Here is a 60948-nt window from a genome sequence, read left to right as displayed (position 1 = left end):
TGACCCATTCAAATCTAACTAGGGTTCAGATTAAATTTAACCTCTTGAATTTTGCTTGAATTTAACTTGATTTAAATCCTACATTTAGCTTTCACTTTTCATTTGACTTAGGCACTAATTTGACATCAACTTGCACCTTAAATTAACAAAAATCGCTGAATTAAATTCTGGATTAAATCAATAACCTATTTCAAGTCATAATTGCACAAAAAAATATTTTTAATTTATTTATAAATTATCAAAAAAATTGAGGGTATTACATCTTTCTCCCTTAAAGAAATTTCATTGGCAAAATTCATTATAATTTCTACTTAAACAAGAAGAGGTACTTTTCTCTAATGACTGCTTCAGGTTCCCATGTATATTCTCCTATCCGATGATGTTGCCACTGAACTTTGAAAAGAGTAACTATCTTGGATCTCAATGCTTGCTCTAGTCAATCCAAAATCTCTACTGGTCTTTCTTTCATGATCAAGTCTTTTTTTACCTCAACATCCTCGTACTGGATTACGTGAGATGGGTCAGGTACATACTTTCTCAGCATAGATATGTGAAACACATTATGAATCTGTGCATACTGAGGTGGCAATACAACTCGATAAGTTGTTATACTTATCCTCTCTAGAACCTTGAATAGTCTAACCTATCTGGGACTGAGTTTTCCTTTATTACCAAATCTGAATTCACTCTTGGTATGAGAAACCCAAACAAAGACAAAATCTCCTACTTCGAATGTAAGCGCTCGACGTTGTTGGTCTGCATAACCCTTCTGCCTACTCTGAGTTGTTAGTAGTCTGTCTTGAATCTTTCACACCTGCTCAGTGTAGTGCCCAATAACCATTATCGCATCAATTGTCCAAACCTCATCGTAGTAGACTGGTGATATGCATGATCGCATGTACAGTGGCTCGTACTGGCGTGGTAATTATTTTTATAGGTAAACTCTACCAAAACATGTATGTCCCCACTTGTCTCTCCAATACAGAACACATGATTTCATCATGTCTGGATCATCTGCTTAGATTGTCCATCTATCTGAGGGTGAAAAGTCATGTTGAACTTTAATTGCATACCCAAGGCCTTTTGTAACTGCCTCCAGAACTTGGATGTGAACCTCAGATCCCTGTCTGAGATGATTGATAGTGGCATACCATGTAACCACATTCTCTTTCACATATAAATCTGCTAGGTTTTTTAGGAACTAATTGAATCTGATAGGGAGAGAATAGGTTGACTTAGTGAGTCAATTCACTATCACCCAAATAGCATCCTTATCCCTATGGGTCTTGGGTAAGCCCACCACAAAGTTTATCATAATTTCTTTCCACTTTCACTGAGGGATCTCAATATGCTGCATCAACCCACTAGGTCTCTAGTGTTGTATCATGATCTGTTGGTAGGTCAAGCATCTAGATACGTACTCAGCCACTTACCTCTTCATACTCGTTGACCAGTAACTGAAAGTTAAATAGGTATAGATAAAGACTCAGCTTTCATAACAGAGGTATACATTTAATTAAAGTTGTCTAAATTATTTACCTCCTTTGCAGATCCTTATACATCTTGGTACTACTAGGGTGGATGGTGTACATGCTTCTGTGGGCCTCATTCAGAAACTCATCACGAATCTATGGGTCACTAAACACCCATAATCAGTGCCCAAACCATATGTTTCCATCTTCTTCCAGATGCAGGGTTGACCCGTCCAACTTACATGCATCCGACATCTATGTAAATTATGAATTCTCTTTTTGTTTCTTGATAATTTGATCCATCAGCTCTATCCTCACTATCATATTGGATATGCTAATCCTTCCCTAATCTGATCTAAAAGGACTGCACTCAATAAGATCCTTAGTTAGGCTTCACAAACTAGCCAAAACACTACTCGCTTTATGGCTAAGGGCATCTACCACCCCATTTACCTTTCATAGGTGGTAGGTAATCATAAATTCATATTTTTTTATGAATTCAAGCTATCTATGCTGCCTCATATTGAGCTCCTTCTACATAAAAAGGTACTTGAGGCTCTTGTGATCAGTGAATATCTCAAACTTCTCACCGTACAAATAATACCTCCAAATCTTTAAGGCAAAAACTACCACTGCCAATTCTAGGTCATGAGTAGGGTAATTCCTCTCATGAACCTTCAACTGTCAGGAAGCGTATGTGATTACCTTTCTGTGTTGTATAAGGTCTCCTCCTAGTCATATGCCTAAGGCATCTGTGTACACTACAAAACCTCCTTGCTTAGATGGCAAGGTTAAAACTAAAGTTGTAGTGAGTGTCTCCTTTAGAGTCCTGAAGCTCTCCTCACACTTCGCGTTCCATACAAACTTGGTTCCTTTGAGTAACAACTTGGTCATGGGTAGGATAATTCATGAAAAATCTTGAATAAAATGCCTGCAGTACCCTGCTAAAGCCAGAAAACTACAAGTCTCACTGATATTCTTAGGTGGTGCCCAATCCAAAACTATCGCCACCTTTAAAAGATTAAAAATCAATTTTTAAAAATTCATTATAATCATTAAAATTTAAATAAATACACAAATTTAATTAAAATTATATCACTTACCATCGAAGGATCCATGAATACTCTATTCTTCGAGATCACATGGCCCAAGAATATAACCTCCTTAATCCAAAACTCACACTTAGAGAACTTAGCGTACAACTGATGTTCTTTAAGGGTCTGCAACACTATCCTTAGGTGATCTTTATGCTGCTCTAAATCCTTAGAATACACAAACATATCATCTATAATGATGATTATGAAAGAATCCATATAAGGTCTGAATACCCCATTCATGAGATCCATGAAATTTGTTGGGGCATTCATGAGTCCAAATGGCATGACCACAAACTTGTAGTGCTCGTAATGTGTCCTGAATGTCATCTTAGAGATATCCTCATCCCTTATCCTTAACTGATGATATCTAGATTGCAAGTCGATCTGAGAAAATACCTTCAAAATGCCATTAACTTAATTAAAAATCAAAATTTGCATATTCTTAATTAAAGTATTACATCAAAAAATTCATAATTTCATATTTACCTTAGCTCTCTGAAGTTAATTGAACAAGTCTTCAATCCTCGACAATGGGAACTTATTCTTTATGGTCGCTTGGTTAAGTATCCTATAGTCGATGCATAACCTCATTGTCCAGTCCTTCTTTGTTCGGAAGATAACTGATGCTCCCAATGGTGAAACACTAGAACAAATAAATCCTTTGTCAAGCAGTTTCTGCAACTGCTTCTTCAGCTCCTCTAACTCGGTTGATGTCATTCGATAAGAAGCTTTAGATACTGAGTTGTCTCAAACACCAACTTTGTAGCAAAGTCAACTTCCCAAGTAGGAGGTAACCCAGGTAGCTCTTCGAAAAACATGTCCTCAAACTTCTTCACCATGTCTAGATCTATCAAGCTGGTCGGTCTAGGCTCTAACAGTGTAACACTAGTGAAGAAGGCTTCACTCATTCTCGATCCATTTCTGAGCTTTCAGGGTTGAGATCAACTTGACCTTCTCTATAGACTTCCCTATCCAATACTCTAGGATAGGCTGATCTGGCCGGGCAAACCTAATTTATCTATCGTGGCAATTCATACAAGCATAATGCCCATATAGCTAGTCCATTTTTAGGATGACGTTATATCCAATTATATCCAAAATGATTAGGTTGGTAGACAGGTTATGCCCTACTATCGTGACCTCTACAACAGGTAAAAACTTACGAGTGATGGTTCTATCACTCGAGGGTGTTACAATTTCAAGAACATAATTTAAGTTTATAGGATCTACATTCAACATACGTGAAAATTTTATAGACACAAAAAAATGAGCCACTCCTTAATCAAAGAGGACCTAGCATCAAAACCTATGATAGAGAGGGTACCTTCGATAATGTCGATGTTCTACTCTAGCTCAGAAGCTATAGTAGCGTAGATGCAACCATTGGTCTTCTTCTGACCCTGTTGCTAGCGTGATTGTTGTTTCTACCAAGGTTGTTGAGGCTGACCCTCAACTAGCTGATTCCCTCTATTCATCTTCATCTATGAGCACTCCTTGATGAAGTGTCTCATTTATCCGTAATTCATGCATTTGTCTCTGTCGGCCACTGCTTTCTCTAATGATACATATGGCACCATAAACATGATGCCCCCCGGTTCTACCATTGTAGCTTAGCTCCCTTCTTGGTGGTTGGTGCATATTGCTGCCAGCCAAACTTCCTCTTTTGGTCACTAAATTGCTGTTGTGGATTCTTCTCATGGGACTTTTGGGTCTCGACCCAATCATCGTTGAGCATGGTGACCACCTCAATCGCCTTGCTCAACGTCTCGAGCCTACTCGTGTATACCTTGGTCCTCATGGCCGTCTACAAACCCCAGACAAACTTCATAGCTCGATTGGCCTCTTTCATGTAGAGGTTGGGGCAGTAGCACTCCAACTCGTGATATTTGGAGATATAATCTTCCAAACTCCTAGTCTACTACAGGTCCAAAAACTCCGGCATCTTCTTATCCCAGGCATGCTTCGGAATGTAGGTCTCGCAAAATACTTGGAGGAATTGCTCCCAGGTCATTGGTCCGCTATAGAAACAGACTGCATGGGTGGTCCCCCACCACTTCTCCACCCGCTCCTTTAGGCAATACATCCTGAATGTGACCTGCATGTCCATCGGGACCTCTAGAATATGAAAGATCCTCTCAATCTTTTTGATCCATTTTTCTGTGGCCTCTGAGTCAACTTTTCTTTTAAAGGCAAGTAGGTCCAGATCCATAAACTTCTTGAACGTCATGCCACCTGCCCCAACAGCCTGATGATTTTGAGCCACATGTTGAGGGTTACCTCCCATGGTCTGCATCGTTGCGGCCTATTGTTCAACGACCCCTACGAGGTTGTTAAGCATACCCATAATATCATTACAGTTCCCTTGCCAAGCCATCTATTTGCAAAATAGAAAATAAAAAAAAATGAGTTCCTAATTACACTTATATATTGGTCCTTAGCATGGTTTTAGGTACTTTCATAAAGCTACAGTTTTCAAGTAACGACATGCTCATAGTAAACAAGGTAAAAAATGAAAAATACTTATAGTGCTGTCGGAGTGCTCAAAGTACCAAAAGACAACTTCTTTTCCTTGTTTCCAATACCAAGTCTATAATGTCCCATTTTTTAAATTGAAAATTTAGGGATTTTTTTTAACCCCTTAACATGATTTTCAAAGATGCAACGAAAGATTCTTTTGAATGCGGTTCAATCCTTGGGCAGGTTACAGTTTTCAACTAACATGTGTAAAACTAGAATTAACTAAATTAATCTATATGATTTAACTGAAGTAAACATAAACCACTAGTCTTTCTCAATCAAAGTTTATAAAACAATAACATTGTTTCATATCATAAATGCTAAAATAACTCAAGTCCTCTCAAAATAGCCTAAAAATAAGGTGACTCTTCTGGCAATACCCCGAGCCTCCCATCATCACTAGCCAACTTACTCGCTACTTGAAAATGTTAAAAGTAGGGGTATTAACAACGACCCTAGTAGAATGCACCTTACAACATAAACATGCAAAGAATTAATATAAACTCACAAAGCATGCATCTTTTCAAGGCCAGTTATTTCTTAGCATGGTATTAACACAACAATCAAAATATCATAAGGTTCATAATTACCACAATATTAATGATAAGCACCTTCAATGATGTTGACATTCTGCTCCAGTTTAGAAGTCGTGGTAGTGTAAATGCAGTTGGTGGTCTTCTTCTATCCATGTTGCTGCTGTTGGGGCTACTCTCAGTTGCATGCCTCTCATCGTCTACCTTCTTGCGGTAGACATGGATATAGTGCTCCATCTTCCCAGAGTAAGCACAAGTATATGTCTCGTGCGGGCATGACTGTTCATAGTGGAATCACTGGCATCTCTTGCAGCGCTCGTTCTGATATTGTTGTGACTTCTTCTCGTCATTATGCTTATGCCTCCTAGTTGGTTGTGTGAACTTTTTTCTGCTAAACTTCTTTTGAGAGTTGCTAATGCAGTTTTGACCCGACTTCTGCCATTGTGACTTTAGCCCACTGTTCCAGTTATCCTCAAGGAGTGTCACTTTCTTTATAGCCTCGTCTTGGGACTTCGGCCCTCGTGTGTATAATTGAACTCTCAACGCTTGCTTCAGGCTCCTGGCGAACTTCATAGCCTCCTCCTCCCCGGTCACATAGACATTGGAACAATAACGTTTCAATGCCCAAAACCTTGTCACATACTCTAAAAATGTCTTCATCCCCTGTTGCAGGTCCAAGAACTCCTGCATCTTCTTAGTCTGCTCGTGCTTAAGGAAATAAGCATCATTGAAGAGCTCAAGAAATTGGACTCATGCCACAAGTCTGTTATAGAATCAGACCTCATAGATGGTCTATCATTATTTTTCAGCATGTTCTTTAAGTCTGTACATCTCAAAATTGACCTTGCAGTCCTCGAAAATCTCCAACACACGAAAGATCTTTTCAATCTCTCCTACCCAGTTTTTTGTTGTTTCTGAATCCATCTTCCTGGTGAACGTGAGTGGATCCATATCTATAAATTTCTTGTAGATGATACCACCACCTATAGCTTGTCGGTCCTGAGCAACCTGTTGTAGGTTGTCCCCCATGGTTTGCATTGCAACAGTCTGCTGAACTACGACCCCAACCAGATTGTTCAGTGTGTCCATCACATCACTACAACTAATTTGCCACACCATCTATACGAACAAAATAACTAACAAAAGTTGACTAAGAGAACTCATAGTGCCCTGTGCGAAATTGATTTCTACTCTTTAGAGACTCTAGACTTGCCTACTTAGGCCTCTTTGGCAGTTCAAGCCACCTACGATCAACAACTAGAGATCAAAGAGACACCTTTGCCCTCAAAAAAGAATATAATGGTGAGTTGGTCGTGTGTAACTCCTACCCTTTCCAAGGTAGATGTGGGTTCAAATGGGCTCCTAGGTGTTATGACATTGGCTCACTACAAAATTGGGTGAACTTGGCATTGGGCTCCTTAGGCCAAAGCTCCACTTTGGGTAGCTTAACACCTTGCCTCACAAGGTATAAACCTCATATCCTTAAACTTCCCTGAGGTGCAACTAGATATAGCTCAGTCAAACAGCTCAGGGTACGTACTCCCCCTTAGGGATCACCTAAGAGCAATGTCTCTTTTAAGTAAAAGAGCATGTTTGAGTATGTTTAATATTATTCATAACCAATGTTGTACCTGCACCCAAATGTTCTCACCAAACTTAGGCTCGCTTGTGAGCCAGTTGTCCTAATCAAGGATTGTACACAACAAAAAATTATCTATTGATCATGACTCTATAGGTTTGTACACAGAATAGAGACCCACAAAAATTCATGATCACGCACTCATGTGTTAGCTTTTAAGTTCATGCAACAGACCATTAAAAACTATTTTTATTTGATGGCAATAAACTACGGATAGAAACTTATTTTTCTACTTTGACAGAATAGGGTAGAAATCAATTCTTCAAAGAAACTGTCATAACCTAAATTCAAGAGAAGTTTCAGCCTTGAGTGATAGCTATATGTGTTAGATTTTAAAAAAAAATATTTTTATTGAAAAATGCATCACCATGAATTTTCTAAATATTCTAGATCGGACCTTGTCTGAGATAGTTCAGATCCAAATTTTCTGCAAAACCTAGAAAGTCACCCATCTCGAGTGAACTTTTGATATTTAAATCTATTTTTTAGATTATTTTTCATATATCCATCACAACATATCCAAAAATCAGTCAGATACACTAAATCCATGATTTATTGGATTTTTTGTACTGTAGGCTACCAGAAACAGCTCTGCATTTGTGATAGAACTTTTGTCTAGAGTTACAACAGCCAAAGCTCTCAATATGTGTCCTTTTTGACCCATCCGTAATTACTAGGATACCCTGTACATATCTACAAGGTCCTAGTACAAGGGTTCTGTTAGAAGCAAGCCCATTTGGGCGGTATAATATTTCTACCAAAATCATGCACTTAAGAAGAACCCAAAAAACAACCATATTTAATTACTAATTACATATATATGACATGGCTCACATTAAAACACATGCAATAACATATTCATACAAATTTTCGTCATGCAAGAACATTAAAAACATTCTTAACTCAACAATGAATCATACAAACATGCCCTTTTAATGAAAATCTAGCATTAAATGCAAATGCGACACTTGATCCAAGCATGTTTTTTTTTCTAAAACTATATTTAAACCAAATATTTATTGTGAAACACCATTAAAACATATTTCATTTTGGCTATGTATCTGATTACCTAAAATAAGGCACTTGGGCATAGTTTTGCCAAAAATAGATTTTTTTAAAACCTTTAAAAACATAATCAGAGTTTAAAACATTTATTAAAACTCCTTTCCTAAGGTTCATGGTTTGATCCACCCATGGATCATGCTGAAGAACTCACAAGGCACACCCATTGTGAATCCTACCTTTCTCATTTTTTGATCGGGTTGAGGCCTTCAACTCCCATTGTGACACCTCAGTGCAACTTCAATGACCATTGAAACACTTACCTACGTGTGAGAAAGGCTGGAGAAGAGAGTGAATTTGAAAATGAGGGATATATATATATATATATATATATATATATATATATATATATATATATATATATATATGTGGGTGGGCATTGGAATAAGAGAGAGAAGAGAGATTAGAGGGGGATTCCTCTTAACAAAGAGAGGTGGTTCTTCGGGCCCCACTAAAGATTGATCCCCTATTTTCTATCTTCTTTATTTTCTAACCCCCACTAACCTAATTAACTAGGTAACTAACCTAGTTATCATGTGGGGTCCACTAGGAGGGCATCTCACCCTCTTTCAGAATCCTCTATTAAAATTAATTGATTAATTAATTTGTATTTCATTTACCTACTCAGAAAAAGAGAGAGTTAACTTCTCTATTTTATTAAATCTTCTAATTCTCTTTATTTAGATAATTATTCTAAATTTAAATGTTACGGGACCCACTTGAAAGATCTTTATGCATTATAGACTCGCCACTTGATGTAGAGAGGGTGTAAAAGTTCACTATGTCCCTGGTCACCTTCACACACCCTATGGGGCCCCACATTGACACGTAGCACCCCACTAGGCCCCATATGCTACATTTGGCATCCTACAAGGACTCTGGGTTGTGTCAAAAACACGGTCTAGTCATTTTTTCCAAATCCGTTTATGAATCCAATTCAAGTTAAAAAGAGCCAAAATGGATGTTCGTCCATTTTGAAAAATGCATTTTATAATCTAACCCAAATCCAAAATTGCTAATTTGGATCTCCTACCAGATTCACGACCCATTTCAAATCTAACTAGAGTCCAGATTAAATTTAACCTCTTGAATCTCGCTTGGATTTAACTTGATTTAAATCCTAAATTTTGCTTTCACTTTTCATTTGACTTATGCACTAATTTGACTTCAATTTGCACCTTAAATTAACCAAAATTGTTGAATTAAATCCCACATTAAATCAAGTTAAATCAAGAATTCATTTCAAGTCATAATTACACAAAAATTTATTTTTAATTCATTTATAAATCATCAAGAAATTGTGGGTATTACATTTTTTCTCCCTAAAATCAATATTGGAAATGTCATTTCTAATGGCATATGAAAGGGACCCTCAATTTTGTGATGCTTTAAAGTTGAAAATTGAAGGACTCTTGATGTTGTGTTTTTTGTACAAGTCATTGCATAGCAAAGGGTTCCATCGATTCATCCAGTGAATTGTGGCTTTTGTTTTTGCAGGTGAGATTTTTACACCTCATCAGTTCTTTATATTAGTTATACTTTTAGAAAATTGTTTTGAGTTGTGTACCCTATATATGTCCCAATACTTTCCTAAGAAACATGTTATCCCATGTTTGAAGTCCATAAGAGAATAATTCCTTTGATAAAATGAATCAACCCAAGTTACTCTAATCATCTTCTAACCTAATTTCTTTTTACAAGAATTAGGCTAGTAGATTTAAATGCTTATAATGCATCAAGTAAACCAAACTCAGCCCCAGGAAGAATGAATAAATAGGCTAAACTCAAATCAGGGACAAAACAGAGGAACATATCAACTTCTGTGATACTTAGGCCAAATGCAAATCCAGACTGCTAGGAAAGTATTGCCAGACTACAGTGCAGCATAATAAAAATTAAAAAGGAACTACTACTGAAAAAAAAAACCACTTTCAGGTAAGCAACAGAGATGGTGAGTGGAAACTAAGCACATCTAATTAACTACAAATAAGTTTTTCAATCCTCATTTGACATCATGCAGCAGAGTTTTGCATTTGAATGAAAACAGTTATTAAAGAAATTCGATAAGCGATTCGCGGAGACTTGGGAAAAAGAAGAGAAATTTACTACAACATTCTGTTACTGTTGGGCACCCAAAATGTGAAACTTTCCTGTCAAAAACCACCAGCAAAGTGCCTAAATATATTACACCAAATTTTAAAAAGTTTTAATAAATTATATTGAAATGTGTGATATTAGATCTAGCTCTTTTATTGTTAAAATGTGAATAACAATTTTTGTGCCCAATAATCACAAATTTTGTCATCTGCCGAGGAGTATGAATGCCTCACGATTTGCCGATGAGGATACTTCCCTAGAAATTGCCCAAGAAGGAAGAGTTTGGCTACTTCGTCACCAACCGTACATTGGCTGGCCTCCGGTTGATAAAACCCTTTTCAGCAGCTTGCTTTTTTTTCATGAACATCAGACAAACGTTTTTTTCAGCAAAATCTTGGCAATAAAAATAATAATTAAAAAATATAAAAAAATTATAAGAAAATATTAATAAAATTTATTTAAAAATAAAAATATACTATTTTTCACGATAAATAGCCGTTTAAAACATAAATATTGAGTTTAAATCGTGGTATTTATGTTTTTTTCATAAATCTCATGATATTTTAAAAATCTCGCAAGAAATTGGTGTTTTAAACTTTCAGGCAATTTCTCGTGATATTACCGCCAGATTTTCATAATTCTCACGATATTTGTCACTATGACAGGGATCCCGATCATACATTCAATCCTAACCATCCAATAAATGGTCTGCTGGATGGCTAGGATTGAATGTATGATCATATTTCGATTGATGGGATCCGTGTACGCATCAAAGCAATGCGTTCAATATTCAAAGTTTCCGAAGCAAACAAATCCACTATCATCGTCATTATCATATGCATTATTCATAATCACTGTCATCTTATCCTTTACTGCCATCACCATTATGCTATCATTGTCAATATCATGCACGCCATTAAACAAGATGATCATGATCATCAATCATCAATGAACGATTCCATATAGTGCCACGTAGCTACCCCAAAGAGGAGCCACATGGTTCACGTGCTTCAGGTGTACAAATTCAACTTATCCACTAGAAACGTAGACAGGCCGGAAATGGGCCTGGTCCGGCTTGACCCGAATATTGAATCTGACTTTTGAACGATAGGTCAAGTTTCAAATCCGTAAGGGACTCAAATATCAAAGTGGGTTATTGGATCTGGTTCTAATATGGGTTTCGGTAATACCGAATTTGCTGAAAATGAGTAAAATATATTGAGTTTTATGTGAAAAAGGTAAAATGGGCCTGTTAGACCCGATCCAAGCCAATATTCAACCATATTTGTGTGCTAGGTTCCAACCTAGCTCTGATTAAACCTGACCATGTTTGTTCATTATCCAACCTGGATTCTGATATATGCAGATTTGACAAGGCATGTTCCCGCGATCGGGTAAGGTACTCGAGTCCATAGTGACAAACTTTTTTATCGGCAAAAACTCGTTTTTCAAAAATGTGAGAAATTGAATTTTTTTCACAAATCTTGCATTTTTGGCAAAATCTCGGCAATAAAAAAAATTTAAAAGATAAAACATAATTATAAAAAATATTTAAAAATAAAAATACACGGTTTTTTCACGATAAATAGCCGTTTAAAACTTAAATATCACGATTAAATCACGGTATTTATGTTTCTTCTTAAATCTCATGATATTTTAAAAATCTCGCGAGAAATTGCCATTTTAAACTTTCAGGCAATTTCTCATGATATTATCGCAAGATTTTTCATAAATCTCACGATATTTGTCACTATGCTCGAGTCACACAAAACACAGAAAATCGCTTCGCATGCAGCGATTTTTTGCGCCACAATTTTCTGTATTTTTGGTTCAATATTATGTTTGGGTCGCCAAGAAATTGATCAGTGTTTTCTGTTCTGCACAACTTGGCTCGGTCAAAATGGACTCATTGGTCCAGTCCTGGTGCCTTGGTGGACCACTATACTTTCCAATTTTCCATTCAAAGATATACCCAAACGGGGTTACACACGTTTGGTCCCATTACCTGGAAATGGGAAGGGGTTGGTGACTAATTCACTCACTTCATAAAATAGTAGGCTGCAAATGGACCAGATATATGGTTGTATATCCGATCCGAGTCCAGTATTGTATTTCCAGATATGGATCCTTTAAGTAGAAATCTGAATGTGCACTTGGATCGGATTCGAATCTGCTCATCCGGATGAGTTTTGGATATGATCAGCATTTTAAGTCTAATCTGGAGTTGGTCCGAATTAAATCTTGCAGGATTTGCATTTTTTACATGTAAATAACTTGTTTTTGTTCTATTTTTTCCGGGATCCAGTATTACCACAAGTATTTCAGATTTGGATTTGACCTTAGTTCCTCTGATATGATTAGGATCCAGATCTAGATTCAGATCTAATGTTTATATATTGGATTTGGATTTGGATCCAGCCCAAATCTGACCCGTTTGCACCCCCTACTTCATATGCATATACCCTAATTTTATGGATCCACTCATAGTTATAAATACCAACTGTAGTTTGAAAATATCTTGATATCATGGTACTTAAAACAGTAAAATCAAACTTTTCCATTCCCAACAAATTTCATACTGAGATTTGTGACATTGGATCAAGTTCATAAATGGGCTGGGTTCCTTTCATCTTAGTGATGTATCAAAGGCCTAAGCCTGGTTCAGTCTCAGTTTTTCTCCATACCTTGTTCTCTTTGGATGAAACTGGACCCATGCATATAGAATAGACTCAAGTAGCATAAACTGGTAAAGATGCATAAATGAGCTCGTTCGGTTCATCTTAGACTATCCAAAATCTAGGCTGGCTTTATTTATGCCATCTCACTTCAATTACATTCTTAGTTTAGTGGAAGTAGGGTTGCACATGATTCCAAACAGGATCCAACCCACACTGTTGGCACATATATATACGTGAATTTGATTCAGATCCGATAATAGATAACGAAAATAACTATATTGTATGTCAAAAATGATGTGTTTTCTAAAAAAATGCCCTATAATTTTTTAAATATGCCTGATGTCTAAATTTTTTACTGTAAAAGTATATTTTTACCGTCGCACAAGCGAATTTTCTCCAGATATGCGAACCTTTTTTCAAATATCCAAATATGTGGATTTTCACTTACATATGTGATTTACTTCCTAAATATGTGAATTTTTTATCAAATATGTGAATTTTTTATCAAATATGAAAATATGTAAATTTCTTCTTAAATATGTGAATTTTATTTCAAAGGCTTTAGTTGTGCTTTTAAAGTGCCACTAAAGCTTTTTTTTACCTTTAACAACACTTTTATTAATATCAAATACAAGGCCTTTTGCTTGACATATCCTGCCATTTTACAAATACAATACAACATTTGCAACCATGAGTTGCAAAGGTCCTCAAAATGTGTGAACTTCGTTAAATAAAATGGCATAAGGAGCAAAGATTGAAAGATGTTTGTAAATGTGTGAGAACTTTCACTTGTAAGGGTCATGACATTTACAAATGTAAGAGTATTTAATTAAAAAAGGTGCGTACATCTTGAGGACCTTCGCAAAATGTCCCCAAAATGTGTGTGAGTCTCCTTTTAATAAAATTGGGGTACAAGTAGAAGGACATTCGCAAATGTGTGGAAGAAAAATTCACATGTTTTAAGAAAAAAATTGCATATTTAGATATTTGTGAATACCCTTTTTATAGTCAAAAATTTGTAATATTTGAACATTGGGCAGATTTCAAAAATTGAAAAGCATTTTTGAAAAACACATCACTTTTTGTCATACAGGACGATCATTTCCGAATAAATAATTGAGTCTCTCTTGATCAGGTTTAAAATCAAATAAAAAATAAATGATTGTCAGATTTTAAATCTTCCGTACAATGAAGAAAACTAACAGCACTCATCCGCTTTCACTGAACTCAACATCTCAGGTACCCAGATCGGGTCCAAATCCAAGATTCTATTATAAGATCTGAGATTGGTTCGGATCCAACTGCTCCGGTTTTCAAAAGTTAGTCAGATTCAGTGGGGGTTAAGCGTGACTTGATCCATATCCGACCCATCGTCGTAAGTGGAGTTTGCTCCGGTCACAAAAAGTGACCCAGTTTTGAGAATTCTTTGTCATACAAAAAGTATGAATAAATAAATAAAAAGCACACCGGATCAGCCCCCACCGAACTAGGCAACAACACAAAGGGATTAAGGGCAGCCATCGAAAGTGGAACAGGTCGCTCCTCCAAACAAGATAAGCTCTGACTCGACCTTTGTACCGACGCACATGGGAGACCAATCTCATGCCATACACCATCCTACCTAACCAAAAACACCGTTGGACACTTGCTCTAATCAATGTCACAAAGTTTGGCCGCGACAATTATCTGAACAATAAATAAATAAATAAAAACTTGTGCTTTTTGGGAAAAATCTAAAGTAAATATTGCCAAACATAAGAATTTGGAAACATAATATATATATATATATATATACATGAAGCCATAAAAAAGTTATAAAGTTTTTAATCCCAATAATATCATATAAAAATGTGACATTCTCAAAATATCTGAAATTCTAAAAATATGATATTTTTTTGGGAATATATCAGCTGGATAATCTCGTCTTTATAAAATATGAGCAACCATGCTCATCCAACCAATATAATAAAGAGCTATTTTTGAAGGAGGAAAAAAAAGAGTTTCTGCCAACTCCATAATCGATAGAGCTATTTTCCGAACAAGGACAATTATACTGAATTGGTATCTGCCAACTCCATAATCGATAGAGCATGAGTCATAATTTTTCTTTTTTTATTTATTTATTTTTGTTGGGGGGAGGGGGGGGGGATAACGACTAAAGAAATAGTTATTCAAATTGATTATTTTTTCTTGGTCATCAAAGCCTCGAAAAATTGCAATCAATTTAATTTTTATGAAGACTAAATTGTTTTAGGCAAGTTTTTTTTGTTTTGTTTTTTATCTTTTTAAATTTTTTGAATATATTTGATCAACAGCTAGCACCAATCATGTTATACAAGACCATTGTTGCAATTTAATCAAATGAGCCAAGTTTAGTAAAACTTAGATCCAAATATCATATTAGCTATGAAGCCAAGCTAATCAAACTATATTCATGGCCTTGTCATGACAAATAGTCATGGACTTATAATCCTTGGGTTTCACTTGGGTTAAATGATGATGATTATAGGATTAAGTAGTGTTATTGCAAGGATATTTAACTATTTATAGTAAGTAAAAAGAATAATTCTGGTTATTGGATTTCAATGGTGGAGCAAAATTTGAACAAGAACTGTGCTTCCAATTTTCAATGTCGCAAAGACATCTCCTATGCATTTTTTCCCCATAATTTAATAAGAGGATCAACAGAGTTGAAGTCCGGAAGGCCAATGGATAATTGAATACGGCAGCTGTACATATGCTGCCACTATGCAGATGGCAAACGGATCAGATTTGGGCAGGATCATGGTATATCCAAACCCGAATCTGAAAATTGGGCATCAGGTCAAAGTCAGAATTCAAACCCAAATTGCATCCAATGCAGTGAAGCTGAATCTGGATCCGAGGCAACCTGAAGGGTCCGATTATTATATGGAGCTGGGTATGGATTGTGAAATTTCATACCAGACCTGGGTCCGACCTGAATTCCGACTAAGATCCATAAATTTTCAATGTAAAAAAGATTTTTTTTTTTACTGGGTATGGCACGAGTCCGGTTCATGGAATCCTTATATATAGGATCCGAGTATGGTATTTCTTATGGTGAGTTTGATTAGACCCGAGTCCAGAACCTATACCATAATCTCAAATCAGGTCTAGTTTTGGCCCACCTGAGTCCGAACCAAACCAAACCCAACCCAACCCAACCCGTTAACACCCCCTAATAAACATATCCATGGGGATAGATTTGGTTAAAACAACTCCAACTAGGAAGTTCCTTACTCACCAGGGTACCTGGTACTTTCCCTAAAACTACTAAGAAAAAAATTGCACCTTAAGGCATCACTTCATATTAACATTTGTTTTCAGACCAAGGCCACCCCCCCTACAAATGATTTCTTTGCATGAAAGTAAAGACCTTTTACTAATACTAACTGGGGCTCAGCTTGTGTGGTAGGATCAGCTAGTGCACGTCAGTTGGGTCGTTGCAGATTCAAAACCCAAGCTTGCCTTTCAAAAAAAAAAAAAAAAGACCTCTTATGAATGGTCTTTTTATTCCTTGAATAATACATTTGTTTTTTTTAAGGCAAGCTGGGGTTAAGCAGACGCCTACCAGTTAGGTAACTATACCATTGGGTTTTGAGCCTGCAACGTCCCAACTAGCTGCTCCTACCAGACAAGCGAAGCCCCATTGTATTCATTGAATAATACATGAGTTCCCCCATAATCGCTGGATTTTAGTAGCTTTCCTTGCTTTGATCATTAGCTGGCACATACAGTGAACGACTCGTTTTGTTTTTTATTTTTGATGACGAGGAACCTTCACCTAAGGGAAAACACAGGTGGGGCCTTACGACCCACCTTGACTGACGTGACTGACCTTTGTAAGCTACTGACCATGCAGCCACTCGTTTCAAACCGTAGACTTTCTCTCTAACGAATCGAAGCACGTTATATGTCCCCCCCCCCCCCTCTCAAGTTAATATCCCCATGTTTGCCAGCATCAGTTAGCATTGAAGTTTGGTGCGATTGCAAAAACTTAAGTACCTTTTTTGTCATTGGTGCATTAAAATGGCGATTCTAAAAAAAAAAAGTGGTTGCAAAGACTTAAGTACCCCAGAGATGGTTATTTAAGACCCAGTCCCTGCAGGATTATCTGAGAAAGCAATCTCCCCTGAAGAAAGTCATGAACATCAACCCCCTCTCTCTCTCTTCCTTCTCTTTCTGCCTCTGTGCACATCCAGCAGACGATCCTACACTGCTCCATCAAGCATCGACTGACCTGCACACTGATTGTAACATGATTCAACTTGACAAGTTGTGGAGCTTGATTCAGAGTTTTTGCCCTTATAAGAGAGTTCGGGGGTTCCCCCCAACGCGGGTCAGGGGGCGCCTTTGGCGAGAGGTAGTGGGGGCAGCGCCCTCCGAAAGAATTGTTTTTTGGCCTTGTATAAATTCTTTCTTTTATTTCTCTCTTGTAACTGTCAAAAAAGAGCAATAAAGTTTTTCCTCTGGGTGGCCATGGTTTTTTACTCCATCTCAAATTTGAGGGAAGGTTTTTTCACGTAAATCTATGTGTCATTGTGTTTTGTTTGATCATTCTTGTTTATTATTTTCTTCGGTTGTTTCTTGCTCACGGTTTTCGTAACACCCTTTCTCGCCATTGGTGTCATGAAACCACGATTTTAGAAAAGGACAAAATTTCTTTTTTAAAGGATAATTTCTTTTTTTTTTCGCTACGCAATTTACGAAAATCGTGTTGCAATTTGCCTTTTTTTTTGCAATGTGTTTTAGTGATTTATGAACATCGTGTAGCGATTTGCATTTTTTTTTGTGACGCGGTTTTCATAAATCGCTACTCAATTTTTGTAAATCACTACTTGATTTTCATAAATCACTACTCGATTTTCGTAAATCGCTATTTGATTTAGCGATTTCTTGGGGGGTTTTTTCGCTACGCGAATTTCGTAAATCGCTACTCGGATTTAGCGATTTGCCAATTTTTTTGCTACGCGATTTTCGTAAATCGCTACTCGATATAGCGATTTATGAAAATTGCGTAGTGATTTGCCATTTATTTATTTATTTTGCTACGCGATTTTCATAAATCGCTACTCAATTTAGCGATTTGCCATTTTTTTTCGCTATCGGATTTTCGTAAATCGCTATTGTGTGTAAATCATAAATTGCGATGTCGAACTCCGCCCTCTTGAGCACGATCTTCGTCGTGATCAGGCCGTAGTCGCCAACCGTCCCGATGACAGTCTTGAGGTCCGTGACGGGGAAGCCAGAGATGAACGTGCCATTTCTGACGTTGGCAGGGAGGTGGGTCCTGTCGGAGAGAACGACACCGAAGGTCGAGATGAGGACCTCGTGGTGCCAGAACCGAACGAATGTCCACCAAGACTTGAGGGTGTGAACACCCGTATTGAGCAGTGTTAGGGTGGCCTGGAAGGCATAGCTTCGATCGAAAGTATTGCCGATATAGGGGTAGACGGATGGTACTTTAAAAGACTTTGTTGTAGGTGTACTGGAGAAATATTCTATTGTAGGTGTCCCTCGAAGGCGATAGAGGGGGTGCGGCAGTAGGTTGCCCACTGGACGAAGGCAGCATTCCAACCACTGCTAGCAAAAAGAGGACGACGATCGCTATCGGATCGTCAGCTCTTTGCCTTCCTTAATTTCTTCTCTAGAGAGAGAGGGTTTTACAGTGTTTCACAGAGAAGGAAGAAGAAGAAGGTGACGATGAAAAATTCAAACGGAAAAGAAAGAGAGAGCGCTTCAAGTTCTTTTTGTTGTTTGGACTTTGAAGAGTTAACATCATTCTCGACTTTTTGGATGAAAGATATTTTTGTCTTTTTTCTTGAACCGTCGTTTTTTTTTTAATAAAAGATATTTTTGTCATTTTCTTAAACTATCGTTTCATGACGAGAATAGCAAGAAAGGATACTTAAGTCTTTGCAACTGCACCGAACTAATGCTGACACACACAGGAATACGAGCCCCACGTTCTTATATACGTGGCGCTCATTCGGCCCCCCGAACATAGCAAACAGTGTGTCTTCGAGTGAGAACACACAACACCCTCCCCTAAAGAATAAACTTCCTTGGGTGTGTCTCTTCCTAGCACAGGTGGGCAAGGACATGGGCAATGAGCTAGCAAGAGAGCGATGTGGTTTTATTCCGTTATTAAAAAAAAAAAAACAAGTGGTTTCCTGCAAATTCCAACCCTGATAGAAAAGCATTTGTTTTTACTAGCCATTTAATAGCGGTGAAGTTTTTAACCCAAAGTTTTACCTCACAAGAGGCAGGTTCAACGTAAAAAAAAAAAGTAGCGGTGAAGTTTTAATGACGTGATGTTCAAATTTTTCTTTAGCATGGAGAACCCAAAAACCAAGTTCTCATGTGCATGATCAACAAAATCATTAAAATCTATATGTTTGTGTTGATCTTGAGTGTAGCCATAGCGTCTCACACCACGAAGACCCACCAATGGTGTGCTAGTAACTCTAGTAACATGAATTACATATGGTATTGAATGGGATTAAAAACCTTATTCATGGTTGTAATAACGGCTACTCGGGAGGATTATAAACCTCACTTTTATTCTCCTCTCTTTCGTGCATTGCTCCCACCACTGATAATAAAAACTAGGGGTGGCAATTTCTGACACGACCGGCCAACCCGCTTCTTAGGCGGGTTCGGGTTCGGCTTAAATGGGTTTGTGTCGTAAACGGGTTGACCTGCCTAACCTGTTTATTAAACGGGTCGGGTTCGTGTTAGGGATATGCCAACCCGTCTCACCCGTTTAATAAACGGGTTAGGCGAGCGAATCAACCCGTTTACCCAAACCCAACCCGCCCGCCAACCCTTTTACCCATTTACCTTTGGGTGTTTTTTTTCTTTTGAATAATTGATTAGGGATTTAGGGTTTCTCTTGGAGAATGGAGGCTAATCCGACGATGATCTTGCCTTCCTTGTGAGCACTCTTCGGCTTTGATCATCGGCGACGGCCACTCTGTCACCACCACCCTCATCTGACCACCACCACCGGTGGCATCCTTTCCCTGACCGAGATTGTCGCTAAAGTGCAACTCAAACTCATCGAAAAATCTGGTGGTAGAGAGGCCGGAGGGTTTCACTTTAATTCACAGCGATGGTGGTGGTGGCCTTCTTCTCCTCTTTGCCCTGGCTCGACTTCTTCTGCTCGTAGGGGGAGAGCCATTTGGCGCGCATGTACTCGGGCTTCCGCCAGGGTGGGAAGTGGAGCATCTTCCTCTTCAACGACTGCTTCGCGGCCTCGGAGACGATTTGGTGGAGTCGGTCGGCTTTCCCGACGAAGATGGACGGCAGGGACTGGAGCACTGCCCGGTAGTGGCTCATCGACCCGTTTACCCATTTACCCGACCCCGACCCGACTGCTAACCCGTTTACCCGACCCCGACCCACCCACCAATCAGTTTACCCGCTTACCCAAAATTGACCCGCCAACCCATTTACCCGACCTGACCCGTTTATTAAATGGGTTAACTGTGTCGTGTCGGGTTACCCATTTAATAAATGGGTCGGGTTCGTGTTTGCCACAGCCGACCCATTTAATAAACGGGTCAGGTTCATGTTGAGGTATGCTGACCCGCCAACCCGCCGTGTCAACCCGCCAACCCAACCCGATTGCGTATGATTCTAGGCAGTGCTGCCTGCAAGAATGGACAGCTTATGCGAGAAAACACATGGAAGGGAGTCTAACATCGAAAGGGCATGTCTACCGAAAAGTCATTTTCGACGGTTCATGTTGTCCGTGTGAGGCGGCAAAAAAAAAAAAAAACTCAAAAGAAAGATATGGATGAAAACCCCCTGTGGACATCAGTGTCGGAGTAGGTCACCGATTTCACCTTCTGGGCGCTTCTGTGAACCATTTCGGCCATCGATCGTTCTTGGCATTATGTTTCTCATTGTTCCCAAACAGCTCGGTTGATAGGACCTCCTGCAGCTCAATCTGGGGACAGGCTCCCAACCCTATTGGGAAACAACACCATTCTTGTGACCAACATCACCTGGCTCAACTTTACCCTCGACGATTGCACCATCAACCGACCAACATCTGCCCAGTGGTTTTTCCCTCTTCACACATTTTTTTGCTTTGGGATTGGGTTGGATCTACACGGATCCAACCCCAATCCATGTGGATCAAGGGTGGTAGGATTGGGTTTTGAGTGGAGTGTGGGTCTGATTGGATCCCAACTCAATTTAAGTGGGTAAGTGATTTGGGTTTTGGGATTTGGTGAGACCCATTAATTTGGGTCTCATCAAATCTAAATTATTTATTAATATATATATATATATATATATATAATATATATATATTATATTCAGTATGATTTATTTGAGTCTTGAGTGGACCCAAATCATCTTATCAAGTTTTATTTGGGTTTCAAATGGATCCAAAGCCCAATTCAATTTTACTGAGATTCATTTGGGTCTTAAATAGATCCACAATCCCATTTACCTTGAACGAGATCCATTTGAGTCTCGAATGGATCCATACCATTTTTACTTCAATGAAATTCATTTGGGTCTTCAAGTGGATCCAACAATCCCTTGTTACTTAGGGAGATCCATTTGGGTCTTCAAATGGATCCAAAATATATTTTTCTTAGTGAGTCAAATGATCTTAATTAAATTTGAAATATTAACGATAATTAATCACCAATTAATTATCCAGAAAATACCCGAATAATTTTCCTTAAAAATCTCAAAATTTTGTGGGTATTACAGTTTGGGTACATAATTGATTTGGGTTTGAGTTGATTGTGGTATGAATCCAGTTTTGGTGTGGTTCTACTTAAGAATAAGATGGGTTCAGGTCGGTTCAGTTTTACATTATAGGGAACCTTTTGAGTCGGGTATAAAAAGCAGGTTGGGTCCAAATAGGTTCTAGTCTTCGTTTACAAGTCCCAAGGAGTCAGACCCGTTTTCATTACAGGTTTATAATTTAGATCTGATCCAAACTCATGGAACCATTAAAATCGGGTCGGTTGGGTAAACCCAGTTACCCCCTAAGGAGAACATTTTGGCGTCAACCTTTTAACTTGTGATTTCTTCGTCTAAAATAAAAAGTGAAATTAAAAACTCTGTTTTTCTCTAGTAATCTTTGACACTCAATGACAATGAATATTTGTTATGTTCTCAAATTTTGATTTCGTGAACTCAAGACCATAGTGACAAATATCCCGAGATTTATGAAAATCTCTTGAGAAATTGCTTGAAAGTTTAAAACGGCAATTTCTTGCGAGATTTTCAAAATATCGTGAGATTTATGAAAAAGACATAAATGCCGTGATTTAAACGCGATATTTACATTTTAAACGGCTATTTATCATTAAAAAAACATGTATTTTTATTTTTAAATATTTTTTATTAATATTTTCTTATACAAATATTTTTTAATTGAATTTTTTTATTGCCAAGATTTTGCCAAAAAATGCAAGATTTATGATTCTTTTTTGACGAGTTTTTGAAAAACGGGAAATTGCTGATAAAACCGTTTGTCACTATGCTCAAGACAACCCAAGAGAAACTTGGATTTTTGCTTAATTGTGGCACAAGTTAAGAGGTCTCTGAAAAATGCAAAAATTACGATGATCCTGTTAACTAAGATAAAAGTTTCTTAGGCATTTGGAATATCTCTCTTTCTCTCTCTCCCTAAAATATATATATATATATATATATATATATATATATATATATATATATATTATTTGAGGCACTCTTCCCCACTTCCACGAAAGAAAAGTATAGTGCAAAAAAGAAGAATGATTATTCCATTCCATTTTTGTTTTCCTTTTTCCTTCCTTCGCACCTGAACATTAGAATCGATAACTCGCGCGGTACCACCTTGACCATCTCTCAGAGAGAGAGAGAGAGAGAGATTTCGTGCGACTCACCGATCAAGTCTTCTCGTCAGACTTCCCTCGCTTAAATCATTATTATTTTTTTCTGTGTTTTCGAAAGGGACTTCCCTCGCTTATTTAAACCGCTTCCCCTCCGGCGATGGGGGATACGAAGCAACAGACTTCTTCTTCTGGATCGAAATCCCTTTGCAGTAGTCTCCGTTGCAGAGAGAGGAAAGAGTGGCTGAGATCGTTCCTTTCGTCCCTGAGCTCCAAGTTGCGTTTGATCTTTTGCGCAGGCAAGCCCTCGTCGACGCTGTTGTTGTCTGAGGAGGAAGTGAAGATGGGGAGAAGGATCTTGGTGGGGAGGGTGGTGCTGCAGAGGAAGAACGTCTTGGATTTCAGCGACTTCAACGCGTCGCTGCTCGACGGCGTCCGCGAGCTGCTGGGTCAGGGCGTCTCCCTCCAGCTCGTCAGTGCTGTTCACACCGATCCCCGTGAGTAGTGTGGCCTTCCTTCCCTTTTTTTTTTCTCCTCTCATTTTCTGGGATCCCTTCGCTTGCACTCCTAAATTCTTCCTTTTTATTCTTTTTCTCGTTTTTGGTTTGAGTTATTCTGCTTATTTGCTTCATTTTCCGTTCTATTTTGAGAATTTTGTACACACGCACAGATCTCTCTCTCTCTCTCTCTCTGGTGTGTGGACCAAGGTTGCCAGTATCGGTATCTGCGCTGAATCGTTGGTTCACCGATTCGTCTGTATCAGCTATACCCGATACTCAACTGAATCGTTCTGTATGAGTCCAAAAATACTAAAATTTTATTACTTGTTGAAACCATTACAACGATTTTAAAATAATATTTTTGTTTGTATTTTCATATTTATTAAAAAATAGCCTATTCAGGCCCGCAAAGTGTCGAATTTCTGCTCATGTAACGGCCAATACGCAAGAGGGTGTTGCGTGTGCACCCTCGGAACACACGCATTGTAGCTACAGTGTGTGTTCTGGGATCCCCATTGAGCGCCGCGTGGTGCTCAGTGGGGTGTAGAGGGAGCCGTACATCAGCCTACGGGATGTACGGTGGTGTACAACTCCCCCATACACCCTACTGAGCGCCACGCGACGCTCAGTAGAGACCCAAGAACATGCACTGTAGCTATAGTGCGTGTTCCTGGGAGAACATATAACCTGCGCCCAATACTTACCTATAGTGATAACATTCGTGGACAATAGAGCAGGGAACAGCCGATGGCAATGGACCGGGGAAAAACAAGCCTCATCCCATTTGGATCGGAAACAAAAGGGGATGGAGACTAAGGTTAAAATCAAAACCTATGTAGGGATGAAAGAAAGCAAGGATGAAAGGCAAAATTTTAATACGGGGTAAGGGTGGAGATCTTGTCCCTCGCCTCCACCTCAAATCTAGTGTGCAATGTGCCATGATTAAGTACTATGGCCAATCACACGACAGCATTTCATGTGGAGTTTGCACTATGGGCTTCATGCAATGGTGTCATATGTTTGGCTATGGCACTTAACCATGTCACTTATCCGTTCCTTTGATCTCAACTGACCGACAACATAAAAGCGAAAGCAGATCAGGTCATGCTGAACATGAGCGTTTTCGCTCATGCCGACATCGTGGCCGTCTGTTTGCATTTTGGATGAATGCCAAGTGGTTTGGTTAAACTTTTTAGCTTTTCAAAATGCAAATTGGATGACCACAATGGCGGCACCAGCAGAAACTCTAATGTTCAGCATGACCTGATCTGCTCATAAAAGTCCCACCAAACAAATGGCCTACCCACCTAAGTGATGCCCATGTTTATTTTTGTTGTGTCATCCTGAGCAGATCCAGTGATAGGGCCGAGTATTTTATAAAGTACTCGAGCCACACAAATCACATAAAGGTGGCTGCACCTATAACGATTTTCTATGTTTTATATTTTACACCAAAAATGGCTGCACGCTTAGCCATTTTCTGTGATCGTAATTTTACACAGCAAATTATTACACTCGTTAGCTACTATGTCACAAGGACACACCATTTTGGCTGCGAATCCCTGGCGACACGAGCGCATGTATGACATTATTTTAATATTTTTAAAATTATATTTTATTACATTTTGATCTTATTTTAATAAGAAGCCATTTTTAATGTTAAAATATTCAAAATTAAAATTTTTTGTGCCCTCGCATCCATTTAATTTTTTTTTAAAGCTTTAGAGTCGAATCCGAATCCGGCTTCCTTGGGTCCACAAACCACCATTGTGACAGAGGTTAGCGATAGTATTTTGTACGGTACTCAAGCCCGATCCACTTTCTAGGTGGATGGCGTCGATGGTTTCAAAACGACAAGCATCGATGAGTGGGTTTTTGTGTGCCGTTCATCTTGGCGAGATGAACGGCAACCGAAGGCTCTTTCGAAGCCTCCTAACCAAGGTTGCTTCGATGTAATCCTCACACTTTATCGGTATCTCGTTTTCATTGGTTTTGTTAAAGTTATAAAATTTAAAAATAACGCGTCAAAAAAAAGGGGACCAAATCGCTGCGATATTCTTGTCCTTTCTTACTTGTTGGAGAAGGTAGTTCCTTGGGAAGCAAGAAAACATGAAATGCAATCAGGTGATTCTAAGAAAAGACAAAGTTATCTGCTTTGCCTTTTGTGGTGATCCTCGTTTGATTACCAATGAATCACTTTCCATGCATGTGGAAAAAAGTAAAAATTCATAGGAAAATTTTGGTCTCAGCATCAGCATCATTCTCCAACTTCGGCATAAGGTAATGTTTTTCTTCCATAGAAAAGGGTTTAATCAGGGCCCACTTTGTTTCATGAGAAAAACTTGACAACATGAAAAAAAAAAACTCACATTTTCTCATCCAAGTCGGTTCTCTCTCTCTCTCACTCACAACACCACTCTCAAGCTTAGCTTTTGATAAACCTAGCAAAAATGGCTATGTTTAAGGGCACGTTTGAAAGCAAAAAGAATTGTCACGATAAAAAAACAATGGCTTATGAAAAGTTTTGATATGATAACTTTTCTAAATTAAAAATTTTCACTTGTTAGTGTAGCATGAGAAAAATAAAATAGAAAATTTGAGAAAAATGAGAGGAAAGAAATTTTTATAGGAAAAATTTCTCCACCCCCTTTAAGTGGAGGAATTTTTCTTATAAAAAATCATATTTTTTAGAAAAACTTTTCTTTTAAATTTTTTTTCTCATTTGGAATAGTTGAAAAAATTGTCATTTTCTTTCCTACTTAATTACATTTTTCTTATTATTTTTTTGCTTTCAAACTTTTTTTTTTTGAATTTTACTCGAAGAAACCACCCCAAGCGCAAAGACCTAGTGGCCTTTCTCAGCCTGCACGGTCACTGTCCTGTCAGCGTAAAACTCCGAGGGCTTACCCCTCAACCCCAACCCCATGGAAAGCAGATCAGGTCATGCTGAACATGAGCGTTTTTGCTCATGCCGACATCGTGGCCGTGTACTTGCATTTTGGATGAATGCCACATGTTTTTGTTGACTTTTGAGCTTTTTAAAATGCAAATCGGATGGCTACGATGTCGGCATGAGAAAAAACGCTCATGTTCAGCATGACCTGATCTGCTTCCAACCGCATGGAGTCGCCAAGCTTCGGCGAAAGTTAGACAGTAAGCTAAGCCTATACAACTAATTTTTTTTTTTTTTTGCAGAAAACAGGCGCCCGAGAGTTGGAGCCCAGGCGTTCCTAGAAGACTGGCCCAAGTTGCCAGACACCGTTGCGGTGGGCGATAGCATGTTCAAAGTGAGCTTCAATTGGGATGAGGAATTTGGAGTTCCGGGAGCGTTCATTATAAGAAACAATCACCAGAGTGAGTTTTTTCTGAAAACGCTGACGATCGACGACATTCCTGGGAAAGGAAAGGTTCACTTTGTGTGCAATTCTTGGGTCTATCCTGCTGACAAATACAGATATGATCGTGTTTTCTTTGCCAATCAGGTAATTTTCTTCAGAAAATAAACCACATTAGAAAATTGTTTGCACTAATGAACTGGATTTCCAATGGAAAGTGAAAGTTTAAGCATTTTTTAGGAAAAGTGGAACTTTGATGAGCTGACAGGTTTAAAATGCCAGCAAGGCAATGTTTCCTTAGACACAATAAAGGGGCAAAGCATGTCCCAAAAACTCATGGTCTGAGTTATGGGCCCCAGCCAGATCATATCCTCAACTTTAGAGGCCCATGCATAGTAGGGGTGGCAATTTCTGACACGACCCGCCAACCCGCCTCTTAGGCGGGTTCGGGTTGGGCTTAAGCCAACCCGTTTAATAAACGGGTTGACCCGCATAACTCGTTTATTAAACAGGTCGGTTCGGGTTGGGGGTATGCCAACCCGCCAACCCGGCTGACCCGTTTAATAAACGGGTTAGGCGGGTGGGTCAACCCGCCAACCCGATCCGTCAACCCGCCAACCTGAAAACCCGTTTACCCGACCCAACCCATTTATTAAATGGGTTGGCGGGTCATGTCGGGTTACCCGTTTATTAAACGGGTCGGGTTCGTGTTTGCCACAGCCGACCCGTTTAATAAACGGGTCGGGTTCGGGTTGAGGTATGCTGACACGCCAACCCGCCAACCCGACCCGATTGCCACCCCTAATGCATAGTGACAAACGTTTTAAACGGCAATTTATTGTTTTTCAAAAAAATCGTGATAAATTGAAAATTTTTCATAAATCTCACATTTTTTGGCAAAATCTTGGCAATAAAAAAATATAAAAATATATAAAAATATATAAAATTTATTGTTTATAAAAAAATATTAATACAAATTATTTAAAAATAAAAATACACATTTGTACTAAGCACCAAATTAAAAAACTGGTCCTAGGCCCAAGTCCAATGAGAACCAGGACAGGCCCAAATCAGAGTTTACCATTTGATGGCTCACCCGATTAGGTCCTTAGGGGTCTGACCTGGGACAGATCCACCCCTTGTTGAGAACTTTGTGGGCTGGGACCCAGTTTGGGTCTCCTAATGGACCTTGGGCTGGATCCATACCAATCCCAAACTAAAGTTGAGGGGATGTCACTAAGTTTAACCTAGGTCCTGTTTGGATCCCATAAGACTTGTGCTAGACACAAGCGAATGGATGTATGGATAATGAGACCAAGATTATGGTGATTGCAGAGCTATCTCCCAAGTGAGACCCCAGAACCACTGAGGATGCTGAGGGAAACCGAATTGGCGCACCTGAGAGGAGATGGAAGAGGCCAGCTTCAGGCGTGGGATCGGGTCTACGATTACGCTTTTTACAATGATCTCGGAGACCCAGACAAGGGGGCAGACTATGTCCGACCCGTTCTTGGAGGGTCCAAAGAATATCCATATCCGCGCAGAGGAAGGACCGGACGCAAACCCACTAAGTCTGGTGAGTGTCTTTCTCTCTTTCTTGCTGTGTTTGTTAACATGATTTTCCAGAAAGCCCAAACTGGGTTTTCTTATAAAAATTGCATTTGACATCGTTTAAAACGTGACCAAGTTCATGAATTTCTCAGATAACTATGATCTCACATAGCCAAATTAAGTTCATGACCCATTTTGTTCCCTACTTATTAGCTTGGTCACATTTCAAGTTTTACCCACAGTCACAAATGTAGTAAATATCCAGGAAATAATATGGTTTATCGTGATATATACAGAAAAAGTCATCCCTATAAAATCATGACATTTTCAAAATATTGTGATTTTATCGTGATATTAACATGCATTTATTTTTTTTTATTTTTCAAACTTTTATGCTTTACATACTTCCTAGTTTCTTCAAATCTTATCTATGCCGATATTTTTTCCCAAAATTTACTGAACAAATTTTCAAATTTCATCACGACAATATGGTTCATATATATGAAGATTTGTGACGTTGGCTTTGCCAACATCCCCTACAACTGCATACGTGCATGCATGCACACGCACGTGTGTGTGTATGTGTGTGTGTGTGTGTGTGTGAGAGAGAGAGAGAGAGAGAGAGAGAGAGAGAGAGAGAGAGAGAATGGTTGCGCCATATAACATGCCAACATGTGAAGAAGTTCTTAACCTCTGTTACTGTATCAACAGATCCAAAAACAGAGAGTAGATTGCCGCTGCTGATCAGCTTAGACATCTATGTTCCGCGGGACGAGCGATTCGGGCACTTAAAAATGTCGGATTTTCTCGCATATGCTTTAAAATCCACAGTGCAGTCCCTCGTCCCCGAATTGAAGACTCTGTTCGACAAAACTCCGGATGAATTTGATACGTTTCAAGACGTGCTCAATCTCTATGAAGGAGGGATCAAACTGCCAGAATCCCCTGCTCTTGACAAAATTAAAGACATGATTCCATTGGAGATGCTCAAGGAGTTTGTCCGCACCGACGGCGAAAGGGTCCTCAAGTTCCCCATGCCTCAAGTGATTCAGAGTAAGCAAAAACTGACGAGCAAATCTTGAAGATGTGCATGGTTTCTTCCTTGAATTTCATGGTTTGATAACTTTTCGCAATGCTGGGAATGTAGATGACAAGAGTGCATGGAGGACAGATGAAGAGTTTGCAAGAGAGATGCTGGCTGGAGTAAATCCTGTTATCATTCGTCGTCTTGAGGTAAATGAATCATGCTCAGTAAGTTTCTTATGAAAGATATTTCAGGTAGTTGAAGGCACCGGATCAAACCCCGCTGGCACATGGGTGTGATCGTAAAAGATATTTCATAGGGTGTAGTACATATACATCACCAAAGTACACAAGACCATAGTCATCTTGGTTCATTTTTCCTATTTGGTTAGCTCATGAACTAAGGTTAAATCTGGATATATACAGACTTGATAATTGGGTCTAATGAGCTCATTCAAGAGTCAGTTTGCAACTTTGCATTGAGGTCTTGAACTCTTTAACTATCATGCCTCTTATGTGGTGCACTGGTTTTGTTCATGCAGGAGTTCCCTCCAAAAAGCAAGCTTGATCCAGCACAGTATGGCCCACAGGATAGCACAATTACAGCCAAACATATAGAGAAGTTTCTGCAGGGCTTAACAGTTGATGAGGTACTATCAAGATACCACATGCTTAATCAGATCTTGAAGCTAATGCTGATAAGAATTTGTGACCAATCTCTTCATCAGTTTTCTTTGGATCGGTTAACTAATGATTTGTGGTTTGTTTAGGCTTTGGGGAAGAACAGACTCTTCATCCTGGATCACCATGATGCAATCATGCCCTACTTGAACCGCATCAATACCACGGGCAACAGGATCTATGCTTCAAGAACACTGCTCTTCCTCCAGGATGATGGCACACTAACGCCTTTGGCAATTGAGCTCAGCTTGCCAAGCCTTGAAGGGCCACACCATGGCGCAGTCAGCAATGTTTACACTCCGGCTGACGAGGGGGTCGAAGCTTCCGTGTGGCAGCTTGCAAAGGCATTTGTTGCTGTCGACGATTCTGGCTACCATCAGCTCATCAGTCACTGGTAATCACTTTTTTCGATTGATTACTCTGAGAAACCACCCCCCGGGATTAGAGACCTAGTCACACTGGCTCTGCCTGCTGTACTTAAGGTCGACTGTCCTGGCAATCACTTGTCTCTTAAGGTGATCACTTTTTTTTATTGATGACGCGGAGAAACCACCCCCAAGATTAGAGACCTAGTCACACTGGCTCCGCTGCTGTACTTAAGGTCGACTGTCCTGGCAATCACTTGTCTCTTAAGGTGATCACTTTTTTCGATTGATTACACAGAGAAACCACCCTCTGGATTAGAGACCTAGTCACACTGGCTCCGCCTGTTGTACTTAAGGTCGACTGTCCTGGCAATCACTTGCCTCTTAAGGTGATCACTTTTTATTGATTACACGGAGAAACCACCCCCAAGATTAGAGACCTAGTCACACTGGCTCTGTCTGCTGTGCTCAAGGTTGCTGTCCTGTCACTCACTTCTCTTAAAGTGCTCTACATAAAGGACTCTTGCACTTGCATTTGTAAAGCATGACATCCTTCAACTTGAATGCCTTTCAGGGACTCACCTAGATATTGGGCAATGTATGGAATGAAAGTTCATGTAAAAGAGAATATGCCTGATTTGGTGAAGTGAAAAAACTTTGCAGGCTGAACACACATGCAACCATAGAGCCATTTGTGATAGCGACCAACAGGCAATTGAGTGTGATGCATCCCATCTACAAGCTGCTGCACCCTCATTTCCGCGACACCATGAACATCAATGCGCTGGCGAGGCAGATCCTCATCAATGCCGGCGGCGTGCTCGAAAATACCGTCTTCCCTGCAAAATACGCCATGGAGATGTCTTCTGTGGTCTACAAGAGTTGGGTCTTCACCGAGCAGGGCCTCCCGGCTGACCTCCTCAAAAGGTATGCTCAAGGTTTTGCTCAACCCCATGCTCTAGATGCAAACGGGTCGGATTTGGGTTGGATGCGACCAATACCATATCTGACTAATTGGATGTTGGCTAAACAGATTCAGAATCAATTTCGGATTGGGATAGTGAAAAGCTCAAACTGTATCTCATTTTTTACATGTAGTCAGATTTGGATATCATCAAATCTATATATGTTTTGGATTGGGTATATAGCAAAAAGTCAAAACCATTTCGACATTCAACTATGATTGGATATGTTTTTGGCTTACCAAATCCAACTAAACGTCAGTCAGATATCAGATAAAATCCGATCCATTCACATCCCTACCCATACTTCAAATCTAAACTAGTACTGTTGTCAAAGGGTCAACTCAGCATTGGATCTTGGCCCAGATTTTACCCTTGTTTTTTGTGTGACCATAAATTGTGGGCTCGGTCTTATGTATATCCTGTTGTATGTGCAGGGGAATTGCGGTGCCTGATTCAAGTAAGCCCCACGGTCTCCGCCTATTTATTGAAGACTATCCGTATGCAGTGGATGGCCTGGAAATATGGTTCGCTATGCGGAACTGGGTCCATGAGTACTGCTCCATCTACTACAAATCAGACCATGTCATCAAGTCCGATACCGAGCTCCAGTCATGGTGGAATGAGATCCGATACGTCGGCCATGGTGACAAGAAAGCCGAACCCTGGTGGCCAAAGATGGAGACCCTGGACAAGCTCGTCGAGTCGTTGACCACCATCATCTGGGTCGCGTCTGCTCTCCACGCTGCAGTCAACTTTGGGCAGTACCCTTATGCTGGGTACCTCCCCAACCGACCCACATTGAGCCGGAGGTTCATGCCTGAACCCGGGACTGAGGAGTATGCCGAGTTGGAGAGGGACCCAGACTCGGTCTTCTTGAAGACGGTCACGGCCCAGTTGCAGACCCTACTGGGCATCTCTCTGATCGAGATCTTGTCGAGACACTCATCGGACGAGGTGTACCTGGGTCAGAACACAGATGCTGAATGGACCGGAGAGGAGGAGGCGCTGGCCGCCTTCCGCCAGTTTGGTGATAGGTTGGTGGAGATCGAGAACCGGATCATGCAGATGAATAACGAATCAGGCATGTGGAAGAACCGGGCCGGGCCGGTTCAGGTCCCCTATACCCTCTTATACCCAAATACATCCGATCTATCTGGGGTTGGAGGGTTGACTGGAAAGGGGATCCCTAACAGTATCTCCATTTAAACAGCTCCTACACGTCTGGTGTTTGTGTTGGTACAATTTACTTGATAAGAATGATGTAGTCAATAAAAGTAGATTACTGGTAGTAGTGCATCTATTTGTGAAATTTTTACATTGTATTGTAATAAAGAGAGGACTGGAGCTTGTATTTGAAGCACAGAAGTGTCCTCCAAATTAGTCATTGTCTTACTGTTTGTAATTTTCTTTAATATATGATCATCCCAAAAGTTAGTTGTTCAGTGGTCTGTTCAAGCCTGTCCTGTTCCCCTAGGGGTGCAAACGGGTTGGATTCGGGCAGCATCTTGCCAGATCCGATTCTAAAATGTAAACAATAGATCCGAGTTTGAATCGTGATCGGAATCAAATCCAAGGAGGTAAGATTAATCTGCATCCGAATTACATGTGGTAATACTAGATCCAGAAAAAATAGAACAAAAACAAGCTATTTGCATGTAAAAAATGCAACTGGGTCAGGATTTGATTCAGATAAACTCTAGATCCAGATTAAAATGCTGATCTGAATCTGACCCAAATCCGAAAGAAATTGGATTGAGCAGATCCAAATTAATCCGATCTGAATGCACATTTGGATTTTCCTTAAAGGATCCATATCTGAAAATAACATGTCAGACTCGGATTGAACATCCATCCATATATGATCCAGTTTCATCCCTATATTCTCCTATTCTAAATGACAAGAGTTCAAAACCCATCTTTCTTACAGCAACTTAGACCATACTTATAAATATTGTTGATGCCTTGGAAATATCATGATCTTATCAAAGATATATTCCTGATAAAATTTTTATATAATCATAATATTTTTGAAAGGATATACATGTTTTGTACATATTTTCAAAACAGTGTTTGAAAGATCTCAGAAATTTTCATGGTCCAAAATGTGATTACTAGCAACAAACAATGCTGAACATATTTATGGGAATTCATCGCTAATATGGATCTTAAAAATAATACTTTTGGTTGCTTGTGGGGTGCTGTGCAAATGAGATTCACTTTCTAAATCTCATGAAAACTGGAATCTCATGAGGTCTTACAGTTTCGAGTTCTCATATAAATGAGATTCACTTTCTAAAACGACTTGAGATTTTCTTTCTCATAGGGTACTAAGGCAGATGAGATTCACTTTCTAAAGTGTATGAGGAAGTGAATCTCATGTGATTTATAGGTATGGATTTGGATTTATCTGACCGAGATTTTTAGGGAATCAAAGTGGAATTTATATTTGAATGTGAACTAAATTTGTTTCAAGTTTGAAGTTTTTTCTGGAAAATAGCTCCTGTCTTATGGGCTATTTTGCAAAAACTTTCCTACCAAACAAGGTTTTGCAAATAGTTCCCTGCGTTTTTGTTAACCCTTCAAAAGGGTCCTTATGGTTAACATCTGCCCACGCAGTTCTGCCCTAACGGAAGAGTTAAAAAAAAAAAAATTGAATAGGCCAGGGACCATTTTTGCAAAAGCACTTAGATGCCTTCATTCAACAACCATTTTGCAAAAAAAATAAAAGGTGAAGACGAAAAATGTAGCAAAATAATTGGATGCTTTCTTTCAAGGACCATTTGGAATAAAACAAATAATTCAAGGACTATTTTGGGAAAACTCACGGATGCACACGAGCCAAGCTTGAGCCGAGCTTGTTGTGTTCAAACTTGGCTCATCCAAGTAACATGGCTTGGCTCGTGCCGAGCCGAGCTCAACAAAAAGAGAGACTCCCACTAACCTCCACCACCAAGTCCCCTCTCCTTGTTTGCTCACAAGGACACACGGTACCTCAACAGGTTGAAGAAAGAGAAGGAGGCAGATAGGGTCTTAAGGGAGGTGGGTTTGGAGGAAGGTTGGCAGGGAAGATGGGGATCAATAAGAAGGCGCTGGTGGATGACATGAGGCATGCATTGCACACATTGAAGATCTACAGCTGCGCCCAGGGGATGAACCTCCTGCAGGCAAAGAGTGCGGAGGGGTGGAATCTGAACCTCAGCATGCTCAAGAGTATCTAGAAGGGCGGGTGCATAATCCATGTTGTGTTCCTCAATCATATAAAAAAGGCTTAAGAGTAGAACCCATAGCTCGCGAGCTTGCTGGTCGATCTGGAGTTCTCAGGGAAGACATTTGCAAATGTGTAAGGACATTTATAAATGAGGTTCACATATTTTGAGATTCTCTTATGCAATTTTAGTAAAATGAGGTTCACACATTTTAAGAACATTCACAAACATTAGTTGTGAAGGTCCTACTATATATATATTTGTGAATGTTCTAGTGCCTGTGCCCTTTATACTTTTTTTTTTTTAGTAAAAAAGAGGTTCATATATTTTGAGGACATTTACAATGCTAATTTGTGAATATCGTGTTATATTTGCAAAAAAATAAAAATATCCTAAAAAAAGTTGAGAATCACATGCGAAAGATTTTGACAAATTATGATGCTTTTTCTAAAATATGTTATTTTACAAAAACAGTACAGTCATTTTTTCATTTAATATATATCCAAAGGTTAACTTCACTTATTGAGATGATTTGTGAAATTAATTATAAAACAAGAAATTTGATGAAGCTCGACCATCCTAGTGCTACAAATTCCATTCCAAGGAAAATCTAGGCGAGGTTTTTTTTTTAGAAAGGTAAGCTGAGGTTAGGCGGACCGCCAGACCCCTACCAGAACAACAGTCGCCCCATGTAGCAGAGGGATTCAATCCTGGGCCTTCAGCTTGACAGAAGACCCCCTTACCACATGGGATATCACTTTGGTGGTTAGGCGAAGGAAATTCACCTTTATAGCGGAATGGTCTTAATATGCAAAATTTGATCTCGACGATCAACGATCTTGACGATCAACGATCTTGACGATCAACGATCTTGACGATCAACGATCTCGACAGGCTTCTCGATTATCATCAAATCTTTCTAAACTTCTATGTCTTCATATCGAATGATGTGCAACGGATCAGTAATGTACTTCCTTAACATCGACACATGAAATATGTTATGAATTTGGGCATATTGCTGAGGTAGCTCAACCCGATAAATTACTTCTTTAGTTTTCTCGAGAATCTTGAATGGTCCGACATATCTGAGACTCAACTTTCCTTTCTTTTCAAAATGAAATACGCTCTTGGTTGGTGAAACTCTCATAAAGACCACATCACCAATTTCAAATAATTTTTTTTAAATAGTGAAAAAAAATACCAGCACCATGAGTTCAGGCTATGACCAAACCTGATAAGTTTTTATTAACATATTTAACCTAGGGAAACCCCAAGCCCGGCCTACCGGGGCAGGAAAATGCCAGGGGTAGTACCCTCAACACCAGGGCCTAAGTTCGGGTTACTACTCGCGGGAGTCGAACCCAAACTGCCCGTCTGACAGCCGAAGGCCCCTCCCCCTAGGCTAACCCCTTTGGGTTTTAAACCGAGTTACAGCGTAACCAACTTATGTCTCTCTTATCCTCGAGTGTTATTAAATCATCTGATCCACTCTGAACTAGCTGTGCAATAAAACATGGACTGATTTGTAAAACTGTGTTAGGCTATTATGATTTTGCAAAAATAGCCTAAAGGCAGGGACTGTTTTGCAAAAAGAAAAACCTTTTGTTTCTAACAAATTGTGTTTTTTGTTTTTCCCAACTAGAACGAGATTTTTCATAAAAGATACAAATCAAAATTGAACTCTACATACTACATTCTAAATCTAGTTTAAATCCGGATCCGTCTCAAAATTTGGATCCTAATTCAAACCAACCATGATCCAAATGGCATCCTACCCATTTGTCCCCTAATTTTTACCACTCATCCATAAGATCAATGGCCGGGGATGAATTACACATTGTGAGTCCCTCACTACTTACCTCAACAAGCTGCCCCCAACCCCGATTAGCTGTGTTTACAGATTGGATTAGTTGGATATCTGTTCCAAATCTCACATGTTTTAGGATTCAGATCCTTAAAGTACGATTCAAATGTGCGTTTGGATCAGATTATTTCTGGATTCGAATAGGGCTCAGATCGGTATTTTGGGCCAGACTAGCTTGTCTTTTTATCTTTTTTTATTATTATATCCAATATTTCCACATATATTTCAGGTCAGTTTCAACCGGGCGTTATCAGATCTTAACTTAGATTCGGATCTACTGTTTGTATTTTGGATTCAAATTCAGATCTGACATGACCCGACCCGTTTGCACCCCTCCCTAAGCCTTACGGCTCTCACCTAAAAATAAACTGAACCAAGCGCTAGGGTGAGGGAATCCCAGAGAGAGAGAGAGAGAGAGAAAAGAAGAAGAAGAAGAAGAAGAAACGCAGGAAGGAGGGAACATGGACCTTCTGAAGAAGGAGTTGGAAAGGAAGAGGAAGAGTCTCCAGGAGGATTTCGGCGGGAAGAAGATGCTCAGGAGGTCGGAGATCGAGCAGAAGACCATCCAGAAGCTTCGCCTCGAGGAGCAGAGGGAGTTGGAAACCAAGTCTCTGCGGCACAGAGCCATCGACGACGGCGGAAACCTCAATTCCCCTTCCTCCTCCTCTGACCCCAAACCCGATGGCCGGACCCCAAACCCTAATTCCTCTTCCGCCTCCGCGAAACCCTCCGGCAAGAAGCCCCACGAGCAGCTCTCCGACGAGCAGAAGATCGACGAGCTCGTCTTCTCGAAGCAGGAGGTCATCCGCCGCCTCAGATTCTTCAAGCAGCCCATCACCCTCTTCGGCGAGGACGACGAAGCCCGGCTCGACCGCCTGAAGCTCCTCCTCAAGGCTGGCATCCTCGAGGTCGATAACGAGATGACCGAAGGGCAGACCAACGATTTTCTCCGGGATATGGCGGAGCTCAGGAAGCGGCAGAAGACGGGTTTGTTGCACCAGAAGACGACCAAGGAGAAGGATGCCATGGAGGATGGAGAAGGGGGCGAAGAAGGCGATGACGACCATAGCGGCGAGGGTGGGTCCTCTGGAGTTGATGCGGACAAGGATTCGAAGCGGATGAAGGCCAACTTCGATGACCTGTGCGACGAGGATAAGATCCTGGTGTTCTTCAAGCGGCTGCTCATCGAGTGGAACCAGGAGCTGGAGCAGATGCCGGAGTTGGAGAAGCGGACGGCAAAGGGCAAGTCGATGGTTGCAACCTTCAAGCAATGCGCTCGGTACCTGAATCCGCTTTTCAAGTTTTGCAGGAAGAGGGTATGTGTGGATTCAGTTTTCTCTCTATATTGCTGTTGCTGACATGTGCAGTTGATATATGAAATCAAAGTAGCTAAGTTGAATGGAATGTTTTGAAAATTTTGCATAATTTATAAGAGATTACTAGTTGTAGGGTGGTTTTCGTCGCTGTGCTCATAAGATTGGTATCGTACTGTTGTTCATGCTAAAATGTTGTGTTTTGAGGTTTCATATGAGATTTTTTTTAAATGCATTTCATTCACGCTAAAATGTTGTGTTTTGAGGTTTCATATGAGATTTTTTTTAATGCATTTCATTCACGCCCAGGTGATATCTTCCAGTAGTGAACTAGCTATTCTGTGATTCATTATTTTATAAATTTGTCATAAGAATGGTCATTTATGCTAAAAGGTTGTTTTCTCAATTCTGAATGAAGCCACAGTTGGAAATTCAAAAAGACTAAAGGGTGAGGAAGAGCATAGATGCTTTTCTCTCAAGATGTGCAACATTAGGATTATACTCCATGGTTATATCTAACAGAAATATGATAGATTAAATGATTGATTAGTGTTATCCATTACAGATGGAAAAATCTCTTTTGAAACAGAGCTCTTTTATCGTGTTAATACCTGCTATTAAAGTCGGGCCTGCTGCTTTGTTGAGAACATGAAACAAGTCTGCAGTACTTAAAAATTAGAATTGGCATTAGCACTATAGGATCCGTCTTCTTATTTGGAATTGTTAGGATAAACACCTTCTCCTGTCCTATCTAACTTGCGGCTGTGTGGCCCATCTCTCCTTGACTTCCCCTGTCTTCGGCCCGAGCTTTATGAGGTAGAAACTTGTCCAACATATAGTTCAGAGGCTGAACCCTGCCACAGCAGGATGATGCGACTTATGTCAGCTAACATGAAGAAGATATAGTTCAGTCAATGTTCCTCTTTTGGTTTCAACTCCTTATGGGGAAGAACATCTTTCATTAGATTGATTAAGTCACTTGATCAAGATTCTTGCTTTTTGGATGCTGATCATTTGATTTTGGTGCCTCCTTCAGAACCCACCTTTTGGATTGTTTTATTAATTCACGATTTGGCTAGGTGTCCTAATTGCTTTCTTGATCATTGATTCCATTATATCATGGAGTTCTTCTACAGTTTCAATATAAGCATTTTGAGTAAATGGTCCATTGCCTGGAGCTAAGGAATTTCTGTAACCTGTAGCATCTGAGCAGCTCTAATATATTTGCCTCCATTCTTATCAGTTATGTTCTCTTCAACGACTTCTTTTAGACTGTCTTCACCAACTTTTTTGTCCTTCAGGTCTTCTCTGTCCATGGTTTGGTAGTAAGTATTATCTGAGTCGAATTTGGTGATGGCTGACGGGGCTAGCCACATAGGTAGACTTGACTGGCTGCAGAGGTGCATAAGGGTTTGTTAATGAAATTTTTGGCCCCATCTTGGATGTGTGACACAAGAGTAGACTATGGTCACCAAGAGCATGGGATGGAGCTGCACTGTGCCTGAGAAATACACGGAGCAAGGTTTAAGTATTGTATTGTTACCCATATTAGTTGGGCCCAAAGTAACACCGCATCGTATCGTATCTCGTAAATATATCGTAAATGTTTAATAAAAAAATTTCAAAAAATCTAAAAAAATTAGTAAAAATTCTAAAAAAATCAGAAAAAATTAGTAAAAATTCTAAAAAAAGCATAACACATGAAACCATAATAAATTGCACAAAATGCAACCATAAAATCACATTTATGTCTATATGAGCTACATATGACAGCATCAAACATCAACTAATTATAGATTCATAGATAATATTACATGCATATCTCACAAGAACAATGACACACATCAAAAAATCATAACACATAAAACAATGATAAATTGCACAAAATGCAACCATAAAATCACATTTATGTCTCTATGAGCTACATAAGTTACCATCAAACATCAACTAATATAGAATCATAGATAATAATGCATGCATAACTCACAAGAACAATTTCACACAAACAAAGTAACCAAGGTTATAAAATACGTTAAAAAAAAGTTGTGTCGATACAGGGGGTGTATTGTACGATACACCTGATACTGGTACAATACACACTCATATACGGGTGTATATCAAATCGTTTTTCCCCAAAGTAACGCTACATTTCATATGATACGGTACGATGTGTGTATCATATCATTTTTCCCCAAAGTAACGATATGTATCATATGATACAGTACAATACTTACAACACTGACACAGAGTATAGTGGTCCACAAAAGGAGAATACACTGATTTTACATTAATTGAACTTTGTCTGGTTACCTTCATACTCAGAATGACTTGGTTTATTAGCATGGATCATAGTCTCTCTCTCTCTCTCATAGTGTCATACACAGATGCACACACACATGCAACTCCCACACACAAAATCATGCACACACACCGTAAAACACATATCTTCATATGTATGCGAAGGGTCTAAGATGCATATTTTTTGTTGTATCTTCTTAAAAAGTATGCTTTAAAAGTGACAAAATGAAGTAAAAGTCATAGAGTTATAAATGTGTTTGACATTTTTTTGTTACAAAAAAAAAGGATAAACATTCATCTGCATTAATTAATTACAAAGTTCACATTACATTGACAGATCTATACTGCACAATAAATAAAATTCATTTTGTGGCAACGAAAAAACAAAATTCATTGGGTGCTTGGGGTCCTGTCATGCAGCTGACCGTGGGAGTGAGGGGGTTGGTGTGGGCTTGGAAATTAGGAGGCTGAACTGAACATTATGAATACTTTATCAGATAGTGGTTGAATCCTTTCTTTGAAAATAGTCTGTGGTCGACCTTGACGATGAATCTATGTATTAATAGATAACGTTAGTTGGATCTGGATATTGGATCCAGATTCAATATCCAGATCTGATGTGAAGATAAGGCAATCAGACATTATATGTTACTTTCCTGTTTTATATTCTTTCCTATATTATTTTCTTATTAATTCCTTTTATATAGTTTCTTTATTGTATATGGAAAGAGTGACTGTTGTGTAAAGAAAGGACTGTATATTGTGTTTTATAAATAAAACATCACCTCACACGTTTTCTCCATTGGGAATCGGTTCAATAGCAACTCCTCTTCTCTTCTCTTCCTACTTCTTCTTGAGATAGTTCTGGACATCTAGAGATATCATATTTATTATGGTATCAAAGCTAGAAATTGATTTGATCTATTGAGGTATGTTCTAAGGGATCTTGGGTTTTATACCTTGCTTCTCCAAGTTTTTCCCTCTTCTTTCTTCCTCTCTCTTGTTTATTCTATTGACCTGTTATTTTTCGTTCCCAATCTTCTTTATGATTTGAGCGTATATTTTTCATATGTTTCTTGATTGACATCAAAATTGTTTTATCTTTCTTTCCAATTTGACCTCACACTGGTTATTCTTTATTTCCCTGCATGTTCAGTTTTACAGATCTGAAAATTTGATTCTTGATTCAGATATGATATTCTTGTTTCATGATTGACATCAATACAATGTTTTTTCTTTTTTTTGGACGTCACACCCTTGGTATTCTCTTATTCTTGCCCTGCTGTTTCAGTTTTTGAGATCTGAAATCTGATTTAAAAAAACTGTTCTATATTCGGATTTACAGATCTGAAATCAGATTACAAAAAAATCTGTTTTGCTTCTTCTTGACCACTCACGTCATATATATAAGGATTGTTTTATATCTGAAACTGTGAGTTTCTTAACACAATATAACTTCCTTTGACTGCTAGGTTTACTGACCAAAAAAAGGTCGGTCCAGCTTTGTTGTTGACATGATTGGTTAAACATTCTCTTCTTTTCATATCTTTTATTCTGATATGGTTTCCCATGGATTTAAATCCTCAACTTCCCCTATCCTTTCCTCTACCTTCCTACTCCAATTGTGATGCAGTGAGAGGCTCAAAACTTTTGCGTTAATGGGTGTCGACATGGCCACGTTTCGGTGCAGCTAAAAGGGGTGACGCTGATACAAAAATGGGGCTACCGTTGAAGCTATTCGATCAGCACACAACCCTCATTCCTGGGTACCGCTGTGCTGCTAAGGAGGAATCAGTGTCGTTCTGCTAACGGGCTGTCGGGGCTGCTCCTTTCAATGCACAGTCGTGCATGATGCAGCCGTCAGAGGTTCCTGTTGATGGTGGTGAAGGCACGATTCTGGGCTGCCACCTTCACGATTTTTTATGGTAGCTGTGAAAGGTACGACCCACACCGTCGTGTATAGGACCCAAGGAGTAGCAAGGCCCACCACGATGGTGAGGCTGAGGCTTGGTTTTATTTTCAATCAAATGCCAAATGAACTGTGTGCTGAATATGACTGAAGAGTAAAGACAAATTCTGAACAGTAGTAAGCAACTGAAAGAATGACTGAGAAGAAAAGGAACAAATGCTAAAAGACAACCAAACTTTTCAGCACTCCAATGCAAGAATATAATAAAATTAAATTACTGACAGAGCAATAATAACCAAAAAGGAAACAGCAAAGGCGTCAGACTGTAAAAGAAACAATAAAAAATGAGGAAAAGAAAACGACTGAAGAAAGGAAAGTTGCGGCTGTGATTTCTGAAAGTCCCCCCTTCACGAAACCCTGGGCAGCTTATTTAAAGGGTTTTGGCTGGATTTCGGGTCTCGGGTCTGGACCCAGACCCGATATGAACTTTACGTGTTGTTGGATCTGGGCCTGCTCTGCATCATTCTCCCCAGGTTGAGAAGAAGTCGGCTCCGACGACTGATCTTTCCCATAGTAAGCATATAGATCAGACACACCGAAGTGAAAGTTTTCCTCTGCATTGCACCTGCGTTGAGAAAGAGAAGAGAGAGAGAGAGAGAGGGAGAGAGAGAGCAATTACGGTTGTCACAATTTCAGTAAATGAAATCATGACCTAACTTGTTTATTTAAGTTACATTACAGTATGGGGTCCGGGTCTGGTGTATCCAGACCCGATAAATGTAAAAATAGTTACATGGTTATGTTACATGTTACATGGATTGGGTACATAGATCGGGTCAGATCCTATGCACCTTTTTCACCCCCCCTCAAGTTGATTATGGTTTTGAACCATGGACTACTTGCTTTTAAGCATCCAAAAGCGGTCCTTGGTTAACCCTTTGGTAAATATGTCTGCAACCTGTCTTTCAGTGCTGACAAACTGGGGCTCAATCTCTTTTTCTTCAACCTTTTGTCTCACAAAGTGTTGGCCGATCTCAATGTGCTTGGCACGACTGTGATGTACTGGATTGAAAGACATGTTGATGGCACTTTGATTGTCACAGAGCAAGGTAGTGTGTGAGATCTTTTCTCCTACTTTAGTTAGAAGATGCCTGATCCATGTGACTTCGTCAGTGGCAGCAACCATGGATCTATATTCAGCCTCAGTGCTTCATCTAGCGATAGCTTTTTGTTTTCTACTGCTCCAAGAGACTAAATTTCTTCCAATGAAGGCACGATATCCTGATATAGATCTTCGTTTGTCAGGATCCTCTGCCCAGTCTGCATCACAATGTACAATAATTTCGTGCTCGTCTTGGCCATATGACTGTGGTAAATATATCAATCCATCTCCAATAGTCCCTTTCAGATATCGAAGGATCCTCTTGACTCCTTTCATATGTCTAGTACGTGGCACATGCATAAATTGAGACACTTGATTGACTGAATAAACAATATCAGGTCTAGTGAATGTGAGGTATTGTAGCATTCCTATTATGCTACGATACCTGGTGGGGTCATCACACAGATCTCCATCATAAGCGCTAAGTTTATGATGAAGTACACTCGGAGTTCCCAGAGGTTTGCAGTCTTTCATGCCTGCCTTGCTGAGAACGTCTATGGTGTACTTGTGTTGAGTGAGTGTCAAGCCATGAGCCTGGTTATCAACTTCTACACCAAGAAAATAGCGCAGAATTCCAAGATCTTTCATTTTGAACATTTGACCTAATAAGTCTTTTATTTCTTGGATGTGGTCCGCAGAATTTCCTGTGATGATAATATCATCGACATAAATTAATAATAGAGTGGTCACAGGCGGGCTTTTAAAAATAAATAATGAGTAGTCCAGCATGGAACGTGAAAATCCATGTTTCTGAATCTCTAGCGAGAAGCTATTAAACCAAGAGCGAGATGCTTGCTTCAAGCCGTAGATGGCTCTTTTTAGCTTGCATACATGGGTTTTACAATTTTGTTCTTGATATCCAGGGGGTTGTTCCATGTATACTTATTCCTTCAAATTCCCATGTAAGAAATCAAGCAGACTCAAATTCCATCCATGTTCAACAGCCAGGGAGATGATGATTCGAATCGTTCCCATTCTTACAACCGGACTAAAAGTCTCATCATAGTCTTGCCCTGCTTCTTGAGTGAATCCTTTTGCTACAAGTCTTGCTTTATATCGTTCAATGGTTCCATCTGGCTTGTACTTGATTTTGTAGACCCATTTGCATCCGACAACATTTTTATCAGGTGGTCTGGGAACAACTTCCCATGTTCTACATTCATGCAAGGCTTGCATTTCATCATTCATGGCTTCTACCCATTTCATAGAAGCGGCTGCCTGATAATACATGATGGGCTCTTCGCCCTTATTGATGACAGTTAAAAACAATTGAAGATCCAAGGAGAAGTTGTTATAACTGACCCACCTGTCAATAGGATGTCATATGCGGTTTGATTTTCTGGCTGCAAGAGTATGAGAAGGCACAGAATTGGCGACTGAGACATGATCTGAATGGCTTGATGTTGTCGGTCTCTGTCTAGAATAGACAATACCTTTGTATCTGCCCGGTACTTCCTTTGCATTCTGTGACCCCGACGTCCCAGTGTTCTCAAACACCTCTCCTTGTTGCACACGGTCTGAGGAACATGCTTCATTGGAACCAACAAAAAGTTCTGAGCTCAGCCAAGGATAATAAATTCCAGTTGGCATATTCGTTGTGTAAGCTCCGTGATCAAAATTTTGTTCATCAAAGACAACGTTTCTTGAGGTTCTGATGTGTTTGTTGGTGGGATCATAACACCTATATCCTTTGTAGTCATCTGCATATCCCACAAATCTGCACTTTTGGGCCTTGTCTTGAAACTTGTTTCTCAGGGATTGATCGATATGTACATAGCAGACACATCCAAAAATACGCAGATCATAATAACTAGGATGAGTTCCAAAAAGACAGTGATAAGGAGACTTATTTTCCAGAACAACCATAGGCAATCTATGAAAAGAAGTGTATTCTCCAGTTACGGGTCACGGGTCTGGAGATCCAGACCCGTGATCATTAACGTGTCATTAATGGCACTGTGTAATTTACCTTCTTGTAATAAGGGTACTTTTGTACCCTAGTCTTATATTTTGTATGTTATTATAAATGAGATCATACAACAGCCGACCCTTAGTATTGGGGTTATCGGTTTTTATTTTTTGCTCTCTCTCTCTCTCTCTCCCTGTCTCTCAGCTCTCACGAGTGGATCAAAAACTAACATGGTATCAGAGCCACGTTACAGATGAAGCTGGAATCGATCCAAAAAGGTACGTCTGAAAGATCCCTTTCTCCTCGATTTTTTTTCTTTCTCCTAAGTCAAGAAAATACTTTTGTTTTCCCCAATCTCGTCTGCCCCTCTTTTCTGGTTTACCCAAGTTCGATCAGATCTGACGTTATTCAGATCTGACGATATTCAGAAAAATACCTTTGCTTTTCCCTAATCTCCTCTGCACCTTTTTCCATCTCGCATTTGTTTCCATCTCCTGATAATGATGATCATTTTTTCTCCTTCTTGTCTGAGTTACCCAGTTAAATATCTCTTAAATATATTTTAATATCTCTTCATTCTGTCCTTCATATATTTTGCTAGTTGCCTTTGATCACAGTGTGACCTAATCACGCAATCGGGTTTTGTTTTGATGCAGCTACACTGCTTTTCATTTCACAGTCGTGAATTCATATTCACGACTTTCATATTCAATATTCAATCACTTTTGAAAATCAGAAATCTGACAAATATTTAATTTCTGCTTCAAATTCAGCCACTGTCGTTGGCCATTGATCTGAATTAGTTTCTGCTCAAAAAAAAAAAAGTTACAGAAACTGTAGGCAGACTGTGCTAAATACATTCTTAATACTGTAAACCATGGATTCACTTCCTAGTCAGTCGGTTCTTTCTTCAAGCTTCCTCAGTCAACTCGTGTATGAAAAATCAAACAATGGTAACTTCTTGACTTGGAAGAGACAAATCATACCTTTTATTAGGAGTCAGGATCTTTCTGGACATCTGGATGGATCTATTCCAGTTCCTCCTGAATTCATATCACAAGAAGAAAGGGACAATAAAGGGGAACCTACTATAGTATATGTTAGAAATCCTGAATTTGTGGCTTGGATGAAAAGAGACCAAGCACTTGTTGCTTATATCACATCTACACTGTCACAAGAGGTACTTGTAGCAATTCTAGATGACTGTACTGCCATGCAACTTTGGAACAGACTTGTTCAGACATACTCACAGGTTTCTCAGGCCAGGATTATGTTTCTTAAAAGAGAATTTCAAATGTTAAGAAAGGATTCCATGACCATCATGGAATACTTGAACAAAATGAAGGTTATCACAGATCAACTTGCAGTTGTTGGAAGTACAATTACTGATAAAGATTTGGTACAACAAACTCTCAGTGGATTGGGACACGACTATCATATGATTGTTACTTTATTGTTATGTTTACCTGAGCTCCCCAACTTTGAAGATCTGCGTGCAAAATTGTTACAATATGAGATTAACCTAAAGGGGTTTTCTGAAGAATCATCTATGCATACTGGGGCACAAGAAGTTCTTGCTACAGGGGTTACTTATGCACGAGGACGAGGAAGCTATGATATCAAGGGAAAAGGAGGACAAAGAAGAAATGGTCAAGGAGGTCGTGGATTATTACCCACACCCAACACATATACCAACTCACAAAGACAGAGGCCAATCCCTACATGCTTTCTGTGTAATAAAAGGGGACATATCAAAGCTAACTGTTGGTTCAATCCTTTAAATAAAGGAAAATCAACCCAAACTGAAGCAAAAAGAAGCACAGACAGTACAAGGACCATTGGAGAAGTAAAGGAATTATTGTTGTCAGCTTTAGCAGAATTGAATCTGAAACAAAATGAGCAAGGTACTTGGTATGTGGATTCTGGCGCGGCGACTCACGTTACTGGTGATGCAGGTAAGCTCCTAAAACTTGTTCCTTACATTGGTAAAAGCAGTATAGTTACTGGAGATGGATCACACCACTCTGTCTCTCATATTGGAAACTCCATTATACCGCTGTCCGAATCTTCTATCAATCTTTTAAAGGTTCTTTATGTTCCTGAAATCAAGAAAAACATCTTTTCAGTTTCTAAACTTGTTGATGATATCAAAGCCTTAGTTGAATTTACTCACTCTTCTGTTCTTGTCAAGGATCTCTGCACGAAGGAGACGTTCGCTAGAGGAAAACAGCAAGGCAATATGTATGTCTTTCAAGAAGATCCTTCAACACATATTTGCTCTGCAGATCCAAACTTGAAGCTCCAATCATCGTTGTCTTCTGAAAATTCCACTTGTGTCTTCAGTGTCTCTGAAATCAATAAGCCAAATCTTTGGCATGGTCGTCTAGGTCATTGCAGTAGTAGTTTCATTGAAAAGCTTGTTTCAAATAACCTCATTCCCAAGTCAAGTTTAAGAATAAATGTCAATGACAACAAATGTCCTAGTTGTCTCTTATGTAAGAGTCATGTCTTACCATTTCATTCTATCAATAAAAGAGCTTCAAGACCTTTTGAGACTATTTGTTCTGATGTTTGGGGGCCTGCCCCAGTTGCTTCCATATCTGGAACTAGATATTACCTTTTGTTTGTTGACAATTATTCTCGTTATTCTTGGATATTTTTCATGAAACACAAATCTGAGACCTTCAAGTTGTTCCAAAACTTCCATTCTTTTGTCAAAAACCAATTTTCTGAAAACATCCTTAGTTTTCAATGTGACGGAGGAGGTGAATTTTCATCCATTGACTTTACTAACTTTCTCCAAAGTAACGGGATAAGGAAAAAGGTGTCTTGCCCACACACACCTCAGCAGAATGGGATTGCTGAAAGAAAGCATCGCCATATTGTTGAGAGTGCGATGAGCATGATGCATGACAACAGTCTCCCGATCACTTTATGGACAGAGGTTTTTCATTCTGCAGTTCATGTGATAAATCGTTTACCCATGACTATTTTGGAAAACAAGTCTCCTTACTTGTGTCTTTTTGGTGTACATCCCAACTATCATGATTTGCATGTGTTTGGTTGTTTATGTTATGTTCATGTTGATAGTTTAATGAGACATAAGTTTCAGGACAAGGCCCTGAAGTGCAGGTTTGTAGGTTATGCCGATGACTATAAAGGGTACAGGTGCTATGATCCGGTGAGCAAGCGCATCAAAATATCAAGAAATGTCATCTTCGATGAATTGAATTTTGATTGTTGATGTACTAGTTCTTCAGAATCACAACCTGAAGTTGAGGCTTATCATCCTTGGTTGAATTATGAATTTCTCTTCGGAACTAGTGAGGTTTGCTCGAACTGTACTCAAAAGAATAAGGAATCTATGTCTGCTGATGAAGTGGTTGCTCATGAAAATACAGACCCAACTTCCAATCCACAAAGGTATAAAGGTCTTGTCTACGCTCGCCAAGAAAGAGAGCCGCCCACCATAGTTAATTCAGAAACGGACAGATCCTCTACACCCAACATCGCTGATAATAGAAGATCGACACATACTCGTCATCCAATTGAAAGATGGGTCAATTATGAAAATTTCTCATTAGATTTTCAACTCTTTCTAACAGCCTTGAATAAAGAAGATGAACCCACAACGTTCTCTCAAGCATCAAATTCTAGAAGATGGATTAAAGCAATGAATGAGGAGATGGAAGCTCTACATGAATGTGGTACGTGGGATGTCGTATCAAGACCACTTGACAGAAATGTTGTTGGTTCGAAATGGGTGTACAAAATAAAGTATAAACCAGATGGGTCTATAGAACGCTACAAGGAGAGACTTGTAGCCAAAGGGTTTACACAGGAGTAAGGACAGGACTGTGATGAAACTTTTAGTCCAGTGGTGAAGATGGGAACAATCATGATTATACTTTCTTTAGCTATTGAACATCAAGAAAAATCTTTATGATGTTTTCTTTGTTCCTAACATCAAGAAAAATCTTATTTTTGTCTCAAAGCTTATTGATAATACCAATTCATGTGCATTTTTTTTAAAGGCAAGCTAGGGTTAGGCTTGCCCCTACCATAATTCTCTAAAGCCGCATGTGGCAAAGGGATTCGAACCTTTGCCTTTAGCTTGACAGAGGACCTCGCTTATTGATAATACCAATTCATGTGTTGTATTTACTCCATCCTTTGTTTGTGTCAAGGATCTTTGCATAAGGAAGATATTTACTGAGGGCAAAAGACTGAGAAATATGTATGTCTTCAAATAGTTTCCTGCGAGTCCGTTGGTTGTGTTTTGAAGCCTAGTATAAATTCATTGAGTCTGTCTATTTTGTTTAACTCTTCTAATTTAAATAAAGCCAATCTTTGGCACAGTCATCTTGGTCATTGTAGTCGGGGTTTCATTGCAAGATTGGTTTCTAGTAATCTCATTTGAGTCTAGTCTAGATTGCGAGTCTATAAAGGTCATATGTTTATTGTAGTCGGGGTTTCATTGCAAGATTGGTTTTTAGTAATCTCATTTGAGTCTAGTCTAGATTGTGAGTCTATAAAGGCCATATGTTTAAGTAGTCAAGTTTCTATTAGTATTGATTGCTTTTAAATGTATGCGAACATATATGGTGTTTCTGTACCATGATACAATATGGTGGTGGTACATGTGTGTGTGTGTGTTTCTATACCATGATACGATATGGTGGTGGTACATGTGTGCGTGTGTGGTGTTTTTGTACCATGATACAATATGGTGGTGGTACATATGTGTGTGTGTGTTTTATGTTAGGAACACAATTCAATTTTTTAGATCATGAAAAATCAATTGCTCACAATTGATGAAGATTCAGGTGCTTTAAAAGTGATATAAAACATCCTCTTGGAGTCAACTTTAGCACATGCAAATAGTAAATGTTTTGAATTGTATTATGATCGTATACTAAAAATCTCATATTTCAAAATTTTTGGTAGTAAATGCTTCTTGTTAAATACCAAAGATAATCTTGATAAGTTTGATTCAAAATCAGATGAATCAATATTTCTTGGATATTCTTCTAGAAGTAAAGCATATTGTGTTTTTAATAAAAGAACATCTTGCATTGAAGAATCTTTACATATTGCATTTGATGAGAATTGTGAGCAGGTTATACCTCTAAGCGAAGGAGGAGTAATACTTCAAGAAGAACCTTTGATAGAGAGTACTTTTCAATATAATGTTCCTCTTCAACCGGTTTGGAAAAAAGTTTCCAATCATCCACATGAACAAGTTATTGGAGAAATAAAGAGTGATATAAGGTGTGGACAGTACTGATTTTCCATGTTTGATAAATCAGACCCCACAGATGTGTCCAGCATGCCACTTGCTAGGAATCAATTGTTTCATCATGATTTTTGGACGAAATAAATATGATCTTATGAGCTTTAAATTTATAAAATTCTGAGCCATTAATTTTGAATCCTTACAAAAATCTGCTTACATGTCGTAATCGGATGATTCAAAAGCCCATTCCTAGTAAGCAAACCATGTCAATCACATCTGTAAGGTCAGATTCCAAAAAAGTATAAAAAGAAAAATGAAAAATTGACACTGTCCACACCCTCCTGCTGTTGGGGGAAACCAATCACTCTAGATATATATATCCACGTCTTTGCAAATCCCCATTTCTTACCATTTGTACCCTCAACTGTACCTGTATTTATGTGACGTAGTGAGGAATAAATATGTACATGGGCTTCCCTAGGGGTCAGTTTGTAATCCGTCTAGAGGCAATTTTCTGGTATATTAAGGGACTGGTGCGCCACCTTCATCAAGTTTAAGGGAAAGATTTCACTGAAAATGGGAATGGCCGTGCTACATCCTTTTGGAACGACCGGTGGGCCAATGAGTTTCTCTCAACCTGTATTTTGAGGTACTCCACCAGCTTGCTAGTAATAAAGACAACCGGTTGGCTGATTATTGGGAGGTGAAGATGTATGGGATATTACCTTCCATGGAGACTTGCTAATTAGGGAAATTGACAAACCCAGGTTTATGGAGTGGAGTGAACTCGTTTTCCATGATACTTTGTAAGATATGAATTAGAAATACGTGATATGTGGTGTTCCTCTTGACTTTCTCCCAAGTAATTAAGAGCCTACCAAAGTGTAGAATCAATGAAATTGATTGTAAATGGTCTTAGATTAGCTCCTTGTACCTTTTATAATGAATGCTTGAAAATATTTTCTCTATTTTGTGCCAGAGAACAAATTTTCAGTTAAAAGGCACAACAGAGTTTTTTAGTTACTGAATTGAACATTTTATCGTTGATGCTTGAAGAAGACTTTTCTATTTTGTGCCAGAGAGCAAGTTTGCTGAATTGAAAAATAATGGAAGATTATTTTTGTGCCAGAGAATGGGCTTTATTTATAACTGATGTTTATTTTCACTTGGAAGCTTTTGCATTGTGGCTAATTTTCTTTGTCGAACCCTTTTTCTTCATTTTTGTCCGTGTTCTAGTCCAACATGAGTTATTTTTTGGGCAGTTAATCGATGCTTCTGTTTGTCTTTGTGTCTTCTGATAATCAGTCATCCTTAGAAGTTGTAGAACAAAAAATAGCGTCAATGCTGAAGTTCTGAAAGGTCAACATGGTAATGCTGCCATTGTAGTGGAAGTTTCTTGTACTATGTAAAACTGTTCACACTTAATGAAGGAGCTGATGTGATCCAATTTGATATCAGGTTCTTCCTGATGATATTCGTCAAGCATTACGTGTGGTTGTGGACTGCTGTATAAAGAGAGACTACTTAGCAGCAATGGATCAATACATCAAGATGGCCATTGGAAATGCACCCTGGCCCATTGGTGTGACTATGGTTGGTATCCACGAGCGATCTGCTCGTGAGAAGATCTATACAAACAGTGTCGCCCACATCATGAATGATGAGACTACTAGGAAGTACTTGCAGTCAGTGAAGCGGTTGATGACTCTGTGCCAAAGGAGGTACCCCACGATGCCTTCAAAGTCAGTGGAGTTCAACAGTCTTGCCAATGGTAGTGATCTGCATTCACTTCTGTCGGAGGAGAAGGGAGGTGCTGCAAACCAGAGCCCAGAGGAAAGGCCGAGGCTTATGCCAGCACCAATTGAAGACTGATTCATCTGCAATGCGCTGTGACTGAAACTTGTACTTTTTGGTTGATTGTATCATCGGTTGAAGCCGATTCTGGTGTAAAAGGTGAAATCATTGGCTGCTATATCTGTGGGCTGGTCTAAAATTGCTTTAAGATTGTGCAATACGGATTGTACTCTAATTAATGTGTGTGTGTGTGTGTGAGAGAGAGAGAGAGATCCCAAACAAAAAAAGAACCTGATGCAAGGGTGGGACTCGTTAATCTCGACCTATTTTTTTTTTGTTTAAATTCTCGACACAAGTTGCCAAAATATAGCATATGATCATTAGGATAGGTGCAAGTGCCTTTTCATTTTTTTATTTTAAGAACATTCTTGGGGTTGTATCTTAGCGTTTGTTCATCATTTTTCAATGAATAAAATAATATTGAAAAGATATTTTCATCTAGGATCTCTTTTTTTTTTGTATTTTTTTAGATTATTTTTATTTTTTGGGTAAAAAATTAACGACAAATGAAGTACCACCAATGAAGTGTCATCAATGTGTGTTTCGCTGAAAATAGTCGTTGGAAACAAAACATCGTATTTAATAAGGCAGTAATTTTGTATGCTAAAAAGAAATTTCGTACCACCATATGCGAAACTTCATAAATTCTATAAACATTTCAAGAATTTTGCAAACTTATATGGAATTTCGCAACCAATAACGCAAAACTCTTGACAAACTTTACGAGTAGTGTCGGGATTTTTGTACTATAGATGCAAACATTGTGAAGTATGAATTCTGTGCAAGGATTGCGAAATTTCTTATGAATTTTGTATGGTGGTTGCGAAATCTCTTTTTTTCTTGTAAAATTCTTATTCACCTCCACTATTTATAGGGGATTCATCGAAAAAATTGTTGAAGGGGGCCAAAATTTGGGGTTTGTAAAAATAGGGCATACAGATGCAAAAAAGGAGTTTTAGAAATGAAACGTCATTCTTTTACAAAATGAAGTTGCTCATACATTACATTCATTCTATTCTTTCACAAAATTAATATTCTCATACATTGCATTTATTCTATTTTTTCACAAAATGAAGTTTCTCATAATTACATTCGTTCTATTAATTGCTTTCATTTTATTTTTTCATAAAATGAAGTCGTTCATACATTGCATTCATTTCATTCTTTCACAAAATGAAATTGTTTATACATTGCATTCATTCAATTCTTTCACAAAATAAAGTTGCTTATACATTGCATTAATTCTATTCTTTTACAAAAATATTGTATATCACTGCATCTTTGATATTGAGAAAATACAATATACCATCATTGATTATACAATCCGTGTTGCTCTCCGAATTTTTTGTATTTCACCCATACCATGTAATCGAACAAACATTGAGTGTGAGGCACGTTGGCTCTATATTATCATCATTCAACACATCTTTTCAGCTATCATAGTTCATTAGAGCGAATGCCTTCTACATCATCATCCTTTATACTCTTTATAATAAGAATGTAATTCTCACAAACAACTCACAGACATTTGGTTTTTTATCGTAACCATATTATAAGATCTTACCAATGATGTTTTTATTGGGAAAACTCACCGTCAATGAAGTGTCGTTGATCTTTTACCACCAATGGTTTTATTGAAAAAATTCACCATCGATGAAGTGCAGTTGATCTTCTCATCACTAATGCTTTTACCGAAAAAAACTAATTGTTGATGAAGTGCCGCTCATGCTTTTACTAGAAAAACTCATCGTTGATGAAGTGCAGCCGATTTTCTTACCACCGATGCTTTTACCAAAAAAACTCACCATCGATGAAGTGTCACCCATGCTTTTACTGAAAAAACCCATCGTTGATGAAGTACCACCCATGCTTGTACTAAAAGACTTACCAACGATGAAATACTGCCCATGCATTTATGAGAAAAACTCACCATTGATGAAGTTTCATATTATAGAAAAAACTCACCATCGATGAAGTGCCGCCTATGCTTTCGGGGTTTTCTACTATCGGTGAACCGCTGTCGATAAACTGTTGCCAATGATAAATTTTTCACAAGGCCAAAATGTTGCCTGAATGTCGTCGAAAAAATTGAAGATTATCAGTTAGAGACTAAAAGAACCCTATAATTGCGAAAATAGAGCATCAAAACGTAATTTATATAGACAAAAATTTTGTAAGAATTTTTTTTTTGCAATACTAGTGCAATACTCTTTGGGAATTTCATAATATGGGACTTTCACAAATTTTTAATAATTTTGCAATACTTCATGCAATACTTTTTAAAAATTTAGGATTTTCGCAATTTGACTTGCAATGCTCCTCATGAGTTTCACAAGTTTTTTGGAATTTCACAATAATTTTTGAAATATCATAATATTAGTTGAGATTTTGTTGATGAGTTTCACAAATCCATCAACTTTTACCATCGTGACTCATGAAAAGCGAAATTATCTATTTGACAGATTTGGTAAATTATGGGGCATTTTGAGAAATATGTCAAATTTATCATATCGTATGATTATTTTTCGTTGTTAATTATATGTCTTACACTTCTAATGAATGTATGCATAATATACCTATTAGAATAATTGAGAATATGTTAATATGTTTTTATATTTCAAAGCCAATCATATATATGGATAATACTTGTGTTTTGTATGGTTAAAAGATATACTAAATGCATGACCTTTTATTTAGACCTTTTAATGAATTTGAAAATTGCTTTATAGATCTTATCGTGGATCTAGATTCACATTCAAATTGGATTTTGGATCCATTTGTTTATATAATTTAAATTTGTAGTTAGGCATATAAATTGATGCATTATAGTATCTTGTGGCCTTCCCCAGATCTTGTATTAGGCCTATTTCATATTTGACTTAATTCTTATATTTTTTGGATCTGGATCCATGTCTATTGAGTTTGCTTATCAGATTCAATTGTATTTATGATCGTTAAATATCATGTTCATAAAGAGGATTGGACACTATTATGTCTCATTTTGATCATGACCTGACCTGTTTTGTCTTTTTTGAATCCAGCTTAAATTCATAATTGCCGATTGGACACTATTATGTCTCATTTTGATCATGACCTGTTTTTGTCTCTTTGAATCCAATTTAAATCCATAATTGTGTGGAATATCAAAATATAATCTTAGACTTAAACTTGTGTTTTGGGTCATATATGCATATTTTTATGGTTATGTGCAATTTAACAATAATTTTTTTTATCTTATGTGATAAACCACAATCGCTTGAATTAAACAAACAGTAGTATCTCCTTTGAGTAAAGATAATCAATGTTGTCAGTATTGATGCGTTCCACAGAAAATCGATACGCTTCACCTTTGAATAGGCTATTTTTAATAAAAGTAAAAAAAAACTTAAAATTACTGTTTTAATATTATTTTAATAGCTTTAACACATGTCACGTTCTGATAGATACATAATATTTCTTATTTATTTATATTGAAGATAATAGATTCATATGTATTTGAAAAATCTGACGTCCTTGCTGTCGTTTGGTTTTCAGGAAAGGTGTATGGTTTTTTTTGAAAGGCAAGCTGGGGTTAGGCAGACCCTTACCAGATATCTCTTAAGCTTAAGCCCTATGTGACAGAGGGATTCGAACCTGGGCCTTCAGCTTGGCACAGAACCCCACTTACCACATGGGATACCACCTCGGTGGTGAAATGTGCATGTTTTGCTTAGAAATACCCAAGCCAATTCCAGGTTTGAGAAGAACTTGGACCCTAGTGTTGCAAGCACCACTTGGGTTTGTCCAAGTCCTCATCCCTATGGATCAATATCATGTTGGCTTGGTTGTAACCGACCCGGGCCTGTTAGCCTTCTTGTCTGGGTATGTGAACTAAAATGGGAACAAATATATTGAAGATATGAGCGATAGAGAAACTTTGGTTTTCTTGAAATTATATATAAAATGTGAATGCAAGGCCCAAGTTTTAATCTGGGTCAGGACAAAGATTCGAAAATGCTCGAGAGGATAACAGAAGAGGTTGGATCAGAAGAACGTGATATGATTGGTCCATCACTCTATCGCCTTATCCGTATGCCATATTCCACTTGGCTACCACAAAACCTTCCCTTGTTTGCCTTCTCCATCTTACACTCCACCTTCTACCAGCACCAGCACCACTGCACCATTCATGGCTATGGCAACCCAAGCCTCCATCTTCACTCCGGCCATCTCGGTATCGAAATACAGCAACCCAGTGCGGTCTCTAGTCCCAAGCAAGCTATCAAATTCATCGTTCTCCGGCCGGAAATTACAGCCCATCACCACTCCATCACGCCTAGTGATCGCAGCTGCAGTTGAGGAGAAGGAGGCCCCTGTTGGCTTTACGCCACCAGAGTTGGATCCGAACACACCTTCACCGATCTTTGGCGGTAGCACCGGCGGGCTGCTACGTAAGGCACAAGTGGAGGAGTTCTATGTGATAACATGGGACTCACCAAAGGAGCAAATCTTTGAGATGCCCACAGGAGGTGCAGCCATCATGAGGCAAGGTCCTAACCTATTGAAGCTTGCAAGGAAGGAACAATGCTTGGCCCTGGGGACCAGGCTAAGGTCCAAGTACAAGATCAAGTACCAGTTCTACAGGGTGTTCCCCAATGGGGAGGTGCAATACCTTCACCCTAAGGATGGTGTGTACCCTGAGAAGGTGAACCCTGGCCGCCAAGGGGTGGGCCAGAACTTCAGGTCTATAGGGAAGAATGTGAGCCCCATTGAGGTCAAGTTTACAGGCAAGCAACCCTATGATTTGTAAGGTGAGATCTGGTTGAAAGCTTGATGTGGTGGTCTATGATGCATATATGATGATGTGTATTTATGCTTTTTTATCTTTGTGCTTTTATTAGCCATTGGAACATGAGTAACTTTGACTTCAATATGTGTTTTAGTAATGCAAGTTGCTCTCTGTGTGCTTTTCATTATCAGCCATGTGTGTGTAATGAGATATCTTATACAAGCGCTATCAGACAGATTCATGCTTGTTTGATATCCTAGATCTGCATTTTATGTTTCCACGAGTGCATGTGTATTTAATTGAGCATTTCTATAGTGAATTGTGATTGAATGGTGACAATGCAAGTGTGTTTTCTAAATGATGCAAGCAGCATTCAAAATTCAATTTAATGGAATGTTTGGGGTCAGTTGATCTTATGTAAGGGTACTGGTCAATGATCATAGAATTAGACAAGGAATTCTTTGGCCTTTGCTCTAGAGTGAGGCACACCTGCAAAGAGTCGGAACCTTGATTTCTGGGGCCCTGTTTTTACCTCCAATAGGTAACATAGGCTAGTAGGCATGTTTCACTTACCCAATATATCCTTGTTATAATTGGAGTTCAGAAGCTTATACAGATTTCTATGGAGATGCCAGAAATCAATCTCCTGCTTATAAGTGTCTAATAAAATTTTACATCAAATAAAACTTGGACATTCACTTACCAGATGATGGTCTTTGAATAATCCATTAGCATATGCTGCACCTTTTCTTTTTTCCTCGAAGTGGTGAGCTTGGTTAAGATAGTTTGGCCTTACCATCCAGCTATCACACTCGATGCCAAATGTGCTTCACTTTTGTTATATGTATTGTGCACCTGTTCTCTTCTAAATTGACAAATATCATTTGGGCACGCATGTCAAGGGTTCCAATATAACTGTGTATTTTGTTTCGAGTAGGTGGATAATGTGTGACATTTCGAATTGGTGTGCGTTACCATTCAGGATGTTCATGCAACCCAGACAGTTAATTTTCTTGTAATTGCAAATATGCAGAAATAATCTGCATATACATATTGGATACTCCATATATGGTTCTCATTAAATTTGAGGCCATTAATGGTGTACATTTGAAAACAAATGAATTCAGTTAAAGGACTAAATGTATTTTAGTGAATCCAATTTAATGTTCTATTGGAGCCAAATTCAAAAACATATTTTGGATCTTCATAGCAAACTTAATTATACAGTGGAGGTCACAGTATCCAATTTAATGTTCTATTGGAACCAAATTCAGAAACATACTTCTGATCTTCTTAGAAAACTTAATTGCACAGCAGAGGAAACAGCCACAGTAAAGTGTTCACATTTTGAAGCATGTTAGGTATGTTCAGGTGGGCATGGCATCAAATTTGTCCAAGTTCTGATCTTCTCCGATGCTTGGAGTTCCATGTACTTGTCTTCTTCTTGATGCACCTGGAATGCATAAAAATAAAAAACCCGCTTGTTGGTAAAACCATAATGGTTTAAAATGGAAGCTGCAGCTTGGCATTTTTTATAAGGCCATATCTTGTATCCTTTGGTGATTCTGGTCCATTTGAACATGAAAATATAGTTGAAGCTATAGAACGCAATCATAGGAATTAGCAAGGTTGTAAGTATGGTATCGGTCTGGCCCAAATTAAGATAGATATCATCTCGTCTCGTATCCTAAAAAATCTTAATTTTTAATAAAAAAATTTCTAAAAATTCTAAAACATCATGAAAAATCAGAAAAACCCTCTATGAGAGGCATAAGACATCATTAAAGATCAACTATATTACAAAAACAATGCAAAATATTAAATATCTTGCAATTAAAAACATGTTCATACTTTCATATTACATAAACAAAAATATGATGGCAATAGTTGCACTCGGTTTTCACTCATTACTTGAGTGCCCCATTGTCATGCCGGATCGTCTGTTCTCATCTTTGTTGGAGTGTGGAGCCTGATTTCTACCTTGATATAAATTTTAAATTTTAGTGGATCCAATTTACGATAAGTTGACGGGGGGTTACACGAGGGTAGCGCCCCCGAGGCAAACTTTTTTTAGAGGGTAGCTTTGTAATTTTATTCATAATAAAGATTTTTTACCTTAACCTACTTTCTTGAGTGAGAAAATGGTCAAAATATACTTATTTTAGCAAACCACAAAAGCCCCCTACTTTACGGACGGATCGACCCCCAAATCGCTCTCACCAGTCCTAGGGTGTATGAATACCTCTCTAATGACTTGTACACAAATGAGAGAGTCGTCCCTCAAGAGGTCCTTAAAATCCAAAGCTGAAAAATTATGATTCAAACCCTTTTTTAGTGCGTTGACCCTGTACGATACGGGATTGCATAGTAGGATGCATACGATACATATTCGACACGCACTCTTATCACGATATGAGTGCGTATCGTATCAATATTCCTCATAGTTACGATACATATCATAACGTATTGTACAATACGGTACACTGCATACAACATTGGGAATTAGCATTAAATGGTGTGAATGTTAATATGGTTTAACATGAAGGTCTAAAATAACACCCTATATTGCCATGGGAGGAATCTACATTTAACAGCAAGATTAATGGGAAAACTGCAGCATACCAGGCACTTTTATGAGCTAGTGTACAAGAACAATTACCACAAAACATGTCAGTTACATGAGCGTAAGGCATCAAGATTTTTTTCATCATTAAATTACTTGCAAAGAGTCAATTTAGTCATCTGTAGATAAGTGGGACGTAAGATTAGCCCTTCTGTTTATATGTGTTGGCTGCATATTATTTATGGGTAATGACACCAGTTTGTTCATCTAGTGCTTCTGATAGTTAACCCTCAAATTAGTGCTGCTGATCACTACCATTGGGTTTTGTCACTGAATTGTTATTTCCAAGCATCTCTAAGGGACCTATGAACTTCTATGCAATTGATGGGGCCAATTCTTGGACTGAAGTGTTTTTGACTTTAAATTAAAAGTGGATCATGAACTTGATTAAGTTTCCTTGCTGATACGAAATGAAAAAGCTACTTCTGCATAAAAACTGGCTTAAAAAGGAAAAGGAAAATTTCAGGAACTTATCTAGACCTTTTTCATCACATTTCTGCGTACAAAACATGGTTTTGCTTCTCTACACCAAAAGTAGCTCTTAAAAGACACGAATGAATACTTCATAACTTACTCACAGCAAGGATCCAAAGCAACTCTTTAAAGAATGCAGAACTTTAGTTTGACAGAAACGTATTTAATGAGTGTGATCAAAACCACACATTTTTCTTCAATCAGATAACTCCTGCAATTACACAGTAAACTCTTAAGCACTGCCTCTGGCTCAACATGTTGAAGAAAAAGAAACTTTGCTCCAGTGGAGAAAATAATGTGGAAGCAACCCAGAAGTCAATGAAGTATAAGAGCTTTATGAAATGCTATGAGAGGAGCAGACAAAGCAAAGATAAAGATAAAAAAAGATCAAATGAAAATAAAGTACAACTTTATGAACGTTAAAAGATCTCGAGGATAGAGTATCCGAGTTAGAATAGCTTTTTCTTAAACCAATAAAAGTAGTTGAGCTGACATGCTTTCTGGTGAACTATATATGGTCTCTTTGAGGTTAATAGAAGAGCTAAGAGAGGAGAAGACGAAACAAAGATCAAAGTGAAATAAAGTACTTTATTGAAGTTGATTAACCTTAGCAGATCTTGAGGACAGAGTAATAGTTAGAACAGATTTTTCTTAAACCAATAAAGTCAATTGAACTGACATGCCTTTTGGTGAACCATATGTGGTCTCTTAGAAGGATTAAAAGTAAAATAAGAAAGTAGCCAGCCTCCCAAATTAACAAGAGAAATGGCAAGCAATTTAAATTCACGTTGGCAAAAATTGTAAACTATCTAACAAAACATATTAGGATAGTCAATTTCTCCTGTGGCTAAACATGCATGGCAGCAATCATACTTGGATAACATTCAAGGCAGCAATGACATGCAGATTACATGGAATGGCAACACTAATACAAGATTAAGCCAATAG

At 38.6% G+C, this 60948-nt stretch overlaps 3 protein-coding genes across 3 annotated transcripts; all 3 read left to right on the top strand.

Annotated features, from left to right (window-relative positions):
• The first annotated feature begins 23164 nt into the window (after positions 1–23164).
• Positions 23165–32814, top strand: LOC149830276 (putative linoleate 9S-lipoxygenase 5). Its single transcript, XM_090015767.1, has 9 exons — positions 23165–23461; positions 26660–26946; positions 28135–28375; positions 29062–29403; positions 29498–29583; positions 29916–30023; positions 30144–30448; positions 31083–31346; positions 31819–32814. The coding sequence occupies exons 1-9, from the start codon at positions 23308–23310 to the stop codon at positions 32588–32590; spliced, it is 2559 nt and encodes an 852-aa protein (XP_089871893.1). The 5' UTR covers positions 23165–23307; the 3' UTR covers positions 32591–32814.
• A 4009-nt stretch (positions 32815–36823) lies between these two features.
• On the top strand, positions 36824–52310 carry LOC149830275 (splicing factor Prp18 family protein). Its single transcript, XM_090015766.1, has 2 exons — positions 36824–37770; positions 51740–52310. Exons 1-2 carry the CDS (start codon positions 36916–36918, stop codon positions 52151–52153), a joined length of 1269 nt encoding a protein of 422 aa, XP_089871892.1. The 5' UTR covers positions 36824–36915; the 3' UTR covers positions 52154–52310.
• A 3928-nt stretch (positions 52311–56238) lies between these two features.
• On the top strand, positions 56239–57090 carry LOC149830274 (photosystem I reaction center subunit II, chloroplastic-like). The gene has a single exon (XM_090016410.1). It carries the CDS (start codon positions 56304–56306, stop codon positions 56922–56924), a length of 621 nt encoding a protein of 206 aa, XP_089872536.1. The 5' UTR covers positions 56239–56303; the 3' UTR covers positions 56925–57090.
• The last annotated feature ends 3858 nt before the right edge of the window (positions 57091–60948 follow it).

Source organism: Nuphar pumila, chromosome 8 (assembly GCF_984573655.1).
Source record: "Nuphar pumila chromosome 8, dmNupPumi1.hap1.1, whole genome shotgun sequence".
NCBI lineage: Eukaryota > Viridiplantae > Streptophyta > Magnoliopsida > Nymphaeales > Nymphaeaceae > Nuphar > Nuphar pumila.
This window is presented reverse-complemented; position numbering and strand designations above follow the sequence as displayed.

Coding starts and splice junctions, on each gene's coding strand:
- LOC149830274 (XM_090016410.1), top strand. CDS start 56,304: ATGGCTATGGCAACCCAAGCCTCCATCTTCACTCCGGCCATCTCGGTA.
- LOC149830275 (XM_090015766.1), top strand. CDS start 36,916: ATGGACCTTCTGAAGAAGGAGTTGGAAAGGAAGAGGAAGAGTCTCCAG. Junction 37,771..51,739: donor TCAAGTTTTGCAGGAAGAGG/GTATGTGTGGAT, acceptor ATTTGATATCAG/GTTCTTCCTGATGATATTCG.
- LOC149830276 (XM_090015767.1), top strand. CDS start 23,308: ATGGGGAGAAGGATCTTGGTGGGGAGGGTGGTGCTGCAGAGGAAGAAC. Junction 23,462..26,659: donor TGCTGTTCACACCGATCCCC/GTGAGTAGTGTG, acceptor TTTTTTTTGCAG/AAAACAGGCGCCCGAGAGTT. Junction 30,449..31,082: donor CATCAGCTCATCAGTCACTG/GTAATCACTTTT, acceptor AAAACTTTGCAG/GCTGAACACACATGCAACCA.